Source organism: Equus przewalskii, chromosome 11 (assembly GCF_037783145.1).
Source record: "Equus przewalskii isolate Varuska chromosome 11, EquPr2, whole genome shotgun sequence".
Lineage (NCBI taxonomy): Eukaryota > Metazoa > Chordata > Mammalia > Perissodactyla > Equidae > Equus > Equus przewalskii.
The window spans coordinates 29,133,538-29,194,485 of record NC_091841.1 but is presented as its reverse complement, the minus strand read 5'-3'; the positions used below and the strand labels follow the sequence as shown (position 1 = coordinate 29,194,485).

At 50.2% G+C, this 60,948-nt stretch overlaps 2 protein-coding genes across 2 annotated transcripts; one reads left to right on the top strand and one right to left on the bottom strand.

The window, feature by feature from the left end:
- Nucleotides 1–3,054: 3,054 nt before the first annotated feature.
- TESMIN (testis expressed metallothionein like protein) lies at nucleotides 3,055–41,777 on the top strand. The gene is made up of 9 exons (XM_070565728.1): nucleotides 3,055–3,137; nucleotides 3,375–3,849; nucleotides 6,535–6,693; nucleotides 8,936–9,056; nucleotides 10,907–10,983; nucleotides 14,627–14,718; nucleotides 33,786–33,888; nucleotides 38,987–39,162; nucleotides 40,749–41,777. The coding sequence occupies exons 2-9, from the start codon at nucleotides 3,400–3,402 to the stop codon at nucleotides 40,939–40,941; spliced, it is 1,371 nt and encodes a 456-aa protein (XP_070421829.1). The 5' UTR covers nucleotides 3,055–3,137; nucleotides 3,375–3,399; the 3' UTR covers nucleotides 40,942–41,777.
- A 9,131-nt stretch (nucleotides 41,778–50,908) lies between these two features.
- GAL (galanin and GMAP prepropeptide) lies at nucleotides 50,909–57,907 on the bottom strand. Its single transcript, XM_008520723.2, has 6 exons — nucleotides 57,617–57,907; nucleotides 57,281–57,361; nucleotides 56,476–56,530; nucleotides 52,771–52,857; nucleotides 52,505–52,582; nucleotides 50,909–51,168 (listed from the first exon to the last, which is right to left on the bottom strand). The coding sequence occupies exons 2-6, from the start codon at nucleotides 57,359–57,361 to the stop codon at nucleotides 51,098–51,100; spliced, it is 372 nt and encodes a 123-aa protein (XP_008518945.1). The 5' UTR covers nucleotides 57,617–57,907; the 3' UTR covers nucleotides 50,909–51,097.
- Nucleotides 57,908–60,948: the final 3,041 nt, after the last annotated feature.

Sequence of the window (60,948 nt, the reverse complement as noted above, 5' to 3'; positions counted from 1 at the left end):
CAGACCCAATGCCTGACACATGGGAGCTGCCCCATGTTTGCTAACAAATGAGAAGTACAGGCCTTGTGGGTTGAAGTGCTTGCTCAGGCTATTCAGGCCTTTGACTGCTCTTCTCTGGCGTCTGCAATTTGTATTAGTCGCCTTCTGGATCCCTATAGTTTGGGGAGTCCAAGCTGTACTCTCATTCCTGCTCCCGAGCTCAACTAAGTTAACACAATGGGATTATTCCAGCCATCAAGTTAGAGTAAAGCTGTCTACACACACGTGCACAACCCCCCCGCCCCCCGATCCAAGGGACCTCATAGTGATCCCCTCTTTGAAAGGCAGCATGATTGGGGATGGCACAGTGCTAAAGCATAGGAGGGTTTACGGATTGTGTAATTAAAGGAAAAAGCTATCCTAATTTTAATCTGAAGAAGCCACCGGAGCTTTCTATGGAGTCCTGCCCCACAGGTCACAGGCACACAGGAAGTGAATTCTCTAAGAGGTGGACTTCATTTCCAGGGTGTTTGTAATGAACTGGTTGCTGGGAATATATATATGGGGTTTTTTTTAAGATTTTATTTTTTTCCTTTTTCTCCCCAAAGCCCCCGGTACATAGTTGTATATTCTTAGTTGTGGGTCCTTCTAGTTGTGGCATGTGGGACGCCGCCTCAGGGTGGCTTGATGAGCGGTGCCATGTCCGCGCCCAGGATTCGAACCAACAAAACCCTGGGCCACCGCAGCGGAGCACGCGAACTTAACCACTCGGCCACGGGACCGGCCCCCAGGAATATATTTTAAGTTGTTCACATGGCAGGAAGATTCCCATAGTGAGAACATAGTTACATTTTGTTCTTTTAAAGTCAACTTTTAATGTCCCAGAATAATTTTTTACATAAGAAAGTCCTAGCACACTTAAGGCTGTGCCTTAAATTTAGGACTTCTCAAGGCTGGCCCATGGCCAAGTGGTTAAGTTTGTGTGCTCTGTTTCAGCTGCCGGGGTTCACTGGTTCAGACCTACGAACTGCTTATCAAGGCACACTGTGGCAGCATCTTACGTAGAAGAACTAGAATGAGCTACAACTAGGATATGCCATCACGTACTGGGGCTTTGGGGAGGAAAAAAGGAGGAAGATTGGCAACAGATGTTAGCTCAAGGTCAATCTTTGAAAAAAAGAAAAATGTGGAATTTTCAACTGCAAAATTTTCTTGGGATTTCTTGAATGCTAAAGTGTACAGCTAAATAGTAGCACAGAGTGTTGCTCTTTTTTTTTTTTTAAGATTTTTTAAAAAAATTTTTATTTTTCCTTTTTCTCCCCAAAGCCCCCTGGTACATAGTTATATATTTTTTAGTTGTCACTCCTTCTGGTTGTGCTATGTGGGATGCCGCCTCCGCATGGCTTGATGAGTGGTGCCATGTCCACGCCCAGGATCTGAACCCTCAAAACCCTGGGCCACTGAAGCAGAGCGCAGGAACTTAACCACTCGGCCACGGGATAGCCCCTGTTGCTGTGGCTTGGTTACTACTGTTTGACTTAGAAAAGTATTTACTTTTTAAAAAATGGGCGAGAAAGCTGTTTTACATTTTTATTTTACCAAAACAATTGCGCATGGAAACAGGGTACCTGTGAGTCTCTGTATCCCCAGAAATCCACCCCATCCCAGAATACCGACTTGCAGGTCACAGCCATGACCCTAAATAAACTTTCACCTCGTTTCTTGATGAAGTGGTGTACTTTTCTATGAAAGGTGGATTTAGCTCACTCCCCACCCAAAGTTTGTGTTACACTAGTGTTAGTTGCATTTGTTAATTCCAGGTCTTGACCGAGTGCCCCTCCCCCCAAACATGCGTCGTCAGGGTTGGTTGTCTATATTAGGCTAGGGACGCCCAGTTTTCACTTACGCATCCCAAGCTTGCACACCACGGATCTGAAGTGTGTGCTAGGGCCGAATTTGCAAGTGCAGGCGACTGGCCCTCCAGCGGTGCTCCCTGGCTGGGCTCTGAACGCAGAAAAAAATGCATTTTAAAGACTAAGGTCAGAAGTCAAGCTAGGGCATCCCACACAGCGCCGCCTCAGACGGGTCCGGGGGCCTCAGTTTCCCCACCTGAGCCTGGAGCTGCTGATCCTGGGAGTGTCGTTCTCCGCCCACTTCCCCTCAATGGCCGTCCCCTGGCCCCCGCCCCATGCCCCTGCTCCCCGTGCGCCCAAGCTCACTGTCACAGTCCTCCTCCCGGTCCCTGCTTATCCCACTCCCTCGCCCCTGACCCATCTAACCTCACAGCCTCACCCGACACTCTCTCGCGCCTCCGCCCCGCCCCTGACCCCGCCCCATTCCCCGCCCCCTCCGTGCTCCCCAGCCTCCGCCCGCCCCTGACCCCGCCCTATTCCCCGCCCCCTCCGCGCTCCCCGCCTCCGCCCGCCCCTGACCCCGCCCTATTCCCCGCCCCCTCCGCGCTCCCCGCCTCCGCCCGCCCCTGACCCCGCCCTATGCCCCGCCCCCTCCGCGCTCCGCCCCCGCCCCTTCCCCGCCCTATTCCCCGCCCCCTCCACGCTCCCCGCCTCCGCCCGCCCCTGACCCCGCCCTATGCCCCACTCCCTCCGTGCTCCCTGCCTCCGCCCGCCCCTGACCCCGCCCTATGCCCCACTCCCTCCGGGCTCCCTGCCTCCGCCCGCCCCTGACCCCGCCCTATGCCCCACTCCCTCCGGGCTCCCTGCCTCCGCCCGCCCCTGACCCCGCCCTATGCCCCACTCCCTCCGGGCTCCCTGCCTCCGCCCGCCCCTGACCCCGCCCTATGCCCCACTCCCTCCGGGCTCCCTGCCTCCGCCCGCCCCTGACCCCGCCCTATGCCCCACTCCCTCCGGGCTCCCTGCCTCCGCCCCGCCCCTGACCCCGCCCTATGCTCCCTCCCCCTCGGAGCTTCCCCGCCTCCGCCCCGCCCCCGCCCTATTCCCCACCCACCCAGCGCGCTCCGCCTCCGCGGCTCCCCAGGCCCCGCCCACTACCCGCCCCGCCTCGCGCCCTGGCCCCGCCTCTCGCGCCCTGGCCCCGCCCCGCTCCCCGGCCCCGCCCCTTCCCCAACCGCCAACGGCCGCGCGCGTGGGCCGTCCCGCGGCTCCCCGCATTCTCTGCGCTCCGACGGCCCGGCGGCGCAGGTGTGTCCGGCTGAGGAGGCCCGAGACCCGGGCCGTTGGCGGCTCTCCCAGCGGCCTGGGCGGGCCTGGGGTCTGCAGGCGCGGGGGCGCCGGCGGGGCCCCTGGTCAGCCTCGAGGGGGCGGTGGGAGCCCCTGGTCAGCCCTCTGGCCGGCGAGACCCTCGGGGGGCGGGGCGGGGCGGGGCGGGGCGGCGGCGGGACCCCCGGGGGCGCCGCCTGAGCCGCCGCGTCGTTGCAGGTGCGCCCCCCGCGGCCCCGGGGACATGGACGAGGCGGCGCTGCTGGGCGCGCTGCTGGGCGCGCTGCCGGGTCCCGCGGCCGAGCTGGCGACCGACCTCTTCGGCGCGGAGAGCGCGTTCGCCTCGGAAAACGTGGCCCCGAAAGGCTGGGCGGCGGCGGCGACGCCCGAGGAGGACGCACTGCGCGTGTTCCCGGACGCGTACCTGGGCCCGGCCGACCCGCGCGCGCCGGGCGCCGCCGCAGACAGCGCGGGGCCGGCGGAGCTGCCGGGCGGCCGGGAGGGTGAGGAGCTGCTGGGGGCGCTGCCCGAGCTCGCCCCGCTGGACGACGCCGCGCTGCCCGCCGGGCCGCCGCACGCCTACAGCGTCCACCTGCTGTCCTCGCTGCTGGCCCCGGCCCGCGGCCCCGCCGTCCTGCCCCTGGGCGCCTGGGCCCGCGAAGGAGCCGCGCCGCCCGGCGCCCGCGTGATTCCAGTAAGCTCCAGCTGGGCCGTGGGCACGCACCCCTCCCTGTCCCTTGCAGAGGGGAGCGGCGACACGCCGGGCCGGTGCCCCGGATGCCCTCCCCGAGGGGGCGTGTGTCCTGTGTCCGCAGCATCCCTGGTCGGTCGGAAGGACTCCTTCCAAACGGGGCGCCTCCCTCTGGCACCCGAGGCGCATGTCTGCAGGTGAATTACGTCCTGGGTTCCTGGGTCCAGCCTGGCCTGACCCTGCACACAGCAGACAACACAAGATGGAAACTGAGGAAGTGTCTTAACGCACGCCCTGTTGCTGTCGCTCGCTTTAGGAGAGACGCCCTCTTGACGTTAGAGGAACGAGGGCCTGGGAACCGAGTGCGGCCTGCTTGGTTCCCCTGTGCTTGCCTTGCACATTTTATCCCTTTAGAGTCCTAAGGCCCGCAAGGACTCACAGCTCATCCCTGTGTTGGGTGAGCCCGGAAATCAAGATGTTAGAACTTCGAGCACGTGTAATATAAATCAGGGCAAATTCCTGCCAGCTCTCAGCTGACTGCCCTCCTTTGCTTGGATAACCGCCGGTCGTTTTCTGCTCTGTTCTTGCTGAAACTAAACAAATCAGTTTTTTAACTGTTCTTAAGGAAGTGTGTGCTGTCCCCCCCAGAAAGGTCTAGTTTGGAAAACTAGGGTACATAACTAGTAAGTTATGAGTTAAGCCTTTGTGAAGCTGTCTGAGTCGGTGTTGAGGTGGCCGGAGCCTGGCTTTGCACGTCAGCTTCTGCTTTCTGGTTTTCTGTGAGTGGAATGACTGCTCCTTGGTCATTACACTGATGGGGCCTCTGCCGTCCCCTCAGATTGACTCAGAGGAGCCGTGGGATGCATCTGGTGCCACGAGCCTTCACCCAGGCGGAGGTCTTCCTCAGACGGCTTGAAATGTTAGACTCTCCGTTTTGCTCCCAGGCCAAAGCTGTGTCCCGGCACCTGTCGCTCCCAGCACGGCTCCCTTCCTGCACAAGGCGGACTTGGGAGCGGTCACCAGAGCAGGAGGGGCACTGGGTCATGTTAAAGCAGTCAACTTCTCTTTCAGTGTAATCCAAATTTGACAGAATGCTGGTTTCACGAAATAAAGGAGAGCCTATCTGGGGATACTTCTTTGCTTTTTTGAATTTTTATTGAGTATTTCCTAGTTCATGAATAAAATGAAAAAGATTCAGCATGGACATGTTTCTCATTTGAACAGAATGGAATAATGTTTCAGTAAATATTCAAGGTGAATTGCTAATTTCCTTTTACTAGAAATTCATTTCCACGTATTGACCTTTGTGTATATCCATTCTGTAAAAATAAGATTTTACGGTAGCCTAAGTGGTTCAGAGGTTACTTGTATGGGGCTGAGGAACCAATGTATTTACTGTATAAACATTTGTCCGTTACAGGGAGATAAGTTAAATCTAAACTTTGATGACATGTGCATGGCAAGTTCCCCAAGCAGAAAGGAGAAAATTAAAAATTTTTTATATTTCTATAAAATTTGAAATAATAAAGCTATAATTTGAAATATAGCTAAACTTTCCTCTGTCTCCTTAAAGGTTTATACCTAGGTGCTAGTCTACTGTGCTAAGTAATTTGCCAGTTCATGATAATTAGTATCTGATTGGGTTCTAGATTTTATTGTTAGACGGTCTCCAAGTTTGACTCAATACCCACACTTTGAAAGATACTTATCTGTGCTGTCTTTATCTGAGGTCTTGAGAATGTCACCTTAGAGTCACCGGTCTCTTATGAAGGACTTTGTGGCCTGCCTCCTGTCCTTTTGGACAGGTGGAGGTTAAGGAGCGGGGAGGGACGATGCAAACAGAGTGCGGGTTGACTGCTGTTTCCCGATCCTCCTTACGTTCCTATCAAAGTTTAAAAAGAAGCATCCCAATTGTAAAACCCTCAACTCTGGTGGTAATTTTTTTTAACCATTGAGACTTTTTAGTTTTTTTCTTTAATTGCATTGATTTTCAGTAATATCATTGGAGTTTCTCCCTATTTTTGCTCATTTTGCTAGCATGTCGTTGACAGTTGTTGCAGAGGAAAGCTTAAAAATTAAGTTGGCAGTTATTTCCTACCCTCACTGTTTCATATTAACTGTTGTCCTACTGTTCAGTCAGGAAAGTTCTACTGTTTAATTATAAATGTTGCTATAAATACGTTATAAGTTACATTGTAAATATTGCTAAAACATCAACAAGGATTTCAGGCTGCTTGAGGGAAAAGCAGAACAATTGACTAGAGCGTATAAGCTAATGAGCACGCTCTGAGCACGGTGATGGGGTTCAGCATCTCAGGTGAGGTTACGGAAGGTCCTGCCAGGCTGTGGCCCCGTTAGAGCAGGGGGCTGTCCAGCAGCCCGAGGGGCACCTGACCGACCCAGGAATCTTCTCAGTCACTTATGCTGTTCTTGAAACAACGTGAGCGCCACATCGAAATCACATCCCCACACCTTGTGGGCAGTAGTTTCGATCCGCAGGATCCTCAGCCCCCAGTGAGGCTGTCAGGCGCCCTGTTGCCCTGTAGGGAGAACAATAGGAGGAGAGGCACTGAGGGCAAAGGGCTCTTGACCTGAAAAACGTGACTTCTACTGAGAACTTTCTCTGTTACCCAGCCGCAAAACCCAGTGTCCACAGTGGGATTTCTAAAGTCCCAATTGCTTTTTCAGGTTGAAATAAAGGAAGCAGGTGGTACTCTCACAAGTAACAATCCGGAGGAAGCGACTTTTCAGAACCCTGTTGCCCCGGAACCCTGTTGCAAGTTGCCATCATCACAAGAAGCAGAGGATGCCTCTGGCTGCGCTCATAAGAAGGACGCCAACCCAATGGTAACCGTGCCAGAGGAAATGTGTCTGCTAACACTGTAGTAAATGTCTGCCCCTCACCGTTACTAAGGCAACAGTAATCGCAATTTCAGGCATTGTTTTTCTTTCTGCTTACTTGTTGAATCAACATTTTTGGTTGTCTCATCTATCAAAAGAGGAGCCTAATTTAGAGCCTTTCTAATGTTCCTTTCACCGCTAAGATGCTCATTTCTACTTAATCTTGGCAAATCAAACAAAGATTAGGACGTTGCTTTATTCTTTAAGGAGACTGACCACAAGTCACATCGGTCAGTGTAGACCCAAGTGGGCCCGGGGTGGGGTGGCCCGCTGCGCTGTGCGGTCGGCACATTGGTGAGAGGGCGAGCTGCGGGCAGAGCCTGCCTCCCTTCTGGCTGCCTCCAGTTCCTAATCACAAAACTAGAAGTCATCACTAACATCTGCGGCTCATGCAATAGTTCTGCATGTTTGTAATTTCATTTAATCCTCCCATCAACTCTCTAGGGCAGGCATTATTTTTATTTCCAGACAGAGATGTTGCAAGGGCTGCTTGTAAGTGGTACGTCTAAGACTCCGGGTCTAGGGGTGAGGACTGGATGGAGGGGAGTCAGGGATTCTGGCCCCAAGCACTCCTTTAGCAAGGAGTCCAAAGAACACATGAGTGCCCTTCCCACAGCAGCTCTGTGATCCGAGAAAGGAGGCCTTAGCTCTTGCGCTAGGAAATGCTCGCGCGTGAGCTCAGCACGAGCTTTGACCCAGCCGCTCTGTCTGTGGTTCTCCTCAGGCCCACGGGTTTGGAGAGCAGAGCTTTTCCAGGACATGTGGACCAGGGGAGCGGATTAAGATCACTCCCAATTATGCCCGACTCCTGAGGAATGTCAGCACACTTCCAGGAGGGGGCCAGAGCCCAGGATCGTGCCGTAGACAGAGGCCTGGAGAGCCCGTGCTGAGCCTTTGTCTCAGTTTAGTGCGTGTGCATGGCGGGGGGCGGCGGGGGGGGGGTTTATAATTTTATCCTCCAAATACAAATAAAATTCCAACCAAACGTGGGTGCTGGCCTCTTATCATTGGATGAGCTGAAGCCTGGCCCAGTGATCAGCACTTTATCAGCATAGGCTGTGTGTGTCTTATTTTGGTAACATGAATCCTTTATGCTTATTTGGGTTTTCATGGCTAGGAAACCCAAAGGCAACCTGAAGGCAGGAACCACAGCTTTTCTTGCCTTTCTGTTCTGGCCTTGCATGGGCTGCACGCAGTGAGGGCTCCATCTCTGCTCTGCTTGACTGTGTGATTGACTGATGGACTCACTCAGCTCGCTGAGGACATCTTTGTGGTCGGAATCCCGTAGGTGATCTGAGAGTGCTAGTCAGGCCCAAGAAGCCTGGCATGGCTTCTTAGAATTTTCCAATTCTTGGATTAACGTTTCTAAGCTGTCCTTATAGAAAGTAAAATTAATGGACGTAAAACAAAATCTCACCTGTTAAGTAAAAGTGTGTGTGGCAGGAGAGAGCTGTCATAAAATTAAAGATCATTCTAAGTGTGTGGCCAGCTACAGAGAGGGCGTCAGGGGCACGAAGTCTTTCTTAGAGTTAACCAGGTCTAACCGAGGCTGGGCTTCGGCGCCTGCTCTCGCAGCTCCTGGAGACTGGAGTGTGAGGCCAGGGGAAGGAAGCTCTGCGCAGGCTCACCTGGTCCGTACCCTGAACCTCCAGGGTCAGACACCTGGAAGAAAGGCGTCAGCAGCAACTGCTGTCGGTGCACTGAACACAGCTCACGAAACATTTCCCAGGGCAGTTTTTGCCCTGTGGTCCCTCCAGAGACCGTGTTATTGTAGAGTAAAGAAATCAAGACCAGGGCTGGCCCAGTGGCGTGGTGGTGAAGTTCGTGTGCTCTACTTCTGTGGTTTGGGGTTCATGGGTTTGGATCCCGGGCACGGACCTACACACCGCTCGCTCATCAAGCCATGCTGTGGCGGCATCCCACATATAGAGTAGAGAAAGGCTGGCACAGATGTTAGCTCAGTGACAATCTTCCTCAGCAAAAAGAGGAGGATTGGCAATAGATGTTAGCTCAGGGACAATCTTCCTCACAAAAAAAGAAAAGAAATTGAGAACCGATTTATAGTTGGCCATTTCCCATTAAAACTTAAATTCTGGATTAAAGCTGTTTTGTCAGATTTAAGTTTATTTAGGTTCATATTACTGGATATCTTTTAACAATGAAACCTGATCATTATTTTTCATTTTAGGTGATATGTCAGTTGAAAGGGGGTACACAAATGCTGTGTATAGACAATTCTGGCACGAGCGAACTAAAAGCACTTCATTTGGTTCCTCAGTATCAAGACCAAAATAATTATCTACAGTCAGGTACAGAGTAAATTAATAAAAAAATTACGTCATATATTATATGTAAGTTGGTAAGCGAATATGTTTGGCTTTGTATATAGGGTAAAAGTGAAATAGGCAGTTAGGGTGTGGACTAGGCAGTTCGGCAGACTTCATAGCCCGTATCAGTGAGCTAAGAAGTGGAAAAATGTGTCTTTATAGACTCCCTTGTGGCCATTGTATTGACGATGGCAAATTCCTGTCCTCTGCTTCCGCCAGCTGCGGAGATCTGCGTGACCTACCGGGGAACGATTCACACCACCAGGGGGTGCCGAGGGTGCCTGGCCTGAAACATCAGCCTTTCCCGGGTTGGGTGGGGGTGGGCTATTCAGGTGTGGTGTGAACTACATAAATTTTAATACAAACATTTCCTTGTAGTCACTGCAAACTATCACTCTGCTTTACTCGCCGTGAGTTCTGAAATAATTTGATCAAACGCTGAGTTGTCTGACATTCATTTCCTCAGAAACTTCTGTAAACTGGCACAATAACACTAAGTGACCTGGAAGAACTCGCTGATCCTGAAATGCCTTGTGAATAAAGATTAAATGACATGGTGTTAGGATCGTGTTTACAAAAGTTAGACGCTTATTCTTGAAAACTGGGCATCTCTGTGTGAACTATATACATAATCGTGCTCCTTTAAATCTTGAGTTAATTGGAATATTTCATTATCAGACGATTCACTGACCTTGTCAGTAATTTAGATCAATATTAAATCCAGATGTCATTTCAGTGGCCCTTTGGAGTCCAGGGCAAAAACAGAGGGTGTGACTCCTGTCCCACCCTGATGGTCTGTCTATCCAGGGACAGATAAAATGCCTTCAAGACATTTACTCTTCTATGATGCAGAAGCAGGGTTGGGGTTTTGGCCCAAAGCCCTTTGCACGACACCAGCCCTGGATTTTCTGGCTCCATTCCGTGCAGGTCAGAGTGGCATCTGGTCCTATACACAGGCAGGGAGGGGCTCTCTCCTAATTCCCTTCCTCCTGGCAGGTGACAAAATCCTGATGCTTTTAGATCCACAGAAGGAGAGGGCTAATATAATGCTCTCCAAACCTATTTCCTTGTCATATAATCATAACCTTCCCCACCACCCAGTCTCCTTTGTTACACTGTGTACGTATTAAATATCACCGTCAAATAGAAGTATCCTGTTACCTGAGTCTCAAGGTAACATCGCTCAAAGGCTGCGTAGGCCTGGAGCAGGAAGTGTGTTCAGCTCATGGGCGATTCAGGAGACTGAGGAACGTTTCTCCTTGCATTTGGATCACAAACACCGAGGGTCACAGGGCCCTTAGGGTCTCAGGAAGGGTTTTCACGGCAGCCTTAAGCCAAAGAAATACCTATCAGTTCCAGTCGTTGAGAAATTTGGTCAAAATAGCCTAGTAAGTATTTACATCCTAACAACTTAGTAACCATTTGAAAAAAGAATACATTTACAGTGAAAGCAGTTCACGTGGTGTCCAACAGACGGCGCTGTGCTGTCTTTGAAAATGTAAAGCGTCCAGTGGCCCCCTGGCATTTCCAGCCGTGCTCTGGCGCCACGGGACACACACAGTTTGGGAGCCCAGGCACTAGTAACATCTTTTAGCATAGTAGACTATCCCTGGAGGCTCGAGTTAAGGAGCTTCATGACAAAGAAAAAGAATGCAACACGTAAAAAAATAAATTGACCCAAAAGGTTTTATAGATCAAAAAACATAAATAGTATCAAGATAAGTTTAAATGACTTTGCACAAAATAAATCCATGATACATGATATTTTTGTGCTTTCTTCCATGTGCAATGGAAGAGGAATTAATATGTGCTATTAATTGTCTTCCTTACAGATGTCCCTAAACCAATGACTACTTTAGTAGGAAGATTTTTGCCAGTACCAGCAAAATTAAATCTCATTACACAACAAGTGAGTCATTGTTTTAATAAAAAAAGATACAATTGGGCATTATTGTTTCTTGAAATTTCGATTGTCAAAGTTGGAATTACTCAGGAAATATAATTTATCCTCCACTTAAAAATCAACAGGGAGACACTTGCCAAGTATTCAACACCTTCACTGTGTCAGGTGCTGTGGGAGGAGTGGAGTGAACCTAAGACACGGTTCTCTGCCACCTCTGAGAAACTGTTGCCCTTTCCTACGGCCTCCAGTCCATCGTTCTGCCCCGCTGGCTGAACGTGTCCTTGGTGGACCTACGGCAGCACATGCCACCCACTTGGTCTAGAACACCCCTCACCTTCCTCGGTGTCATGGAAATGCTTTTCAAAAGTTGAAAGTGCTTTGATTGTTACAACATAATATGCCTATGTTAAATGTTAACTATAAGACAAATGTCCTTTCACTGAGTCTTAATCTAAAATGTCACCTCCCCAGAAGAGGCTTTCTTGGCTCCCCAGTGTAGCCTGTCCCTGTCGCAGCTCCTGTTTCGTTCTCTGTGCGGCACTGTCGTTGTCTCGCAGTTTTTGGGTTGGGTGGTTGGTTGGTTTGCATTCACCCACAGGAGTGCCAGCTCCATAAGCGTGGATACCTGTGAGTCTCATTTGTCTTTGTGGACTGAGAACTGGGACAAAGCCTGGCACATAAAGGGCACTCACTCCCCCTTCAGCTGGGCGGGCGCTGGTCTGAGCACGTGGGTTACGTCCAAGAGCTAACGCTGAGTGAGGCCCCCAGAACAAACACACAAGTCTGCCCTCCCGCAGCTTACATCTTAGTGCGGGAGACAGACAATAAGCGCAGCTAATAAAGAAGTAAATTAGAATGTTTGCTAGGACAGCAGAGGATGGGCGCTGGGAGATGGGGCTTCGGTGGGGAGGAAGGCAGGTTGCAAGTTTCAACAGGGTCGTCACAGTTGGCTCCATTGAGAAGGTGACACTTGAGTAGAGTCTTGAAAGAGAAGAGGGAGTGAGCCATGTGAATATCACATGGAAGAACATTCCAGACGGGGGAACAGCACAGCACACAGTCACATCTGCTGGGAGACAGTGAGGAGGCCAGCGGAGCTGGGATGGAGTGAGCAAGAAGTAGGAGGGAGGCAGTCAAAGGAGAGGAAGGGCTGTGGCTTTTGCTCTGCCTGAAAGGGGGCTGGCGCGAAGGAGGGGAAGGCGAGAGCGGGCGAGCCTGCTGTTGCAGTAACCTGGGTGAGATGATGGGGCTCAGGCCGGCAGTGGAGTGGAGGTGGCGAGAAACAGCTTGTCGGGACACTTGGAAGCCTGAGCCAGCGGGGGCTGGGTGTGGAATGTGAGAGAAAGAGTGGAGTCAAGGAGGGCCCCGAGGGTTTCAGTCTGAGCAAATGGAAAGATGGAGCGTCCATCAAGAGATGAGACAGTGCAGGTTTTGGGAGGGGACCAGGAGTTCCGTGTGGAATATTAAATTTGAGATGTCTGCTAGACATTCAAGGGCGCTGTCGTGTGGGAGCAGGTGTGTGAGTCTGGAGTTCAGGGCAAGGAGGGTCTGGACTGGAGGGAGGGAGTCACCAGCGTATAGATGGTGTTTAGCCGCGAGACCAGAGGCGATCTCTGAGGCGGTGGGTGTCAATATTTGCCGAGAGAGTAAATAAATGTTTCTCAAATGATGCATTAGCCAGGAGGGGAGAGAGTATGAATCAGGGCGGGAGGTGATGCAGTCCCAGGTGTGATGCTGGCGGCGCCCGATGTGGAGTCTCTGCTGAGACTGCGTGTGAGCCTCTTTCCTCCCCGCCTCCTCTTCACCGCGGGCTTTCCTTTCTTCTCTCTCTGAGCCCCAGTCAGAAAGGCACACACTGGACTCGCTCTTCCGCCTCGAAGATCTTGCACTAGAAATGCCCCTTTGGACCACAGCCTCCTTTCTTTCCACCTTCTCCCCATCTTTCCTTGGCTGTGTTTGTTCTTGTCCCCATTTTGGTTCCCCCTGACTTCTTACCCAGTGGGCCTCGGGGCAGTTATGTTAGTAATGCCTTTGCTGTGCCCCTAGAACCCTTTGCTCCCTTGCCAACCCCCAGTTCTGCATATTTTTTAGAGCCTCGCTCCTCAAAGTGGGGTGCATGGACCAGGAGCATGGGCATCACCCGGGAGCCTGTGAGAAATTCAGGGTCTCAGGCCCCCCCGGACTCACTGAGGCGGGACCTGCATTTCAGTGAGATCTCCCGGTGATGGGCTGAGCAGCACCGTCTTAGAGTCACTTTCTTCACTCCTAGGTGGCCAGACATGGCTGAGGAAAGTCATGGATCCCAGTATAACGTCGCCCTAGGTTTTCTCCTACATAGTACTCAAAAGACATTTCCTTTTCTCTGCTTTACTTTGGGGCTAAATAAGCAAAGGGAAAAAGAGAAATTGTACCTGGTTTATGCAAAGAATTGCCTCAACCCCGAGAACTGCAAAACCCTTTCTCCAAATGAATGCAGAACTCTGCGCGCTGCCACTTGGAGACGTCAGCCTAACGATTAGGTGTCTGGGTGGCTGTGACAGAAACACAGTTGCAGCGACTTGTCAACACTTCCCTCCTGTAAACTGGGTGAGAGGAGAGCAAGCCCCGGCTCCTGGCCGGATTGAGAGAGAGGGGTCCTGGGGGTCACACTCCCCGGGGGACTCAGCAGCATTTGTGAGGAGGGACGTGGACCCTGGGTGGTTCTCAGTCTTCGAGGCACAACAGACAGTGATTACACACCATTTAAAAAGAGGCAGGAGAGAGAAAATGAACAGGATGAATAAAATGGTGTTTTCCCAAGACTATATCTCTTAAACAAAGCTTATTTTTAAATTTCAAGTTTTCAGGGGCGGAAGGGACAAGGCTAGGATGTTTAACTCTGATGTATGCAAATAATCTCAAAACCAAAATTTATCCAATACATTTGATGTCTTCAAGCTTCTGATAGAGGAAGATCAGATCTGTGGTGATTTTGCCACCCTTTCCTTTCCCCGTGAATGCCCTCTGTGAGCCCTGCTAGTGAGCACAGTAAAGAAAAATAAGTGAGAAAGCAGAGGACGTGGATAATGCAGAGATCACGACTTTGCTTCTGAATTTGTTCAAATTGACTACAAAATACTTTTGTGAACAGATGACAAAGTAATGTTTGCCAATCAGGCTTCAGATAGCAAGATCTCTTATGTTATACTAAGAATATAATGATAATTAACGTTTTTAGTTTACAGAAATTTGTAATTCATTTCACAATTTATAGTTCATAAAAATGAAAAAGATGCCCATTACAATGTCCCTGGATAGCCACCTGACAGCTGTGCATATTGCTGGCCAGGTTGTTGGTGGCCTGGCCGTGCATCTGTCACCCATTTATTTCCCTCTTTGTCCACACGGTCGGGGCATCTAGTCCACACCGTTCTCACCCCCGGGCATGTCATGGCTAGGCTCCCCCAACTACTGCTGAAAAGCCTTGCCTGGAGCCTGCTCAGTGTTAGTGGAATCGTCTGGTAACGAGGCCCAGATGTCATTGTACAGGGATTGTGATGTAAACCTCTAGAAGAAAAAGAATCATTTTTATCTGTGGCTAGGGGCTGATGGGATGGGACTTTTAAAACATGTCCTGATTCCAAATATGCTTGTCTTTGACTTTATACAGCTTGACAATGGAGCTTTGCCAACCATAGCCAATGGGTCTGCTTTGCCCTCTGGATCAGCTCTTCCAGGACCACCAAAAATAACGTTGGCTGGGTAAGGATTAAAAGCAATTAATTGTCACTTACTTTAAGAGTTTAAGAGGCTCTTGGGTACATTTGTGATTTTCTTCTAAGTTATAAAATTAGCTTTACCTGCAAGCTTCATGCCTTTTAAAAATATTATGTTTTACATTAAGCAGTGTGGCTGCGCATGTCTGGTTTGTTGTCCCTTACGGGCTGGTCTGTAAGCTTCCGCTCTGTCCGCTGTGCTGTGTCAGCGTTTCAGAGGCTCGAGCCATTCCTAGCTCTGTCTTGGTTTCACGTTGGCTTAAGCTGAGCTGTTCTATTTCTTTTTTGCTGTCATCAGCGTAAGTAATGGCATGGCAGTCAGTTAACATCGGTGGTGGTGTGCGTGTGCCTGCGTGGGCTGCCTCTGCCCGCTGCCTTCCCTGCTAGGTCCGCTCACGCCCTATGGCAGGTGCCGGGGCACACCGTCTCCAGGTGGACGTGGACTGCACTTCTCTGGGACCTCATCTTGCCATTTTAAAGTCATTCTATAATTGTAACTAATTAAACTAACAAAGCTGGTTGAAACTCTTTGTGGAGTTGACATTCAAGTATTAACAGCGGACTGGTAGCCCTTCCGTTGGTTGAGCCCTTTAGTTGGTTATGGAGATCAATGTATTCCTGCCTCCAAGAGTTTTGGGCACAAAACCTAATGCAGTCGTCCGTCCCAGGTCCCGGAAGAAGTCGGGTCAAGCAGTTTACGAAGTGCACACTGTGGCCTCAGTGCCTTCTAGGCTCTTGCCATGGTCTGCCGCCCAGCGCATCTTCACTGTGGCTTTGGTAAGTGTGAGCAGGTTGTTTGGGGGCAGTGTGGAAGGCAGTGTGGACCACTCGGTGGAGTTCGGAGACATACATTCGAGCAGCGCTTTCCCCGCCGCGTGGTCCCTGGAGGGGCTGGCCGCTCACGGGATTCGCTGCTTCGGTTTCAGCAGCTGGTCTTCCGGCTGGTTCTAACACTGTGCCACGCCACCTGATGACTCCACACTGATTTCGCGGAGTAAGAGAGCACAGAGCCGTTCTCCATGCTTCACTCTCTTGGCGTGATGGATTGGTAAGGATGCGGTTACTATTATTGTAATCGATCCTATCATTGTGGCCTTTAATGTTTCTGGACAAAACGAAAACGATGTAAGCAGCTTCTAGATTCTGCTGGTAGCATTGCAGCTTCGGGTACACAGTGTGACCTGAGACATTATGATCCTGAAGACACTTACTTTATCTTTCCTGTGACCGGGAAGCATCTGGCCGACAGTGGCGCTCCACCGTGTGCCATAACAGAGCGCTCAAGGGAGGGAGCTTGGTGCTTCTCCTTTGTTTCTAGTGTTCCTTCTCGCAGCTGTGGTGCCATCTGAGGTTTCTCTGTGGTCAGCTGATGTGCGTTTTCACGGAGGAGTGTAGCGAGGGGTTTCATTGCCATCTGTTTCTTCCTTTTCCCTCTTCCTCCCCTCCCCTCCCCAGTCTCTGCTAGGTTTTCTCAAGTGGTCACATATTTCTTTATTTTGAAGTAACCGTGCAGGTCATAAAATATTTTTCTGTTATAAATGATGTGCCAGGAACAACGTGTGCTTTGTGCTTGTATATTTTTGCGGCAAATGATTACTTGATGTGCTGTCATTCCCTTGAGTCAGCCCTGATGGTTGTTGTGGCACCATCCGCAGTACTGAGGTGCGGGCGTCTCCACCAGTCTGTTATTGTGGGAAGGAGTGGCCAGAAAGCTGGTCGCCGGCTGTTTCATTCTGTTTGAGTTCCCAGTCGTGACTAATCTGCTGGATCTCTTCACCTCTCAGACACTTCCTAGCCTCTTTTTGACTTCCACAGTTCACAAGGTCAAGCTAGGTCTGAAGACATCGGAAAGGAAACCGTCAGCACAATAGGGCTCAAACGTTGCTAAGCTAACTCGTAGCTGACACAGAGGTGGGTCAGCTTGGGCCTGATGGCCAGCTGCCCGTGGGGGTGATTTCATCCAGTCATTATTCTTTAGAGTTGAATGAGGGCCTGGCTAACTTATTAACTAGCTTATCATATTAATAAAACCCTTTAATAAAAACTCATGTCCTGTCACTCCGTATAGCGTTAGTAATCTGATTATCAATCAGGTATAAACGTGAATTCTGATACGTTGTTTGTGCTATTGTTTTGGTAACATAATGAACGTTATAACATAGAATATTCAAGAGTCTGCTGCTCTGGAAATTTTTCCTTAAAGCTGAGGTCATATCTCACTGTGGACCAGTTTATCTATAATGCTCTTCTGAGGCAGAGTTGCCCAGCTCTCTTCTCGCCCTCTAATTTTCAGATTGGCTTAGAGGGTGGTTAAATATCATTAGAGCCGTGGACGTTTTTTCCCAGTTTCCATTACAATCAACTTGTCCCCTGCTGTCCCCTCCACACTCTGTGCTCAGCACTAATGTGATATCTTTGCTCATGCTGTCATTTCAACTGACCGAGAATAAAAACCCTCGCCATCTTGAAAGTCAATGTCAAGCTCTACCTCCTTCAAAAGTATTTTGTTTTAACTTCTTCCATCTCTGAATTTGATACCATTTACAGTCAGTATCAAACAGCTTGACAGTTGCTTATATAGCATCTTCTGTTCTCTAACGTTTCAATTGTATGTATCTCATGTCCCAAATTATTTGGTGGATTCCTTCAGCACAGGCACTGTAAATTTAAACAATGTATTTTTTTGGTGTCCCCTGAAGCCCTTATCACAGAGCTGGCCACGTGATGATCCCTTAGTAAATGCCTGTTGGCATCTTCCTGACACCGTAGATACTCATTGAACTATACTCTCTCCTTCCACAATTACGGCAGGTCACCACTGGAATGTCCCCATGTGTCCCCACCCTGTTTTTAAAGGAAAGAGTTTTCATTCCTCTGGACAGGCTGTGCCAGGCCACCCTGGGCCCATTGCAGGGGCAGGACTGAAGTGGCTGAGGCTGGAGCAGTGACGTGGTATCCACACCCCTCCTCTCATAGCCCATGTCTGATCCAGGATGGACAGGCCATGGGCTGGGACAGCCAGAGCTGCCACCTCTGGGCACCCACGGGGACAGAAAGCTGCAACTCCCCTTCTATAAGGGGAAAAGTAAACTCGATGAGTAAGAAATGAATATAGCATTCAGTGGCATAGTGTGGGGACGTGATCTTCAAAATGGGGACATCTCTGGAAGAAGTTACAGTTGGCAGCTTGTCCGTCAGTCAGGTGCTATGCGCTGTTTCAGATGGGGGAGAGGCGTCACTAACCAGAGGCATAGATGGCAAGGATGGCGGTGGAGAACCCTTGGGGTGAGCATGTCAGAGCAGGTGGAGGCCACGCCAGAGCAGAGAGGAGGGCGGGCTGAGCGGGGATTTAGGACTGACTGAGTGGAGTGTGCAGCGTTTGCCCAGCACACGCTCTCCAGGGTATTTGTCTTAGTTAAACCAGAGAGCAAGTGGTGTGGAGTAGCTGCTGTGCTCAGTGGCGACAGGAGACTGTCAGCAAGCGTTAAGTGTGTGCCAAGTACTCTTCGAGTTCCTGCAGGAACCCCAGACCAGGATGTGTCCCTGCCCGGAAGCAGCCAGGGTGGCAGACAGGAAGCCTGCACACTGTCTCAAGGGGTATGTCGCCGAATGAGACGGCCACACACACCCCAGGCAGAGCCCTTAGCACAATCGTGTTTTGACACATGCCCCTCCTCTTTACCAAAATCTGTTAAACTTCTTACATCACTAGTATTCTGAGTTTCTCAGTGAGCAGTATTCCTGAGCAACGCTTGGGAAATTTTCCTGAGTTTTTAACCCACAGTTCCCCGTCATGTTTAACAGCACCCGGGACACTTTTGTCTCTCCTGCTCTGATGCCCTTGAAGATGGATTCTGGGCGAATCCTTAAAGGAACAGTTAGGAGGGAGGTCCCCAATGTCCCATGGTCCACTTGAACACACTTTGATCCTGTTGTTGGTCCTCACAGTGCGGCCAGCTCTGACACTGCTACCACAGTACAAACGATGGTCTGTCTATTGTTCTCTGAGTCCTACTTTCTGTTAGTGTTCAAATTTCGGAAGATACAGAACATAAAAATGAAAAGAGCTATTTGGCGTGGGGGGCCAAGCACAATACAGGTTTAAACAGATCCAGGGAGGGGACTCTGGGAAGGGGCCAGCAAGAGGGTCCTGCTCGGCATCCCGGCTGCATCTCTGGGCACGCAGGCTGGAGCTGAGCAGGTTGGCTCCCTCCCCACGAATGTGCCTGCCGCTCCCGCTTCATGGCCAGGCACCTGTGAATAATGCCTAGGCCTGTCTGGTGGTGAGAGTCTCAGTATGTGTGCGAGAGCACCAGATGCTTAGCTAAGTCTCTTTTTAAGAGTAACAATCTGAATACATTTTCTTTTTTAATCTTTGTAGAGTAACTCTTAGTTCATGGGACACAAAGTCTAAAAAGCCATGTAACTGTACCAAATCCCAGTGTCTGAAATTGTAAGTAATCACAAATCCTTCGTTCTTAAGTAGAAATAAGGTTGTTTAGAAGTCAGTAAGTGGAGCAGCCTCCAGACAAACCTGAATGGCTAGCAGTGCACATGCTACAGCTAAGACTCAACAGCTGCCCGAAGGCTCGTCTGAAGCAGAGCGACGAGCAGCCCCTCTCTCGGCGTAAACCTGCTTCACGTCTGGTATAATCTTGACCAGCTAACTTCGTAAAGGACGCCGCCTGTGCCTCAAGTGGTGTCATTTTCTTGGGTTTCCGTTTACATTCTCTAGCCCCTCAGACAAGTGCTAAACACGGCATCCTTGTTGAGCATTAACTGTAACATTTCCACTTCCTAATCTTTAAAAGTTTGATGAATGGGTTTAATCTATATTGAACTTTCTCAGACAAATTCTCCCCTGGGAGGCTCGGTCAGCGGGGTGGTAGGGCAGACTGTCAAGCAGATTGACGGGCCAGGGTGGACATACGGCTGGAATAGGACGTGGACCTGATGCCATGCCTGACAGCACTGTGAACTTGACCTTCCTCTCCCACCCCACCAAAGGTAGTCTCTCTTATTTGTGTTGTCTGCCCTGCTCTAGGCTCCTGCTACGGGCTGCTCGTTTTCTGCCCCGAGTGCCCACCCAGCTCTAAGTGACATGTTGGAAGGGGAGAACGTGTCCTTGTTTCAGTGGCTAACAACCGTAACCACAGTCTCCACGTGATTTTTCCGTTGCAGAGCTCCTGCTGATGTCACTGAGGGCTCCATTGATGGGACAGTGATGTCGGGGGGCAGAAGCGGGTAAAAATCCGGAAGTCCATGAAACTTGTTCACAGACAAAACTGAAAAGACAAATTGATTTGTTTTAAGTTACAGCTGAAAGCTCGGGTCGACTGTATGTAAATATTTGAGCTGTCATTGGTTTAGTCTGTGCACGCGAGTCATAGACCTCTCTGAACACTGGACACGCCATGAGACAACCGATCAGGAGCTCTGAAAGTGCAGCTCGGGGTGAGGAGGAAGGAGAAGAGAGGGAAAAGCCTGGACCGTGTGACACTGTCGAGCAGAGTGGCCTGCCCAGATGGAAACTTGCGATGCGGTGGAGGACACGGTGGTAGTGTCTAGAGTGGACAGAGCCAGGAGGGGAGTGGGCTCCCATGGACAGGGGCCGCTCACTGCAGTCTGGGCTTGAGGCCTGGGGAGGCCAACTAACCCGGGAAGCCTAGAGCTGGGTATAGACGGTCACTGGGGACAAAGTGGAGTAACGCCTAAGGCCTCGGAAATAAAGTGAGTCTCCAAGACGAGGTTAACTTATTGACTGCTTCACGGTGGAAGGCCGCAGAAGTAACTTCTTGCCTAGGAGCAGGTTTCCAGGTTAGTCAGTGACTGACGCTCTAAAGAAAGAATTTACCGTCACGAGGGGCTTGGTCAGCACTGGAACGAAGGAGAGGAGGTTCAGAGTGTGTCCCGTGCTGTCTGGGGAAGAGGCACAGTCTCCGGGGCATGTGGCACGGCCTCCTCCAGAGCAGCACTGTGTGCAGGAGACTGCCCGCCCGGTGACTGCGCCTCTGACTCCGCGCTCCGCGTGCGCCCACTGCCCGGTGACTCGGCCTCCTCCGTAGCCCCACACTGAGAAGCGAGGCGCTGGATTAGAGGAGAGGAACGTTATGGCCACTGCAAGGGAGGTTATTTCCACTAGAAGTTAACACGTGGTATTCTGACCCGGAACTTGTGCTGGTGGCAATACCACCCTGTCTCTGCGTGTGTGCCACAGGCACTTGGGTTGGAAACCTTTGGCACGGGAGCAAGTGTAAGGAGTGGGTTCACTACTGCTTGCCTCGCTAGTGAGTGTGGCATACTCACCAGTAATAGTTTTTGTTTTCTTTACCTTTTTACTCCCCACAACTATGTTGTGTTCTCAAGGCAATGGAATTTAATTTTTTTAGGGTTCATTTGTCCTACTTTATTGGGAGTTGCTACTGGATAAAGGTAAAGAGGGATTACTACTAATTGGCCACTAATAAAGAGAAAAACACATTATTGTATTTTTTAAAAATCAAAGTGATACATACACAGGTAAAAACGATGACTAGAGCTAGGTTGTGATGGAAAGTCAGAGTACCCTGCCCCACCTGTCCCCCTTCTCTGGGCTCCTCCCTAGAAGCTACTGTCCTCCCAGCGTCTGTTTTCAGGCTCTCCGGGCTGACTCCCCGTCTGTAAAGACTGTGCACTGCCTCCTTGCTGTGGTAGACGGGTTCCAGGGTTGGCGCTCATCCCTGCACCTTCCTCCTCGGCGTAGAGCCAGAGCCGTCCTTTTCGGCTCCTCTCCTGGTTACCCTGGAAACTTTGAGTAATATGCTTCAAGCTTTTGTCATTGTTCCATTAGCCACAAAAAGTTAGGAATTAATTTTAAATGATAGTTAATCTGTATAATTAAAATGATGTTGATTGAAACTTAATAAAAAGGTAGAGAAATGTTTTGTGATTATTTTATTGAAAAATTTGTTGATTGTTAAAAAATGGTTTTAAGATTTTTAAAGTAGTTCGTCTGCCTTTCCATATTAACAAAGGCATATGCCTTTCTTAATCATTTTTATACGCTTTAAACGTGGATTTGCCTCACAATTGGTTTATTAAAGCATTGACTGTGAAACTCACTTTTATAACAGATCTTGTGATATAGGCGGCAGCAGAAGTGTTAGATTCTGGACATTTGGCCGGTAATCACCTAGAGCGAGAAGGAGCCCTCCGCAGCGAGGCGGAGACGTCTCTGCCTCGTCAGGAGCACGTGGAGAGGAGGAATTGGTTTTATATTATGAGTATAGTTCTTTTCAGAACAGTTTTAATTAGCCCTTTCACATATTACTTTAAACAAATTCAAACTCAGTTTTTTAAACATCCTCCATTCCGATTCAATTTATGCTGAGCTATTGGGTGGAATTTGTTGGGAGCAGTTATGTTGTTCACCTTTTTTTACCCTTATCAAATCTGAATCAAATTTTAATCATAGATTGAGCAGTCTTCAATACTGGTTTTCCAGTGGCCTTTTGTCTCTGATTAACCAGTTTAATTGATTATAATTAAGCAAAATTCTGTGGACTAGCAGGTCAAGTCTGGATGGTCATATTTTGTAGTCTCTTGTTCCTCACTCATACTTTTGATTCCTTCTTTTATATTTTAAAATATTAAGTACTTAATTTACGTTCTACAGCTTATAATCGTGATAGTTAACGTCTTTCCTGTCTGGTTCTGATGTTGGCTTCTTCTCTTGCTTTTCTCTCATTATGGCTTGTTACTTCCTGTGTTCTGTGTGGTTTCTTTATTGTGAATTAGAATCACTGGAACCTCATAAGTGGGAATGCCTTGAGGGTCCATTCCTTCAGAGAAAGTTTGTGTTTGAGTCTACTTGGGGCTTCGTGGCATTTCCAATCTGGACAACTTAAAATTTTTGTTTTAGGCCACACGATCAGCATGGATTCAGGTCTCAAACCCAAGTGAGGCCCATCCTCCCAAGCCAACGCCCAGATGGACGCGTGTTCTAGCCCTTTCTTTTGCAGGGCACTTTGTCCTAGTGCACTCTTTCATTGGGTGTTGACCCCCCACTGTTCTGGCTTTGTGTGTAGACCTGGAGCTGCCCCCCTGCCTTGAGCGCACCCTGGGATTCGGGTTAATTTATGGAAAGCACTAGAGCAACGACTGGCGTATGACAAACGTTCTTGCAGGCATTTGCCGATACTATTCTAATTGTCGTTGTCCCCCCTTCTTCCTCTGCATAGCAGTTCAAACCAAAGCCTTTCGTTCTTGGGATCAGCAGAGGCCTTAGGGTAGTGGCAGCCTTCGCCTTTAGCTTGCCCTCTGAATTTTTGCTTGCCTTTTATTTTTTGGCCTCTGCAGTGTTTCCTTAATTTTTTACCAGCTCAAATATGCATCTAAAAAGGTTTTAAATATTTAATTCAACTTTTTTTTTTATTCAGTTAATGATAGGTTACAATCTTGTGAAATTTCAGTTGTGCATTAATGTTTGTCAGTCGTGTTGTAGGTGCACCACTTCACCCTTTGTGCCCACCCCCCACCCCACCTTTCCCCTGGTATCCACTAAACTGTTCTTAGTCCATAATTTCAAATTGCTCATATGAGTGGAGTCATACACAGATTATCCTTCTCTAGCTGGCTTATTTCACTTAACATAATTCCCTCAAGGTCCATCCATGTTATTGCAAATGGAATGATTTTGTTCTGTTTTGCAGCTGAGTAGTATTGCATTGTATATATGTACCACATCTTCTTTATCCATTCGTCTGTTGATGTATTTAATTCAACTTTTAAAGTGTTTTATAGCAGGGGATTTTTCAGGATGGCCAATGAATTAAGAATGAGTTTAGAATAGATGTCATCTTAGGTCTTTTCAAACACTAAGACTCTAAAATTTGAGGAGACAGTGTGCCTGTGGGAAGTGAGCATACCACAGGGCATCGCAGGTATTTTCTTGGGCAATATTCTCACCTTCTCGTTAAGTGGCAGCGTAGGATTACCCAAAATGTGTTGGAATGTCGCCAGCCTGCCAGCACCAAAATAACCTATACCTTGAGAACAACATCTTTAATAGAGTGATGCTCCTTTGGTGTTTCACAGACAAAAGAGGGGCTGCCAAACCTCAAGTGATGCCTGCGGATGTGGTGTCCTGGGCAATCACAGGACAGTAGACTGAAGAGTAGACTGAAGAAGGGGCACAATGCAAATACCTAGTGCAAGAATACATAGACTGCGTGTGGCGGTGATAACAAAGCATGAACTCACAGGAATCAGGCATTCTCTGAACGACCACCATCGACATTCATTCATCAACCTGGAGGCAGTCCAATTTTCTGCCGTTGAGGACTTGGAACCTTAAGTCTCTCTTGACCAAGCCCGCCAAGTGGGGGAGCCTGAGACCAGCGAGGACTGTGCTTCTCCAGCTCTCTTCTTGCTGCTACCTCTGATGCTGTGACCAACCTGGCCTCTTAGGAGGGGAAAGCAATTTTGCATAGAAGGGAATGTCCACGTAAGTGGGAAGAAGGGAGTGGGAGTTTGCTGAGGGGCCAAGGTGTATATCCTGACCCAAGACATGGGTTTTCAACCCAGTCGACACTCAATCCTGAGAAAAAGGGCACGTTTGCACGACGGTAAGTCTCATAAGATGAGGACATGAGGACTACGTCTTATTTATGGCTGTATCTCTAGAGCCCAATGAGGTCCAGTGTGACACGGCTCAAAGTGAGCGGTGACTCTTGAACGGAGGCTTTAATTTAATGCAGTCAAAATTATCACTTGTCTTTATTATTAGTGCCTTTTCTTTTCAAGAAATCCGCTCATATCCCAAGGTTGAATAGTTGTGCTGTTAGAGTTTCTTCTAAAAGTTTTAAAGGTTTGCTTTTCCCCCTTGATGACTTCATGCACCTGGAATTGATTTTGGTGAATGGCATTAGGCAGCGATCTCATTTCATTTTTTTCCATATGTGCAATTAATTGTCCAGCACCATGTATTGCAAACCACTAATATAGTCCCCAGTAATCTGCAGTGCATCTCCTGTCAGCTGTCAAGCCTTGGTGTGCACGCAAGGTTGGGTTCTGGATTCTCGATCCTGCTCCATGCATGGATCCCACCTCTTGGTTGTAATGATTTGTCTGTGGATTTCCTTCACTTTCGTATTTAAATAATCGTCTTGTCTACAAATAAGGACCGTGATAGCTTTCCCATCTTTATAGTCTTTTCCTTTCCTTGCCTTACTGTCTTAGCTAGGACCTCTACTGTGGAGTGAGTGGAAGTGCTAGTACTGGGTGTTGTTGGCTTGCTGCTGATTTTAATAGAAATGCTTCTAAAATTCCCTTGCTCTGCCCTAAATAAGCTATTTGCTGTAGGTTTTGATAGATACTCTGTACTAGGTAGACAGTGTACTTAGATACCATAACAAAGACTCTAAACTACAGCCATTTCAGGGCTCACATGGCAGCTTGTCAGAATGAGTGTCTCAGCCCCCTTTTTCAGTTGCTCTGCCATCCTCAGTGGAGTGCTTCCATTCTGTGGGCTAAGAAGGCTGCTCTGGCTCCTACCCTCACACTCATTCCAGCCACTGAGGAGGAGAAAAGGGCCGGGTGGAGGCACTCTCCTTACCTGTCAAGGCATAACCAGCAATTGCCATTATCACTTCCACTCACGCTCCATTGGGCAGACCTAGTCACGTGGTCAGACTGCGCCAGGTAGGAAGCTGGGAAACGTCTTGAGTGCAGTCAAGCATAGGCTCACCTAAAATTGCTGACACTGTAGAGTGACGGGAGAGTGGAGGCTGCTGACAGCCTGCATCTCTGCTGCATGCCCACGTCAGGTTAAGGGGGTTTCCTTCTGTTCCTTGTTTCCTAAGAGCTTTTCTTTTTTGGTGCTTATTATAAATGAGTGGTGAATTTTATCAAAGGCTTTCTTCTGCATTTATTGAAATGGTCAGATTGCTTTGCTCTTTTAATCTTACAGTGTGATCCCTTAGAACAAAATTTCTAATGTTAATCCGCTCTTGTCGGCCAGGGATTGAACCCAATGTGGTTATGATATGCTGATTTTATCTTCTGTGTACACTGCAGGACTTAGTTTCCGACTGTTTTGCTGAGGATTTTTGCATCTTTTTCATGAATGAGATAGATCTGTAATTTTCCTTTATAATATTTTCTTTATTTGGTTTTGGTATAAAAATCAGTGTTTGGTATTGCCTAATAAAATGCATTGTCAGGCTTCCTCACCCTCACCCCACCCTCTTCTCTTTTTCTCTAGCCTCTGAAATGTCTGAGTGAGGTAGGATTTATTTGTTCTTTGAAGTTTGATTAAACTTTGCCTGTAAAACCTTCTGGGCCTGGTGCCTTTGGGGGTTAGAGTGGGGAAAGGGAATGGGGTACTCACTCACTTTCTCTAGTAGTTATTGCTTTCTCTAAGTTTGTATTTCTTCTTGAGTCTGTTTTGATACTTTATATTTTTCTGGAAAATTGTTGATTTCTCTAAATTTTCAGATTTATACATCTATTCATGTATTCATGTACTATTTAACTGTTATCTCTGTATCTGTAGTTATAGCCTTTTAAATTTTCTAATTTCCTGATTTTAATTTCTACTATTGTTTATTTGTACCTTTTCTCTTTCTCAATCAGTCTCATAAGAGGTTTGTCTATTTTGTCCATATTTTTAGGGCACCAGCTTTTGGTTTTATTGATTTTCTTGCTTGTATTTCTAGTTCCTATTTCAGAAGTACATTAATTTTTCTCTTTACTATTTTCTCCCTCATCCTTTTATTCTTTTACTCTCTTGTTTTGCTAGCTTTTTGTGTTAAATGCTTATTTATTTTCAGTCTTTTTTTATTTTTTAGGAAATGCACTTAAAGCTGTCAATTACCCCATGTACTGCTTTACACATCCTACAAGTTAATCTGAGGTACTTTCATTGTCCCTCACTCGAAATATTTTCTAATTTTCATTGTAATGTTCTCTTCACCTCGTGAATTATTTAGATGTACATTTTGGAGTATCCAGATATGTATGTATGTATGCATATATGTGTATGTATGTATATATTCATCTTTTAAACTACATTTTTGTTGTTAATTGTTAATTACACTGTGATCAGATAATGTGGTCTATATATCAATGCTTTGAAATTAATGAAGATTTCCTTTATGATTTAATGTTTGATCAATCTTTAATATATTCTATATTAACTTTAAAAATGTATATTCTTTGTTGGATGCATTTACTTTGCATTAGCTCAAATTTGTTAATTTTTTGGTTTAAATCTGCTAAATGCTTATTAAATTTTATTGATTTATCAGTTTTTGATAAAAATGTGTTAAGACCTCTCACTCTAATTGTGACTTTGTCTATTTTTTCCTTATAATTCCATTTTGGGTTATATATTTTGAGTCTATAGTGAAGGGCATACAAATTCATGATTGTTATATCTTTTTGGTCAGTTTTTCCATCAACTGTTAAATATACCTGTGTATCCTGTTGCTTTTTGCCTTAAATCCTTTTGTATCTGATACTGATATTGCTACACCGTGTTTTCTTTGGTTAGTATTAGCAAGTTAAGCTTCATAACATCCCTTTATTTTCACACTTTCTGTGGTGTAATTTTGTAATTTTGTCTGGGTGGCTCCTGTAATCTAAATAGAGCTGAATTTTGGAAAAGCAAGTCTAATAATCCACAGCTTTTAATAGGCTTCTTTAGTCCATTTACATTCTTTATCTCATTATTGACATATGTGGACTTATTTGTAACCTTATTTTCTTTTGAAGTTTTAAAATTTAAGTTTTTTTTTTTCAGTCAGATGGCAGCATTTCATACATACTGCTCTGCATCTTGCTTTTTTTTTTATTGTGGTAAAACATGCATAACATAAAATTTCCCAATTCAACCATTTTTAGCAGCATTAATTGCATTCACAGTGTTGTGTAACCATCACCATTATCCATTTCCAGAACTTTTTCATCATCCCAAATAGAAACTCTGTACCCATTAAGTAAACTCCCCATTGCTCCCTCTCCCGGACCCCTGGTAACCTCTATTCTACTTTTTGCCTCTGAAGTTGCCTATTCTAGGCACCTCATACACGTGGCATCATAGAATATTTTCCCTTTTGTGTCTGGCGTCTTTCACTCAGTGTAATGTTTTCAAGGTTCATCCAGGCCACAGCGTGTGTCAGTGCTTCACTCGCTTTTCAGGCTGAATGAGAGTCCAATGGTGTACAGGCGTCTATTTGCGTCCCTGCGTTCAGTTCTTCTGGGTATATGTCTAGATGTGGAACTGCTGGATTACCTGGTAATTCTAGGCTCAGCTTTGTCAGGAGACGCCATACTGTTTTCCACAGTGGCTGCACCATTTATATTCCCACCGGGAATGCACGATACCACTTGATTTCATATTTTCGGATTACTGCTCTTTCTTTGCTTCTTTTTGCCTGATACGTGTTTTAGGAAATTAGCACTGATGGCAAAGTGGAGGAAGTTGAAAGTGAGATTGGTTAGGAGGCCATCACAGCAGTGTAGACAAGAGATGAGGACGCCCTGAGCTAAGGCAGGGTGGTAGCAAGGAAAAAAACACAGATCTAAGAGAGATTTCAAACATAGGCATTGGAACATTTTTTCGCTTATTTATTCTTTCATTCCAGAAGTATTTTGAATGCCTGTGATTTCAGGAATGGGGAAGACAGAGATGAACAAGATAGTTATGGTCCCTGCCCTCTTGGTACTCACAGTGTAATGGAGGGGATGGATATTAATAAAATAGCCACGTACATAAAGGTCAGAGTGGAAATGTGGAAAATGTGGCAAAAGAGCAGTAAGAAGCGGGAAGAGTTTTGACCAAGTGTGACAGCCAGGGAAGGCTTCCCTGAGGAGGGCATTTGGATGAGGAGGAGTTAATCGGGGGGGATGGATTGAAAGTGGGTGGCTAATAGTGTTATAGGCAGAGGAAACAGCAGATGCAAAGGCCCTGTGGCAAGAGGGGGAGGGTACAGGATTCTAAGAACAGAACGGAGGTCAGTAACAATACTGGTGCAGTATTGTTTCCAATTCCAAAATGTACAAAGCAATCCAAGTGTTCATATAAGAGGAATTCTTAAATTATGATTCTGCTATAGAATGGGCTACTATGCAGTCGTTAAAATGGTGTATAAATCTGTTTACATGATATTGATAAATAATAAAAGCACGCTGGAACAGTGTATAGAATATGATCTTGTTTTTGTTTGTATATAAATGTAGTCAAACAACGTGTATTTATTTCAATATGTATGGTTTTACAGAAAAAGTCTGAAATATATTCATCAAATGATCCTCTCTAGGGAGTGGGATTCTGCGTGATTGTAATTTTTTTCTTTTTGCTTATTTATATCTAAAAAATTTCTACAACAAATGTGACTTACTTGTATCAAAAATAAATTAAAGTAAGACAGTTCTGTGCCAGAATCAGTAGACTTGGTACCCTTGGATGTGGGGAATGAGAGCAAGGTGACTGTCAGCAGTGACTCAGGTCGTGTTGTGGGTGGACGATGCCTCCGCTAGTGCGGGGAGGGGACACAGCTTGAGCAGAGTGAGACGAAGGAGAAGATCGCCAGTTAAGGCTCGGACATTCTGAGCTGGAGATAGAAATGTCTGATAGGACGTTGGGAATGTGGTTCTGGAGCGTAACGGTGTCACAAGCGGCCGAGAGCTAAAGCACAGTGAAGGGGCCCTTATGTTTTCTGAGCAGGAGGTTGTTGATTGCCCTCGAGAGCCAGTAGGGTGGAGAAGAAGATCCGAATGCAGTAGGCTAACGAAGGAGTGGGAGATGAGGAAGGAGAGGAAGGACTAGCAGCAGACAGGGGTGCCCTTTCCTGATGTTCGGGCGAGAAGAAAATCAGGATTTTAGGACAGGACACAGAGCAGGTTTGGTGAGACAGATTTAAAGATCTTCAACAGAAAGTTTAAAAAAGCAGAGGGGCAAGAGTTAATAAGTAAAACCACCCAGCAAAGTGTGTATAGCAAGAAAAGAAACATCCCTAGCCTGGACCTTGGTGAGTAAACGTAGTTGGACCAGGTGTAAAATCCTGGATTGCCAGTTTTTCTCTCAGTGCTTTGAAGATGTTATTCTGCTCTTTTCCATTGTTTCTGACAAGATGTCAGCTGTCAGTCTAGGTAATCTGTCTTTTCTCTCTGGTGCTTTTAAGAATTTCTTTTTGTCTTTGGTTTTTCTTATTTATCTTTCTTGGGGTTCATTAGGTTTCTGAAATCAGGGGACCCACAACCTTCCTCAGTTCCGGAAAATGCACAGACAGCCTCCTCCGTGCATGCCTCTGCCATGTTCTCTCTGTGCTGCTGTGCTGCTAATCAGACGCGTGAACCCCTCTAGCCGGCCGCCATTCCTCTTAACCCCTCTTCTCCATTTTTAATCTCTTTGTCTCTTTATGCTGCACCTGAATCTAATTTCTTTATATTTCAGTTTATCCTTTCTCACTTTTAATTGATTATTTTTATCCAAATTACACAAACGTATGGTTTAAAGAGCCAAATAATTATACAAGGCTTGTGACAAAAAAGTGGTGGTTCCCTGATCATTCTTCCTTATTTTTGATCTCTAGGAACTTTCAACTGAATCTTTTAATATTTGCCTCAGTAAATCTAAATAACAGGGCTGTGTTGCTGCTTCTCGGCTTTTCCGTTTGGGCACGGTCTCTTGTTCTGTACCGTGGGAGATGCGGGTGTAGCTGTGGTTCCTCTCCCCACTCACGCAGAAGCCCCTCCCAACGCACGCGCTCCCATCCCCAGACGTCAGAGACGCTTCGTATTGTTCGTATCTTATGACTGAAAACTCTGCTCGCTGCTGAGCCTTCATCCATCGTCCTTTCCTGCAGTGCTTTATTTTTTCCCTTGGATTAATGCTTAGCACTTAGTTTTCCATGCACATACGCTAACTGGAGCCTAAACTCTCCTCTGGTGGTGTAACTGTCTTTTCAACGTGCTCAAACACGTAGGCGTTCAGTCAGTTTCGTCTTGAAGAAGGCTTTCCCAGAGCCGTCCGCCCGACCCCTCTGGAGGGCTGGTTTCCAGGTCTGCGCCCGCCTCTTACCCTGCACTCTCCCTCTGCCATCAGGCCAAGGCTTTCCTTTGCTTCTTTCTCCCGTTTGTCCCCTGGCTCCTGTTATCTTCCTCACCGGTTTACTGCATCTCTTTGGTGCAGCATGTCCTCCAGTGGCTTCCTGAGAAACGGTGCTCGGAAGATCATTTTTTGCAGAACTTACATGTCTAAAAGTGTCTTGGGCTGTCCTCACACTTAGATAACCCCTTCGGATTGCACAGTTGGATTTCCAACTTCAAGTTCCAGTAGTTGAATTTTCCTTCAGAATTTTGAAAGTTTTCCTGCATTTTCTTCTAGTTTCTGATGTTGCTATTGAAATTTTGACACTTTTCTTTTTCTCGATCCTTTGTATGAAAGCTGTTATTCTTTCTGGAACCTTAGAGAATCTTCTCTTTGTTCCGAGTGCTCTGAAACTTGACAGTGAGATGTCTTGGTTTGGGTCTCCTCATCTACCCTGCTGGGCACCTGGCAGGGAAGCGTTCTTGAATTATTTTCTATCCTTCGTTCCTAAAATTCTATCCTTCTGGAACTTCTATCACAGAAATGTTGGACCTTCTACTCTGGTCCTCTACGTTTTTCTTTCTCCTGTTGTTTTTACTTTTATTGTTTTGTTCTAGTTTTCATTCCTTCTGTTAAATCTTTCGTCTCTGTGATTACTTTTATATTTTCCAGAGCATCTTTTTTATACTCTGAGTGTTTTTTAAACATCATTTCTTTTTTTTTTTTAAACCTCAACAAAATTTTTACTTGATGAGATAAGTCTAAAGTTCAGTCTTTCACAAGGAGTTGAGCATAGTCCACTCTTCTAGAGAAGTAGGGGGAAATTACCTATCAGAATTCAAGGCTTACAAAGTTACAGTAACAGTGAACATCATTTTCCTGTTTCATGGATGCAATAACTTTTCTTAATCTATCTGAGGCTGTGGACACCCTTCTCTGCCCAATTTTCTTTTCCCTGCGTAGTCTGTTCTTTAGGCCTCTGTCTTTCATATCGGAAGATTTCCTGAAGTGTCTGCTGATCTTTGGCTGTCCCTCTGCTCACATTGAAGAATGGGCATGAGCTGTCTGGGGACTCGGGGTGCAGCGGTTGGGGCTGGCCCGCGGTGGCTTCACTGCAGGCGACGTGACTGAGCTGTTTATTGGGAAGGCTCGATGTCGGACTCTTTCTCTCTCTCCCCTTGGGCTGGTCAGCTCCTCCGAGAGGGCTTTTCCAGCCTCCTGCTAGGATTCTGGGAGCCGAGCAGAAGAAGCCGGGGGCTCTCAACACCACCTCCCCTCCTTTTGTTCGTTAGATACCCCAGTCCTCAACTGTTTTACCCCCGGAGCAGCTTCAGTCTCTTGCTGCGGTGGCAGAGAGGCAGTCAACAGCTGCTGGCACGGGGGCTCACTACCTTCTAAGTGGGATTTCATGCAGTGCTGTTCTTGTCTCATCCCCCTCCCTCCACTTCAGAGCAGCCTGAGTCTTCAGAGCCCTCTCCTGCTGACTCGGGGTTCAGTGCTCTCGAGGCTGCTGTCAATTAACTCTCTCCCCTGTTTACCAGCCCCGCACCTTCTCTCGCTGTCTCCTTTCCCTGCTCTCCATCCTCGTGGTTAGGAAGGCATAGGAGGGTCTCTCACATTTTCCCCTTGCTCTCCAGCCAGGGCGCAGAGAGGGCTGTATCTCTGCTCGTTCCTTCTGTAGAGTGGATGGAGGGGAGGTGGCCTGTCACGGAGCCACGCTTGGGGAGCCACGCTTGGGGCGGGGGGAGAGTCTCTGATGCAACTTCCACCTTTGGTAGCCCAGACGCTGTCTTGTCTCCTGACTGAGCAGCCTGTTGGGACCCAAGCCCTAGGTCACTAGGCACCAGCAGACGCCCCAGGACAGTACTGGGCAGCTACAGAACCCATCCCCTCGGCTTCACAATGGCTTGTTCTTTCCACCTCTGATGATCTCCTTTATTTTCCTCTTGACGTGGACCTAAAAATATTATTTAAAAAAATTAGAACAGTAGATATTAAAGAATCATGTTTAGGACTTCTGCAACAGGAAGGTTTCCACAGACACCTAGTCTGCCAGCTTGCCAGACACGGAGGCCCTGCCTTTGTTCGTGCGGCACTATAGGCAGCTCGCCAGCTCCGCGGCAGGCACAGCCACGTGGGCCTCAGGCCTCCCTGGCAGCGCGTGAGACTGGTGGTTGGTGCCATGACTTCCATTGGACAGCTCGAGACGCCGGATGATAAATACACGGGGAGCTGGTGGCAGAGCTGATGGTAAAAACCTGGGTTTGAAGCTCTTTTTCATGATCTTCGTCTCAGACATGGGTCTTCTCTAGTCCCAATGGAAGCCGTGGAGTGGCTTCTCCACTCGAGGGGATTCTACTAACAAAACTGTTCCGTAGAACCCAGGTTCACGAACAACCCTGGCGTTGTGACCGAGCATGATAGCAGTCCTGTCATACATGTGTTTCTCCCATCCCTCATTTCTCTGTCCTCCACACAGTGACACAGGATGAAATAAGGTAAAGCCTAGGCCAGGCTCGACCTCCAGGTTGCACAGTTTCCACTCATAGTCAGGTCTGGCCAAGAGGAGAACTCACCCGCAGTCGTGCTGGGTGGATTGGGAGAGTGGTGAGCTGAGAGCTGGAAAATGGCTCTTTATTACTGGAATGTTCCCACCCACCATGTCATGGTTCTCCTGGGAGAGCGGCCGTGGGCGTTTGGGGGCCGGGGACAATTGACATCAGCGGGCATTTTCCAGGAAACTATTTTACTTTGCAAACTCCTATTTTCTGAAACTGGTGGTTTTAACTAGTTTCTCTTTCTTCTGCGTTAGTTGCTGGAGGACATCCTCCCAGGTGATCTTGTTTTTATTAAAAAAAGGAGTCAGTCGTCGACATAAAAGTTAATGGCCACAGCGTGCGGCCAGCTCTTTTCGTGCTTTGGTTTGTTTTCCTTTATGTGCCCCGCGCCTGTGCCCTGACGCGCTCTCCTTGTCCCCACAGGTACTGTGACTGCTTTGCCAGCGGGGACTTTTGCAACAACTGCAACTGTAATAATTGTTGCAACAATTTACGTCATGAAATTGAGCGGTTTAAGGCCATTAAGGTAACAAATTTCCCTTAAATATATGCATTTTAAAAGTGCTTACGAGGTGCATAAGACTGTCTCCAGAGGTTCCTACTTTCGATATTGGGAAGACCCAGGGTGCTGGAGGACGCACAGTGACTGGGACTCCATCCTGGAGGCGCGGGCGCTGGCCGCGGTGAGGGCTTTCTCCTCCATGCGCGGGGGACGGCTTCTGAGGGGCAGCAGAGCCTCGGGAGGTGAGAACATGCAGATGTCCACTCTGCCTTGATCTGCGGACTAGAAACTTGGGTTGTATTACGTAGCAGGTAAGCCTGAGCTGTTAGAGTGTCGTGTGAAAGGCGAGGCTAGCCCGCTGTACAAAATACGGGCGAAAGCTCTCCGTCCTACGCTGGCTTTCCTGAGGGGCAAACAGCACCTCGCGTGGCCCCGCAGGCCGCAGGCTCGAGGCTGAATGCAGGAGCCCACAGTCTCCATCCCTTTCTGCAGGCACAAGAGATCATGAGAGGAGGCAGGACAGCTGGGTTTGGGGCCTGCAGCCTGCTCGGGGCTGGCTTGGGGCCGCTGGTTTACAAAGGGGGCTTGAAGGCCATCACCTGTAGGCTGGAGATGGTCACACTGAGCCATGGCTGCTGTGATTTCTTCCTAAAGTCATTTAATTCCCCTCTTGAATTAGAGATAAATCAGTGGAAAGTACCTTATCAATTTTGACGTTGCCAGACCCATAGGACAGAAGAAAATTATGATGCACTAAAGATCAGTAGTATAGTAGCATTTTCCTTAGGGGAAGGGGCACCATCTGCAATTAAAAGTGTAAAGAGTTTTGGAGGCCAGCCCTGTGGCCAAGTGGTGAAAGCTCCGTGCGCTCCACTTCATGGGCCCGGGGTTTGTGGGTTTGGATCCCGATACGGACCTACTCCATTGATCAGCCGTGCCGTGGAGGCATCCCACACACAAAGTGGAGGAAGCTTGGCACAGATGTCACCTCAGGGCGAATCTTCCTCACACACACACACACAAAAGTAAAAAGTTTTATTTAAGAAGTGTTGGAATTCTCATGCAGTGTTGGTAGGAATAGAAATTGGTGCCACCACTTTGGGAAGTTGTTGGGCAGTAGTTACTAAGGCTGATCCTTTGTATGAGCAGTGATGCCGCAGTTTCATCCCTAAAAATGTAGCCAGGAGAAATGAGTGCGCATGTCTACCAGGCTCGTGCAAGAATGCCCACGGCAGCTGTGTTCACAACAGCCCCAAACTGGAAACACCCCAACGGTAGAAGGGCTGAGTCTGTTGAGGTGTGTCATGTAGTGGAATACTACACATCACTGAAAAAGGAGGAGCTACAGCACTGTGCAACAGCATGGGTCAATCTCACAGACACTGTGCTAATGAGAGAAGCCAGACCTAGAAGAGCACATGCTGTGTGGTTCCACTTATATGAAAGTTCCAGAGCATGCAACACTAATGCGACTGAAGTCAGAAGAGTGGTCCCCACTGGGCTGTGTCAATGGGAGGAGTCAGGAGGGAGCCTCTGGGGCCTGGATGTCCTCTAACTCGACCTGGGGTGGGTGACACAGGGGCACACGCAGGCCCAAGCTGATCACGCTCCACCCTGCAGACCGTGCCTTCACTGCCCCTCAGACTTCAGTAGAAAGTAGGCTACGCTGACAGGCAGCCTCACCCGGGCTCTGTGCCACCCAGAGGACCTTCTGTGAGGATGGGGATTTCTAGTGGCCCTGGCGCGGGACGGCACAGGTCCCAGGTGTTGACCTGTGGAGGGGAGAGGGAGGGACAGGGGTGCCACTGCGACTTCTAGGCTGCTCGAGTTTCCCGCAAGAGCCCTGAATTACTTTGTTATAAAAACATGTGCACGTTTGTATGTCTTGATAGAGAGTAGACAGATAGGGAAGAAAGTTAAAATAAATGAACAAACCAGGATAAAAAGCCATGCGTGCTGTATGAGAAAGGTGTGGCCCGCTGCTTGTGACCCTGGGCTGGACTGGAGCCTGGGGACTTGGTCGGAGTCATCACTGGCCGTTTGTGATTGAACCTCTCAGCGTGTCAGTTTCTTCATCTGTAAGAGAGAAAGGACAGCAGTACACACTTCACAAGGCTGCTGTGAGGTGGAATGAGAGAAGGCACGTAAATCACGTAGAAAGATGCCTGGGACATGGGAGCTGTTTATAAACGCGAGCCGTGAGCAGAGCACCACGCGCCCAACCATCTTAGGAAACGTGTACAAGAAATGCCGGAAGGAGACGCGCCCACGTGGACACGTGGTTTCCTTTGTCTTCACCATCTGTTGATTTGACAGTAAATGTGTGAGACTTTCAAACTCGGCAAACAAGCCAAGCCTGGGGAGCTGTGGCTGCAGCGTGCCTTTAAGTAATGGACCGAGATGAAACAGGAAGCCGTGCGCTTTCCCAAGTGAGGAGACGCGCTGCTCATGGTGGCTCCTCCTAAAGGAACAGCTAGATCAAAAGGACAGGCAAACGAGATATCTCCCACTGAACTTTATTTTTAAATAATAAAATGTATTTTCTCTTAGGCTTGTCTTGATAGAAATCCAGAAGCTTTCCAACCAAAAATTGGGAAAGGAAAATTGGGAGACGTTAAGCCTCGCCATAACAAAGGATGTAATTGCAAGAGGTCAGGCTGCCTTAAGAATTACTGTGAATGCTATGAGGTTAGTGATCAATTTCCTAGTATTTTTTTTAAAAAAAATAGGTAAATATTTTGGCCTAAGTAGCTTTTGTGGTTAAAAAAAAACAAACTTTACTGTATAGCCAAGATACAGAAACAACCTAAGCGCCCAGTGACAGATGAATGGATAAAGAAGATATGGTGTGTGTCTACAATGGAATGTTACTTAGCCGCAAAAAAGAAGGAAATCTGGTCATTTGTGACAACATGGATGGACCTTGAGGATATTATGCTAAGCGAAATAAGTTAGATGGAGAAAGACAAATACCATATGATTCCACTCATATGTGGAATCTATAAAAAACTAAACAAAGAAACAGACAAAATAAAAGAAAAATAAACTCATAGATACAGACAACAGATTGGTGGTTAACAGAAGGGAATGGGGTCGGGGATGGTGAAATGGGTAAAGGGGGTCAATTGTAAGACGCATGGAAACAGGACTTCTGGTGGTAAGCACGCTGTAGTGAATACAGAGATCGAGTTATAATGTTGTACACCTGAAACTTACATAATGTTATACACCAGCATTACCTAAAGAAACAACTTTACTATAGTTTAAAAAGAAAAATATAATTTAGTTTTCTTCCTTCCATGGTTTCTAAAAGGGCACTCATATAATCCCTACTAATTCCTCAAATATCGCTTACACTTTATGAAGGAAGTAAATTAACCCAGGGCTCCCTTGGGAGCATGTAGCCTCCTCAGGCCCACCCCTCAGTGTCCAGGGAGGTGCCCACGGCTGTGGCTTTGTCTGTTCTGCAGCTGCTGATCTGATGCTCTGAGCCACACTCGGGAGCCAGCAGTTCTGGGGCTCCTCGAGGGGGGCCATGCCTCTTCCTCTCTGAGCAGAGGGGAGATGCTCTTGGTGGGGCCGTGGGGGACAGCAGGTCCCCCGGGGAGCCTTGTAGCCCAGTGAACATTTGCCTGGGTGCTTGGGGTGGGGAGCTCCTGCGGGGCCCCTCAAACCAGAACGGGCAGTCGGCCTTTGCCACTAGAGAGATGACAGCATGGGGCAGACCCGTTCTTAGAGACAAGCTTTTTTCTTTCTCTCAAAGATATAACGGTAGTAGAGGGCCTCGCCTTCTGCTTTAGTTTCATGGTTCTCTCGCCTCCCTCTCTCTTTCTTTGTGTGTTAAAGGAAGAGAGAGGAAGGGAGGGACCCCTCAGGCCCTGTCAGTGAAGCAGCCAGGAAACACCCTTAAAAGGCTCTCCTTTGATTTGCTTGAGGCCTTGGGGGTACCTGTGGGTTTGATTTTTAAAAGGTTGTCGTAGAAGGTCAGGCTTTAGAAAAGTCCTCGTGGTTCTGGAGACACACATTGAAAGACCCAGCAGTCCCCCAGCTAGGATTTTGAAAATACAGTCAAAAACATTGCAGAGATACAGAATTCAAAAAGTGAGTGACGTCACCCCAGTGGACCCATTTTCAAATGTCCTCATGGGCCCCTCTCTGCCTTGCACAGTGCCCTCCCTGGCCGCCATGAGACAGTGAGTCAGCCCCTCTCCAGAGGCCCAGCTCTGCCAGACAACGGCCCACGTGACGTGCAGACATGTCTGCACTGTAATGTCTGGCATTGGAGTAGACCAGAAATCCTGAAAAACCTTCTGCTTGAAACACCCAGAGCTGCAGAATAAAACACAGCAGATCCCCTTTGAGATGCGTCTCTGAGCTGAAAAGAACAGAGGGAAATCCCCAGGGGCTGAAACGACAAGCCGAAAACCAGAGTGGCTGGCTGGGCCAGCTTTCAGACTGCCCCAGGACCAGCACGAGCAAGGGGTTGGACCCAGGCTTGCCGGGCACACCTGGGACCCCCGCACCCCTGGCGCCTGAGCATCACGCTGCCGTGTGACAAAAACAAAGTCCACCCACAAGGAAGCAGGAAGGGCTCCCTTAGCACGCCCGGCACAGGCCTGCGCCCGGTGGGTTTCCGGTTCTGCCCACCTGCACCTTCCCTGCACCAGCAGCGCCCGCGTATCGCCCCGGCTGCTGCAAGAGAGGCGCTGGACTTGCTTACAGAGCTGGACCTTACAGCCGAGCCGCTAGAGCAGCTTCCCTCCGACAGGTCCCCGGAGGCGCTTCGCTGGGTTCCCAGCGGACAAGGGACAGCGCGCCCTCCCTTTGCGTGGGACTCCCAGCCACGCTCGCCCACCAGCCTTCCGCAGCCCACTCCCCACCTTCCTTGTCAGCAGCACACTGTGTCCCCACAGCAGTGACACGTGCGGAAATGCACATCGCTCTCTTCACATCACGGTCATTTCCTCCTCTGCGTTTCTGCCCTTTTTGGGGGGTATGAAAATTGCAGATCACATATACACACGAATATAAACAAAGAGCTCTTTAAGGCCCGAATAGAATTTGTTGGTTTTTGGTGAATTGTAGGGCAATGTAATTTTATTGAGGCATTTTATATTACCAGGCCAAAATTATGTGCTCTTCTATTTGCAAATGCATTGGTTGCAAAAATTATGAAGAAAGCCCAGAACGAAAGACACTAATGAACATGCCCAACTACGTGGAAATTGGAGGCGTTGAAGGCAGCCATCATTGGTCACCAAGTAAATTTTCAGGACTACCAAAATTCAGAAAAGATAGGTAGGTACTCTGCACTAACCCTCATAGTGGGGCAAATTGAGGTTAATTTGAGAGGAGAGTTAAAACCCTGTATACGCCAGAAGGGAAGCCTGTGTGTCCGCAGCGGGGGCACGAGGGATGGGGAGGGGGACGCCCGCCTCCTCTTCTGGACCAGCCCTACCTCACACCTGTTTCCTCAGAGGCCCCCCTGCCGAGCACGCTTTGTCCTATTTGTCCTCTTAGCTCAGCCCTTTGGGCCTCACGGGCTGAGTTACCCCTGTTTTGTACAAGAGCAGAAGGCCCTGCAGGGATCACCCACAGGCCGCTGACCTCAGACAATGTGGTCTCCAGACAGCAAATGCCTGTGAAGTGACAGCAAAGAGATGGGCTCACACACTCTACTCCTTCCTAAAGAGAGAACGGATTCACATTAGTTGGATGTTTTCCCATTTCATTATTTTGAGGCCAAATTATAATCCTAGTAGGTCTCAAAAGTTGAGTAACGATTATACTATTATTGGACTAGATTCATTCATATTTAAAAATGTCTTTGAGTTCCTCATGACGGGTCATGTCATGATAAAGTACCAGATGTCATTAGTTAATTAATATCATTTTGAAAATCCAAGTTTATGCTTGTTTGCTTAGAGAGACATGAGAAACACTCATCATTGGGACCTGCAGAGGTCTTTATCAGTAAAAATTTACCAAACGTGGCTGCACCTTCTGGGAAGTTATGTGTGAAAATGTTATCTGTCCCCTTACGTTGGGACGTTGTGTGTCCGATGGAATGGGAGCGGGGCTCCGTACACTGGAGGCTGACCTCAAAATGTTACGACTCTTCGTGACCTGAGGGCAGCCATGTTCTTTCATCTTCAACAAGTCATTGCATATTGTCTTTATAGAGAGATTTTAACCAATCCCAACGTCCATCTCTATTTTCGTAATTCAGTGCTTTTTAATACTTTATAAAGTTTTCCCACTTTATAAAGCCAGGCAACTGTCTGGCTAAGTCACCATTGCCCCTGAGCTCAGAGGGGAAAGTGGCTAGTCCTGTGTGTTGGAGAACAACTGTCTTTGAGGCCCTTGCTCAGGGCTCCAAGGGGCATTAGGAGGCAAGGCCATCCTGACCGTGCGCCCCCAAGAATTGACGGCGAGGTGAGGCCTCAGGGCCATTTGGCTTTCTGCAGCTCCAGTGCCCTGTGGGGAGGAGGGGCCGACCGACCCCACAGGGCTTCCCTTAGTGGGGACGCCCGCACAGAGCTCCATCCCAGGCTGTGCCGCGGTCTGCAGGCACTTGTCTTATCTGAGCTTCCTGGTCCCTCCACCCCTGCCCGGCCCACGGGTTCCTCTGGGTTGCCTGGTGGATCTAATTATGAGAAAATTTAAGAATCTACCCTGAGAGGGATGTCAAGAAGCGGACAGCTTTACCTGTCCTCTATATTGTATTCTAAAAGCAATCCTTGACATGGCCCCAGTTAATCGTTTCCACTGTTAGGAAGACAACGCACCTGGTGACATGTTCAGGCAGTATCATGACCGCATGCTCCTTGCAGAGAAAACAGCGGGGCGGTGGGCCGGGCCTTTGACTGGTCTGTTTCCGACAGGCGGGCTCCCTCGTGCATCTCCTGGGAGGTGGTGGAGGCCACGTGCGCCTGTCTGCTGGCTCAAGGGGAAGAGGCGGAGAAGGGGCAGTGTTCTGAGTGCCTGGCCGAGCAGATGGTCCTGGAGGAGTTCGGGAGGTGCTTGGCACAGATCCTCCACACTGAGTTTAAATCCAAGGGGTTGAAAATGGAGTAGAGCCCGAGGGAGTCACCGCAAGTGCGTGTAGAGTTTGTCTCAGCGTTCAGAAGGAAATCTATAGTTTAGAAAGGTTATTTTAAGGAACACGAGGCCCGGTCTGCATCAGCAGTGACATCCTTAGGAGCAAGCTTTCCCTCTGCCTCAGGGGACTCGGGGGGTGACTCAGGGTCTCTGAGGGGTTTGGCGATCAAAACGCCCCTTTCTGAGGGAGTGCGTGGCGTAGCCAGGTCGTCTGGACCAGAGCAGACTGCGGGTTCCTGTGACCCCGGAGAATTGTCTGAGCTCACACCGAGGAATGGAGGGCGAAGCAGGCCTGGAGAGAACAAAAGCCCATCCCTACTGACTTCACCCTCTCCCGGGGATTTTCCTCTAGAGGATTCTCTGCATAAAAAACCATGATCTTCCCCCAAATTACTTAGAAATGAATTCTCCAGATGGGCTGCTAGGATACAGCTTAAAATCTCCAGAGAGCTGCTGAATACCCTGAAGAGTTTCTGAGTGTAGATGCTTCCCCAGAATCACATGAGTTATCAGGCTCTACCAGGGCCCCCGGGACGCCAGAGGAGGCCACACAGGCCATTCTTCCATCAGTAGCGTCTTGAGTTGTGGGACTGAAAATTATCTGGTTTTTATGTAGTTCTATTTGAATTGTGGAAAAGCTCTATTATCCAATTAATTTCTCCATAATTATTGTTATAATATTGTTTGTAAAATATGGTTAAAATAACTAGTTTGCAGAAACTAGCAGGTAAGATTAGTTAAGTTGACTCTGTTTTGGTTCTGTTGTGAAAGCAAAGAAGAATAAAAATTTTAAACATCTTCCACTGTTGTAAGGAACTTAGTAACTGTGGTTAAGTTATTCATGTTTCTGTGTTCGCTGATCACGTTGGCCCCTTAGAATGTTTGGGGAGCTCACTGACCAGCACCCTGTGAGGAAGTGTGGCTGGGGGCCCAGCCCCGGCACGGCAGAGGACAGAGCTGGTGTTTGGCAGAGCTGTATTCGGAACGGCTAATTCTAGTGGGAACCAAAGAGGGGAAAGGAAATACCTAATTCTTCTCCGTTGCAATGCCCTTGTGACCTTGGGATCCCGATTCTGGGGTGGAAGGCCAGAGGTAGAGACAGGGTGTAAGACAGTGGAGTTCTCCAGCAGCTGTGCCCCGCCCTTGCCCTGCGTGTGTGCCAGCCCAGCAACCCCTAGGACAGAGCAGGGAGGGGCGCTGCTGGAGGAGCCCACTTCACCTGTGGGGGCTGGAAGGGCACAAGGAGATGGGGGCCTTGTGACTCCCTTCTGGGGCCGCCTTCCTTCTGTGTTTCTCCCAGCAGCGCTGCCAACAGCTATATCTGCCGGCCGCATGGGTAACTCAAAACTTTCTAGTAGCCACATTTAACGTGGTGAAAAGGAACAGGCGAAATCAGTTTTAATAATCTTTTATTTAACCCCATATATCTGAAACGCCATCATTTCAACAAGTAATAAAAGTGACAATGATTGAGATAGTTCACCTTCTTTGTATTTCCAAGTCTTTGACATCCAGTGTGGATCTGGCACTCACAGCGCATCTCAGTTGGCACCAGGCCTGCTCTAAGTGCCGAGGAGCCGCAGGGCAGGGCGGAGGGAGGGAAGGGAACAGTGTCCTCCAGCCCTCTTCTGAGGCCTGGGAAGGCCAGGCAGCCAGGTGGAGCCCCCTGCAGAGTCGGAGGCGGTTGTGGCCCGGAGGACCCCAGGGGACACGAGCAGACGCCCTCAGCGGGCCCCTCCCGGAACCCCGGCTCCTCCGGGGTGTGGGGCCAGGTATCCCGAGCTGAAGCCTGGAAGTCAGGGACAGGGCATCCTGGGGCCGGAGCCCGCAGGGGTCCTCTCCCGGGAGAGCTTAGTGAGGCGCTGCAGCTGGGGGGAAATTCACCCCGGGAAGCACACGCCGAGGCACAGCCGTGTACACAGCCCTGTGGGGCCCAGACGCGGCTGTTCCGTAGGAGACGGAAGAGACAGAAGGCACGACTCTTTGTTCCTGGTAGAGAGCCACTGCCACTGTAAAGCCGCATAAAAACAACGATGAAAATAGTGCGTCCTCATCAGGGCGTGGCTCTGCCGCTTTAACCGCCTGCGTCTCTCTGCCCTGTCTCTTGGGCGCTCTTGTGACTAAGGTTAGACTATCTATTGAGGTTTTTTGTCTGTTTGTGTTTTTCCAGAAATGCAGCCTAGCTTAAAACTTGTATGTTCAAGAATCTGAGAAAAAAGTCTTTTAAAAAATGGCACAGAAAACGGTTTCTCTACTCACAGCTCTTCCGACACCAAATGTGTGGCGTTTCTTCCCCTCATCAGCCCCTTCTCCCACTCTCCAGACCCCAGCTGGGTGGCCTGCACTTCTGCTCTGACACTGCCGGCGGTTAGTGTCAGGTCACACAGGTGTGAGCGCTCAGCCCCACAAGACTGCCCCCAACTCAGACACCAAGCGCAGGCAATGGGTCCCAGGTCACCCCTACTTCTCTCTGGCTTGGCTACAAATCAGAAGTTCCCTCGACCCGTCCTCGGGTTAGATGGCCTCCTTTAACAGCTCCCGGAACTCGGGGAAGCCCTGTCCTGCCATGACTGCTTTATCATCCAGGGTGCAGTTGAACAGGCAGATGCAGAGGTAAAGGGCGAGGTCCAGCAGGGCCCTGAGCGCAGGAGCTTCTGTCCCCGTGGGGTTGGGGTGCACCACCTTCCCAGCACGTAGATGTGTTCACCCACCCGGGAGCTCTCCAAACGCCCTAGTTTCGGAATTTTTACGCAGGCCTCATCATGAGGTGTGACCAATTATTAACTCAGTCTCCGGCCCTCTCCCCTCCCTTGAGGATGGGGCCGGGCTGAAGGTTCCTAGCTTCTAATCACGGTTTGGTCTTTCTGCTGACCAGCCCCCATTCTGAACTACCCAGGAGCCCACCCAGAGTCACCTCACTGGAACGAAGGACGCTCCTATCACCCAGGAAATTCCAAGGGATTTAGGGGCTCAGTGTAAGATGCTCCCATCCCCCCATCACTCAGGAAATTACAGGCTTTCAGGAGCTCGGTGTCAGGAACCGGGGACAGAGACCAAGTATGTATTGCTTATGCCACACGCTGAACATTTTCTTTCATGTGAGTTAGCCGCAAGTTTGTACGCAATACAGAAAACATGGGAACGGATGAACCACCCTTAAGAGAGGAGCTTCTATTGACTGCAAAATATCTGCAGAAACCTACTCATCATCCTCGTCTTGGCTCTGAGGTTCTTTATCCCTCTACAAACCCTGCATGAATACCTGAAATTCTGCCAGGGTTGGTCTAATTTCACTGGGGGTACAGCTTAAAACCACAACAGAAATTATTGTATGAAGTTAAAATACTGGTTTAGAGAATTAAAGGTGGAAGTTTGATCCAATATAAAAATGATGGGAGAAGTTAGAGAATTGAAGAGACCAGCAGTTTGGAGAAAAGATAAGGACAACTGGAGGGGAAGGGGCAGCCCATTCTGCGGGTGGAGCTCTTTACAAAGGCCACTGGGCGCAGGGGGCAGGGGTGAGCGCTGGGTGCTGTCAGCGTTCTGGATTTTGACCATTCTGATGGATATGTGTAGCGGTATCTCACTGTGGTTTTAATTTGCAATTGCCTAATAACATGTGATGTGGAGCATCTTTTCATGTGCTTACTTGCCATCTGTGTGTTTTCTTTAAGGAGGTACCGTCCAGGTCTTTTGCCCATTTTTCAATTGGTTGTCCATTTTCTTATTGTTGAGTTTTAAGAGTTCTTTGTATATTTTGGATAACAGTCCTTTATCAGATGTGTCTTTTCTTTTTTTTAAAGATTGGCACCTGAGCTAACAACTGTTGCCAATCTTCTTTTTTTTTTTTCTTTCTGCTTTTTGTCCCCAAATCCCCCCAGTACATAGCTATATGTTCTAGCTGTGGGTCCTTCTAGTTGTGGCATGTGGGACGCCACCTCAACGTGGCCTGACGAGCGGTGCCATGTCCGCACCCAGCATCCAAACCGGTGAAACCCTGGGCCACCATAGCAGGATATTCGAACTTAACCACTCGACCACGAGGCCAGCCCCTGAATCAGATGTGTCTTTTGCAAGTGTTTTCTCCCATTCTGTGGCTTGTCTTCTCATTCTCTCGACAGGGCTTTTGCAGAGCAGAAGTTGTTAATTTTAATGAAGTACAACTCATCAATTGTTTGTTTTGTGGATCATGACTTTGGTGTTGTATCTAAAAAGTCACTGCCATACCCAAGGTCATCTAGATTTTCTCCTATGTTATCTTCTAGGAGTTTTATAGTTTTGCATTTTATATTTATGTCTGTGATCCACTTCGAGTTAATTTTTGTGAAGAGTATAAGGTCTGTCTTTAGATTCATCTTTTTGCATGCGGATGTCTAGTTGTTCCAGCACCATTTGTTGAAAAGACTATTTTTGCTCCCTTGTATTGTCTTTGCTCCTTTGTCAAAGATCAGTGGACTATAGTTATGGGGGTCTATTTCTGGGCGCTCTGTTCTAGTCCATTGATCTATTTGTCTGTTCTTTTGCTGATAGCACGCTGTCTTGTTTACTGTGGCCTTATAGTAAGTCCTGAAGTCAGGTAGCATCACTCCTCCATCTTTGTTCCTCTCCTTCACTGTTGTGTTGGCTGTTCTGGGTCTTTTGCCTCTCCATAGAAACTTTAGAATCAGTTTGTCTATATTCACAAAATAACTTGCTGGGATTTTGATTGGGATTGCATTGATTCTATAGCTCAAGTTGGGAAGAACTGACATCTTGAAATATTGTCTTCCTATCCATGAACATGGAATATCTCTCCAATTATTTAGTTCTTTGATTTCATTCATCAGAATTTGTCATTTCCCTCATATGGATCTTATACATATTTTGCTAAATTTATACTGAAGTATTTCATTTTTTGGGGTGCTAGCATAAATGGTATTGTGTTTTAATTTCAGATTCCACTTGTTCATTGCTAGTACATAGAAAAGTGATTGATTTTTGTATAGTAATCTTGTATCCTGCAACCTTGCTATAATTGCTTTTTAGTTCCAGGAGTTTTTTGGTTGATTTTCAGATTTTTTACGTAGGTGATCATGTCGTCTATGAACAAAGAAAGTTTTATTTCTGCCTTCCCAATCTGTATGCCTTTTATTTCCTTGTCTTCTTGCATTAGTTAGAACTTCCAGTACCATGTTGAAGGGAGTGGTGAGAGGGGACATCCTTGCCTTGTTCCTGATCTTAGCAGGAAAATTTCCAGTTTCTCGCCATTAAGTATGATGTTAGCTGTAGGGTTTTGGGTAGATGTTCTTTATCGAGTTGAGGAAGCTCCCCTCTATTTACGGTTTTTATCATGTATGGGTGTTGGATTTTGTCACATACTTTTTTTGCAATTACTGATATGATCATGTGATTTTTCTTCTTTAGCCTGTTGATGTGATGGGTTACATTATTTGCTTTTTGGATGTTGAACCAAATTTGCATACCCAGAATAAATCCTACTTGATCATTGTGTATAGTTGTTTTTATACATTCTTGGATTCAATTTGCTAATATTTTGTTGTGGATTTTTGCATCTGTGTTCATGAGAGATATTGGCCTGTAGTTTTCATGTAATGTCTTTGTCTGATTTTGGTGTTAGGGTAATGCCAGTCTCATAGAATGAGTTAGGAAGTGTTCCCTCTGCTTCTATCTTCTGGAAGAGATTGTAGAGAATTGGAATAAATTTTTCCTTAAGTGTTTGGTAGAATTCACCAGTGAACATATGAGGGCCCTAAAAAATATTTTTAATAGCTTTTTAAAAAATTAAACTTTTCATCTTGAGATAATTGTAGATTCGCATGCAGTTGTAAGTAATAATACAGAGAGATGCTGTGTACCTGATTATCCAGTTTCCCCTAACGGCAACATCTTGCAAAACTTTAGTACAGTGTCAGCCAGGATATTGACATTGACACAGTCAAGATGCAGAGCATTTCCTGTCACCTCAGGGATACCTCAAGTCATCTTTTTAAGGTCATACCCATTTCCCTCCTTTTACCACCCGTTCCTGACCCTTGGCAGCCACTAATCTGTTCTCCATTTCTATGCTTTCATCATTTCAAGATTGCTATATACATGGAGTCATGCAGTTTGTAAGATTTTAGGATTTTCTTCACTCAGAAGAATCCTCTGGAGATCCATCGTGTTGTCGTGTGTCGCGGTAGTCTGTTGGTTTCTATCGCTGAGTCGTAGGTACAGGGTGTGGATGGCCGCAGTCTAAGCACTCACCGACTGAAGGCCATCTGGACCGTTCCCTGTTTCGTCTATCATGAATAAAGCTGCGCTGCACATCTGTGTGCAGGTTCTTGGCTAAAGGTACGTTTTAATTCGTCTGGGATGAACGCCCAGGAGGGCGTGGTAGTTGCATGGTTAATTTTTAAGGAAACTGCCAAGCTGTTTGCCAGACTGGCTGCCTCGTTTTACATTCTCACCAGCGAGGTATGAGTGATCCACTTTGTCTGCAGCCTTGCCAGCGTTTGATGGTGTCACTTTTTGTTTGTTTCAGCCCTTCTAATAGATGTTTAGTGGTGTCTCATTGTGGTTTTAATTCGCATTCCCCTGGGGGCTAATGCCGGTGAACCTCTTTTCATGTGTGTGTTTTCCATCTGTTTATCCTCTTCTGTGAAATGCCTGTTCGTGCATTTTGCCCGTTTTTAGTTGGACTTTTTTTTACTCTTGATTTTGGGGAGGTCTTTATATGTTCTAGCTAACTGTCCTGTATGGGACACGCAGATTGCAAATATTTTCTCCCAGTCCTAAGCTTGTCTTTTCATCCTCTGCCTTGATAGGAATTGTGTTAAACCTGTTTATTAATGTGGAGGGAATTGGCCTCTTTGCAGAGAGGACAAAAAGAAAAAAGTCCCAGGAACTCACCACTGTGTCATTCCTCTGGTCCTGAGGTCCCCAGCTGGTTGGCCTGGTTCTCGACCTTTCAGAATCTCCTTAGGTTTGCTTTATATGGAGCATCCAGGGGTTCTCACTGTGTTTAGCAAGAGGACGACAGAAAGGTCTGTCTGCTCCATCTTCCTGGAAGTGGACGGCAGCAAACTTTCTTTCTTTAAGTTGGCTCACAGGTTGTCAAGCTTCCTGCTTTCTGGAGCCTTCTTAGTTTTTATCATGGTGCAATAGGGTAAACCCACACATTAAAATGGACCACTGGAATCTTTTTTTTTGCAGTGCATTAGAAACAGAAGTCGACGGGCTGCATCTTAGAAAGTGGTCAGCTGTGACCCTTCCGTCTTTCTTAGACCCCTCTCCTGCGCTCGGACCTCCCCAGCTTCCCGATGCCTCTCTTCCTAAACGTCCTGCTCTCCTCCTTGCCCGGTCCCTGGGAGCAGGCTCTCTTGCTCAGCCTGGTTGCCCCCTCACCTGCCTACTGGGCCAAGTGCCATCAAGCAGCCTCGCTCTGGGCAGACACTGGGGGGCCGACGGGGCCCCTCCCCCATCCTCGGCCCGAGATCTAAGCAGCAGCAGGATTCTGACGCTGATCAGCTTTCATGACCGCTCACTGGTGGAGTGGAGACGGCCGCCCCCTCCAGGTGGATTCTCCTCGTCCTCCTCTCAACCAGCCTGCTGGGTTGTTGGCAGGACTGTCGGAAAGCCTTCACTCCCAGGGGGGCTGGTGAACTCCTTCCCTTGCAGATGCTGCCGTTGTTGGCACCTGGTTTATCTGCTATGGCTGTAGCCAGGTCAACCGTGTTCTCTCTGGGAAGTAAACAAGTATCTTCTATAGAATTCCTCCGAGAATTGTCACTTTTTTGGCCAGCAAATGGCACCACAACTGCTCCCTGTCCCTCGTTCCCCTCCCTCCCCTTCCAGCTGCCACCGCCTCCCCCCTCTGTTTATTCCTGAAAGGAAGGGAAGCTTTGGAGAAGCAGGTGAATGACTGGCTGGGTGAGACAGGTGCGCTCTGCCAGCCCAGGGCCCACACATCTGCGCCGAGGCTGGGCTACCCCGGCCATCGGCACCTCTGCTCAGGAAACGCATGTCATAGGCTCCACTGCATGCCAGGGGCCGTGCTAGAAACCCAGAGATCTGCACAGGCTTATCTCTGTTCCTTCGAAGCAGGGAGTTACAGTGTAATGAGGAGGGACAAATCCACAACAGAATTCGAGTAACAGGCGTTCTGATTGGGGGAGCACTGCATGCCTGCAGCCCCAGCAGGAAGGGCGTCCTTGAGAAGGCAACCCCAGAGCGGGATCCTGTGGCATGTGTAGGAGTTTACCAAGCACTGGGAGGGACGTGTGCAAAGGCCTAAAGTGAGCGAGGCTGGGCCGCGAGCTGCAGTTGGTGGTGGTCTGGAGCTCAGAGCGTGAGGAGGCTGGTAGGGCAGGCTGGGGTTGGGGACAGGGGTGTCCACAGATGGCGGGGGGGGCGGAGAGGAGGGGGAGATGCGGCAGGAAGGCTGCCGGCTGTGGGGCTGGAACGAACAGGCGAGCTGTGGTCTCTGACCAGCCGCAGCGGTGGCAGCGGCACCCCTGGGCACTTGCTGGGAGTGCAGATTCTGGCCCCCACCTCCCACCCCCATCCCGAGGGCCTGGGGACTCTTGCCTGGCAAGGCCTCCAGGGATCCTGGTGCCCGCCCAAGTCCGAGGGAATTAAAGAAACGTGACAGAAGAAATTAGGACAGCCAGCAGCAGGGAGGGCGGGCCCAGTGTCCAGAGGATAGGGATGGTGGTACTGCTCCCTGAGCTGGGACTGGGCATCTGTGTCTGAGCGTGGCGCACAGAGAGGGGGGAAGAGTGGGACGGAGTCCTGGAACCACAGGGAAGCAGCAGGCCCCTCAGAGCCGTGAAGGTCACAGAGGGAGCCGAGGGAGGGGAGCCAGGGCTTGGGTCCCCACCAGAGCCAGCTGCTTCCCAGAAGCAGGTTGTCAGGCAGCAATTCTCACGCTTGGCTGCACCTGGGGGAGCATTAAAAACACGTGCCCCAGACTCTGGCTGCAGTGGGGTGGGGGCCACCTGGGCCCCCCGGATGATGCTAATGTGCAGCCAGGGCTGAGAGCTACTACTGGGACAGAAATCTTGGACAGATGCATCGCACTTCCACCTCAGATCTCCTCTGCTGGAAACTCAAAGCCGAGTGTCGTCATGGAACTTCACGGAAAGCCTTCCTTCCTCACCTGTCTCCTCTGTGGATCTTCTGGGATGATCTTTGTATCTCTGCTCAGAGACCCAGCCAGGCTCCGCCATTAGCCGTGCTGCTGCCACACGCTGCCTGTCACGCAGCACTGACTCAGCACACATCTCCTGAGTATAAAGCACCTACGATCCTCATGGTACTTAGCTCTGTACCCCGCCACACGAATCTCAGGGCTGCCCGTGTCACTGCCCCCCTCCCGGCCCCCACCCGCCGGCTGCTTCCTTTCTCCTTAGCATTGATCATCTTCACAGGCACCAACGATTCCCTCATCCATTATGTTCGGGGTTGCTTTAGACTTTTTCCCTGAGAATCGGCTCCTGGAGGCAGGGGCTGAGTTTTTGTCTGTCTCAGTAACAGACTTACTTTCATACAGTCAGCGCCACTTAACGACGGGCACACGTTCTGAGAAATGCATTCTTAGGCTATTTCGTCCTTGTGTGAACATCCTAGAGCGACTTACACAAACCTGGATGGTAGAGCCTGCTGCACACCCAGGCTGTGTGGTCCTTGTCTTATGGGACCGCTGTCGTATATGCGGTCTGTCATTGAGCAAAACGTCGTTGTGCAGCACGTGATGTAATTATGTTTGGCTCAGCCTAACATTAAGATAACTTATGTTCCCTGCTATGCAGTGACAAGAGGAGGCGTCTCGGAGAAGGCTCTCAATGGTGGAATTTGGGTTTAAAACTTTTATCTTATACACACGATTATAATGAAGCTTTATCTTTTAAAACACATGATGGCAGTGGTGACAAGACTTCAAGGAAGAAAACGACAACCCAAAGCAGTTGCTGTTTTTTATTTTGCCACTCAAAATCAAATAATTACCAAAGGACGAAAACTTCACATGAGAACAGCACAGCATCCAGCAGAGCAGACCGGAGCGGTTTACCCTGCGGCAGCTGGCATAGCAGCCAGCATCTTAAAGTTTGACTTTCCATGACAGCGCACACACAGGTGCCTGCGGGCGTCCTCAGGCCTGCTCTGTGTCTTCCGTGGAGGCTACCGGCAGGAGATCGGGCAGGCGCTCCAGGGCCCCGGCCTCTGCAAAGGGAGGGACAGCGCTTAGGCAGCAAGCCCCGAAGGCGCACGTGGGAGAACCCCAGCTCGCAACACCCACAACAGAGCAACTGTGGTCGTGCTCCCTGGAGGGGCTCCGATCCATCCCAAACTAGGCACCGGTCATTTTTCTCCCCTTTAAATGATTTACTAACTCGCATCCCTTGAAACTGTCAGGCTTTTAAATTGATGGTTTCAAAAAGAAGTATAATTCTTGTTTGAGTAACAAAAGTAATCTCCTAGTGAAGGAAGTTCCACGTTACAAAATTCAAAACATAACAGAATAAACTAAAAACCAAGGAGACCCTGGAAGAGCCGGCCTGCCCTTGCTGGGAAAGTCAGCGCAGATGGTGGCTGAGATCTCCCCGCAGGCTCCATGGGGCTCAGACAGGGGACTGGGTGACCTGGCTTTGAGATTTCTGACGTGCACAGTCGTTTCCACGTCCTTCTCCCACCCGCTCCCTGCCCGGGGTCGGCTCTGGAAGGAGCCACAGGCCTGAAGTCTCCTCCCTCCGCGTCTGCCCCTCCCCCGGCCCACCGGAAGCCCTTTAACCAACGCAGTGGAGCCAGAGAGCGGGCAAAACAGAACCGAAGACGAGCCTGGACTCTTCCACATGCCCAGCAAGGTTGTGAAGTGACAGGCAGATGTGGCTCCTGGAGCGGCAGCGCGGCCCGTGTGTGCCCAGCCCAGCCCAGCGGCTGACTCTCAGAGCGCCTTCCGCAGGGGCAGCCTTCGCCCTGCTGTCACCGTGATTGAGGCCAGACTCGCTGCTGAATGAATATGATAATGAGGGATGGGAGCGCTGGGGCCGAAATGGGCCCCGGGGGCGGGGGGCTCCGCGCCACAACATCCTCGGAAGTACTAGACACCAGGGTGGAGCACCGTTAGACTGCAACGCAGCCTGCCTGCAGGAAGGCTGCCGGAAGAAAAGTCGCACTCTGAGAAACGGCTCCTGTTCGTTTAGCCTGCTCACCACACCCGTTTTAAGATGGCCCACAGAGAGCCTGTGGCCGTGAAGCTCCAGCAGTTGTCCCATGTCATCACACGCCTCCAGCAGAGGGAACGAACCGAGGCCCTCTGTCCTTAACAGTGTTGCCCTGATGACCCTTTCCAGGGACGGGGTCGGGGCGGGCAGCAATCCGGGCCCCTCTGTAACCAGCTCCGGTTCCCGTGCCCTGTCATCCCAGCCAACAGCTGGGACTCGAAGTATGAAGGCGGATGATAGTTGCTTCCCAGTAGGAGTCTGCAGAACCCTTTCTTGCTGCCTTTTATGTGCCCAGGGCTCTAAGAGGTGGAAATTTAAAGGTATACTTCACATACCTTTGAGATGCAAGAAATTCAGAAACTCGATTATCGTGCGCACAACATTGTTCTCGGGCAGCGGCCTGTCATAGCTTCCTGGAAACCAGAAAGGATCCACGCTTACAGCCCACCCTAACGCGCTCCATCTTATAACATCACCGTCCAAGGAGAGCTGGAGAGCTGGGCGTCACCCTGTGTGCCCAGGGTGGGGGGAAACGAGAGTGAAGGAGCCCCACTCCCGCCACCCTGGGAGGGAGAGGCGGAGGCACTCAGAGCCCCCTCACCTGGCCTCGCTTCGTCTTCAGGCTGGAGTTCCCTCTTGCCAGCGAGGCCGTGCTTGTCATGAAATGATCTGTGGTTGTCGATGGCATCTGTTTGCAAATCAGAGAGGACAGCACTGAATGTCATTACTGTGATCGGACCCTCCACTCTCCCAAAGGACACACAGCTGCTTCTAACCCAAACGCACACACACTGGACTGTGAAAACAAGGCCACCGTGTAGACCCACGGAGGAGGGAGGGCCATTCTCCGTGGAACTTCAGGTAAGACTCTGGACCGGGCCGAGGCTCCGTTCTTACGCCAGTGCTGGGGCTCTAGAGAGAGGAGGAACCCACCCCCCCATCACAGGGGAGAGGAGGAAGCATGTGGCTCCAGCAGAGCCGGACAGGTCCCAGGGAGCACAGGCCCGGTGCAGCGGGTGGGGGGGCAGTGCCCAGGAGGGTCCTAGAGGTGCTGGTGACCGAGCTTGGTGCCTCCCAGGCGACAACAGGGACTGGGGTCCTATGTCCTCAAAAACAAGGGGGCCACCAAAGAAGTTGAAGTTCTGATGTAATCAGATTTTCAGTTTTCAAAGATCACTCTGGCAGCTGTGTGGGAGATGGGAGACAGAGACAGAGACAGAGAGGAGGGGGAGGAGGAGTCGGAGGAGGGAGGGGAAGGACGATGAGTGACTCTGAGCATGTCGGTGTGTGTGTGTGTGTGTGTGTGTGTGTGTGAGTGTGTGTGTGTGTGCGCGCGCGCTGAAAGAAAGAATGAGGGCTCTGGACCAAGTGGGCTGGAATGAAGAGAGGGGTGGATTTGGGGCCGTTTGTGAGGACAGGAGACAAGGGCGAGGAGGATGCTCAGGGCTTTGGCTACTTAGCCTGGTGGGTTGTGCCATCTGTAAGGCGAGACAAAAAAAATGATTCCTCCTTCCAGAGACGGAGCTCTTAGCACTGAATTTAGAGGGACGATGAATAACTGGGTCCTCGCGACGGGCCCTTGACGGTCGTCAGGCTCCCACTGTCCTCAGCAGCAGCTGCTGCAGACACGACCTTTATGTTGGCAGTGTCTGCGCTGACAGCAGATGTCAAGGGCATCCTGTTAGGTTGTAAAGTAAGAGGACAAAGAGCTGATCTTGATGGATCAGCTTGACAGAGACAGAAACTTGACAGCGACAAAGAGTTGTTTCCTGACTCAGGATTCAAAATCTTCTCGGTGAGTGTATTTTCAATATTCCAAAGTCACATGGATAAATATTTTTCTGAAGAGTTCCTCCTTTCTTTTGGGCCAGAAGCACACAGAGACAAGGTGCTTTCTGAGTGACAGAATTCAAGGTGGCAAAGGGTTCAGGGAAATGTGTCCCCTTTGAGCCAGTCCATCCCTCATGCAGGCGAGGCCACTCCATTTATGGTGAGAAGCCCATGCGGGCGCCTGCCGTTGCTTTTGACCTGAGACCAAGGACCTGCCTGTGGCCCCTTTTTGTCCTCTCTCAGCCTGTGTTTCTCAAAGCACGGCCCTCAAGGACCCTCCAGGTGACCAGATCAACAGCCGTCTGCAGTGGGAGAAAGTCTGGGTGTGAACTCGGGGTTGCACTCAGAGGGCTCCCCGTGGTGCTTTAAATGGGCACCGCTCTTCCCAGTTACTCTGGTGGGATGGTAGACGAGGAGCTACATGTTGTTGGCCTCCTTTCCCAGCGGCAGGAGGCAGGAAGTAAATGGGGGAGGTGTTCTTTTAAGGTTGATGGCTGTCCCAAAGCCAACCATGCCTGCGAATTTGAGAGGCACGAGCAGGGAATAGATTGGAGGGGAAGTGAGCGGCCTCCCCTCCAGCGCCTCCTTTAAGGTGATGAAGACCTGGAGGTGCCCCTGCAGCCAGAAGACATGCAGGAAGCAGAGATGGGGCGGACAAGGGGAGGCGTCCACGCACACAGCTTGAGGCTCCCAGGGTGTCCCCTTCAGGCTGGGTCGCACAGCCTGTCTGTACACGTCGCTGCCTCCTGCTCCTGCTTAGCAATTCCACAGCACTGAGCAAACCTCTGTGCTCTGCACTTGGCGAGCTTGTCTGCGGACACAGCCATCAAACTAGGGGTGTCTAAAGTCTCCAGCAACTCTCCAGTCACTGGATTCTCTGCCTGATGAGTGTAATAAAGTTACTCTCACCATGTCCAGACAATGTCAAGTTAAAGACAAGACACCAAGTATTAGTCCACCTACAGGATGGCAAAAGGCCCAACCACACACACTTGGGTTATATGCACATGCACACGCACGTGCACATACACACCCTCCCACCACCACCACCCCACTCCTACCCCCCGTCTAAAAGTTTTATCTGGTAGATTCATGGAGCAGAGCCAAGGCACAGGACGGCCTGAAACCCTGATGGACTAGTGCGCGTTGGCAAGTGTCCTCCCATTCCGCATCTGGCCCCGACTTGAGCTTTCCAAGCAGAGAAGATGCTAATGAGGCAGCCTGCCGTGGAGCCTGGGGAGCCAGCCCCTTCTGGAAATGGTGGGCCTGGGAGCAGCTGATGCATTTCCTCGAGTTGCGGCACCCAAGGCAAGGGCGTGTCTCACCTGTGGGGTCAGGTCGAAGCCCTGCCCACCGCCCCTGCCCAAGGATCCGTCACACCCAGTGACACTTTCACATACTTAAGTCACCCGACCCCACCCCACGAACCAGTGGTCTGCAGGCTGACTAGTCACTTTGCCCCGCTGCTTTCTCTCCATGCGCCTCCTCCCACAGGCGCCGCAGTCAGTAACGCTCTAGTCCTGCTCTGTACCTGCTGACGCCACAGCGATGCTGACAGCACGGCGGGGCCCCTGTGGTGGCGTGGGCTGGGGAAGCCTGTAGGGCAGGGGACAGGTTTGGAGCAGGAGAGAGCGGTCTACATTTGGTTTGGGGTGAGCTTATTTTGGCTGTCCTCGGTCACTTGGAAGTTCCCATCTGGGGCTTGGGGAAACAGAAGACGGAGACGGGCTTCGGCGCATGGATGTCCAGTGCTTCGCGAAACTAAGGAGTGGAAGGGAGCGCTTGGGGAGGCACAGAAGGACCTGGGAGAGGGAGGGCCCAGAACAGAGTCCCGAGCAATGTTTGCCTTCAAGGACTGTAACCTGGGGAAGCCTGAGCAAGGGCTGGGGCTGAATCCCACTGAGGTGCAGGGCAGGAGAACCAGAGGACAGAGAAGCTTCTGGAAGGAATGGTGCCTGGGTCAAAGGGCAGAGTAGTGGAGACTGGCGAGGCTGCAGCTGACCCCGGGAGAGCTTCTGGGGATGGGCTGGGGGCAGCCCTGAGGAATGGAGGCAAAAAGGGGGAGCCTGGTGGGGAGGCAGGAGAGGGGCCAAGGGTCTGCCCAGCACAGGCCAGAGGCCGAGTCACGGTTCCAGACAGGCCAGGTGGGGCGGGGCCCAGGCACCAGCCCATCTGCTACGAGTGAAGGAAGCAGAGTAAAGGCAGCAGAGGAGGAGGAGGCTACAGGTCTGGGATGCCTTTCAGGGACTGGGAACAGGCGCCAGCCAGGAACGTGGCAGATGTTTTAACTAACTGATGGTTAACCTGCCAGAAACCCGTCCTGTCTCAAATGCGCCCCGTTTCCCTTTATCTGACTAAAGTGGGATATCAGCATATGAGAAGAATGACTGGCTACACGTGGAAAGAGCAGGATTAACACCAATGGCTCCAGCCCACATAGGCTCCCCGCCGAGAGGCACGCGGGCGCGTCACTTACGTGGACCGAGAAGGTAGCCAGCGCTGTTCAGGGTCCAGCCTCTCTTTTCCTTCACCTTAAATGGGAGACAAGGGAGTCAGAGGGCCAGGACCTTGCCTGGAACCGCTTGCGCTGGCTCAAGGAAGCCCCAAAGGCAGCTTCCGTTTGCAGAACCCACCACGACCCACTGTGAAGTGGTCACAGAATTTCAATGACAAATACACTTTAGCTCCTTGTTCCCACAGCCAGCCAGGTGTGCACACTGCCCAGCAAGGGGAGCATGAGGTGAATGCACCAGGCTTCCCAGGCAGAATGGAGAGTAGGAACAATGCACGTACTTTTGGAAGCTGCAAGAAATCCCAGATTTGCCCCCAAATAAGCTATATCTGACATGAAAATAGCATTACTTGCTTCACCAAATAATTCGCTTTAGAGCCATAAGCCACAGACTCCTAGTGCACCCACTGCTTTGAAGGGATGCTGAGGAGCTGTGATAACACGGCTTTTGTCTGCCGAGCCGACCGAAGGCGCTAACCCCCAGCACAGCAGCGTCCAGATCTACCGGCTTATTCCCGGGAGCTGTTTATGCCCCGGGAGAGGCGCGAGGCCAGGAGGGTCGGGGAGCGTCTCGGCAGAACCCCGCCCCCAGCGCGGCCTTTTGGAGCCGGCCGGCCCGCCGCCCCAGCCTTCCACGCCCGCACCCTCGGCGCGGGCAGGACCTGTTTGTTTCCACTCCTGGTACGAAGCGCCCACCCTCCCGAGTCTGGTTCTGAGGCGGATGAGAGGGGACACGGCTTGGGGGCGTTCGTCCCCGCGCTGCACTTACCGGTGACCCGAGCCCCGGGGCGGCTGAAAGGGCCGCGGCGAGGAGCAGGGAGGCGAGCAGGAGGGCGCAGCCTCTGGGCATCTGCAAGGGAGGGCGTCGGGGGCGCACGCGGGGCTTAGGCTCGGACCCGCAGGGCGCGAGGGGCGGCCAGGAACGGGTGACGAGGACCGAGCGGTCTGCGAGGCCCCCCGTGGCCGGCGCCCTGCTAAGGGGACAAGGGGACAGAGGCGGCGCGCCGCCCGGGGAACGTCCACCCGCAGGCGGGCGCTCTGCAGAGGGGAACCCAGAGAATCGGGGCCACCTCCCGCTGCCCCCACCCTCCAGGGCGCGCGGTACCTTGAGCGGCGGCCGGTCCCGGGCAGTCGGCGGGTCTCGGAGGGTCGGCGCGTCCGGGTGTGGGGTCGGCGGGTCCCGGGGTGTCGGCGCGTCCCGGGGTGTCAGCGGGTCCCGAGGTGCCGGCAGGTCCGGGCGTCGGTCAGGTCTCAGGGTCTGGCCGGCCGAGGGCGCTCACCGCGTGGCGCGGCCTCGGGGACGCCGGGCGGGAAGCGCAGGGCCGGGCTCCCTCGACGTGTCAGCGCCCCCAGCCGCCGCCGCCCGCCGCTATTTATGCGGCGCGTCCCGGGAGCCAGCGGCCGCGTCACCGGCTGAGTTCCCGCCTCCCCCCTCCTGCCCTGCGCGCCCCCCGCGCCCCGCCCGCTTGCGGTCTGGAGGGGCGGGAGTGTCCGTCACCCGGTTCCTTAGGGGCTCCGAGCGCGGGCGGGAGGGCTGCGCAGTAGTCCTGTGTTATGGGGTGCAAGGGCGGGGCAAGGACAGCGGAAAGACCCCCAAACCCTGCTGGAGAGCCCCCATCACGCTAAATGGAGAACACCATTGCCCCGGGAGAGCCCCCATCCGCCCACGCAGAGAGGCCTCTCCCGCCCCGCCAAGCTGAGTGTTAGGTTGGTTGATGTCATCGGGGACCGTGGAGTGACCAGGATACAGGACAAATGGTGATGATGATGACGCCACCCTACATGTATCCCACATTTTAGTCCCATGAACCTTTGAACAGACAGCTCAGGCTACCCGCCTCCGGAGAGCCATTTGCCTCTGTGGGGATGAGAAGGGACACAAGGGCCCTTGAGGACTCGGGTCAAGGCCAGCTGGCTGGTTAGGGAGCCGCGGGAGCCCAATCTGGGGTGCTGAGTGCGGGCCCTGGCTTACTGGAGGCGAGGAGGGGTGCTGGCAGGAGACCTGCCTTGGTGAGGGGCATCAGGGACAGACCCCTGGCCATGGCGGGGTGGCGGTGGGATGTTGTCATGGGCACGGTTTGACCACCAGTCAGCCCCTTTGCGGCAGCAGGGCTGGGGGCTGAACAGGACGCTGACTGATCTCTGAAGCCCACAGTAAAAATAAACCCCAGAGCGCGTCCCTGCCAGGGAGGGTGGGTGGGGGGCGGGGGCTGCCGCCTTGGCAGCCTTGGTCAGTGGGGCAGAGGGACAGCTGAGATGCAGAAGAGCAGAGGGTAGCTTTCTGTGGCTCTCCAGAGAAGCGATGGGGACGCCCCCTCATGCCCTGGTTCCTTGTATGTAGATGGTGTTGGGGAGCAGGCAGGGGCCAGGCCTCGCAGGCCCCCGGGGACCTGAGGAATGCCACTGCCTCTTGACAGCTGCTGGTTTAAGGGAGAGTCGTGCGGTCATGCTAGAACACGGGCTTTTCTTCTGAGAAGGGACGCAGCCCCACACACAGTACCTCTGGGCCAATTAGCCTTCCCCATCTGCCCTGGTAGGTGCCTCTCGCCCTGGGCGGGAGCTCGGGTGCCCTTCTGCTCTCAAGTGACTTTGCCAAGGAGCCTCTTGGTCTGTATGAAGAAGCAGAAATTCTAAGCTGAGGTCCGGGGGACGAATGAAAAACCAGGCTCCACGCCCAGCCCTCAGGCTGGCTGGAAACGAGGCCGTCTGCCCCAGTGTCCTACCGCTCCCATTTGGGCTCATGAACTCCTGGTCTCCTTTTTTGTCTTAGAAGAAACTTTATTAAAAAGACGTTTTTCCTTTAAGTCATTCTCATTCTCGCAGACGGGTAAAGCCCAAGAGTACAGAGGCGCCTGGCTGCGGCGTCGTCTCTCTCGCATGTCCACCGGGATCCTAAAGAAAATGCGGCCGCAGGCTGGCAGGGTCCGGATATCCTGGCCCCAGAGCCAGCGTTCAGGTGTCAACGTGGGGAGAAGGGGGCCCCTGCAGATGAACAGAACACACGTCCCACACTTGTCAAGGGATGGACTGAGTGGGGCCATCATGTTGTTTATCCTACTAGCCCCCAAACCTTCCGGAAGCAGAACCCTAGTGCATGCAGGGAACTGGGTGCGGCCAGGGCGGATGGCGAGGGTGCTGGGTACCCACCCGAGAGGGCGTGGTCACCGTAACTGATGGAGAATGAGAGCATTCAATGGCCGAAAACTTGCCCTTGGCCACCTTCTCCACGTGTCTCAGGGGAAAAGTGTACACAACCTTCACATGTATTATGAATCCATTTAACAAGCAACACTGAATAATTAGTCACGTGTGGTCAAAACAAAGACGCTCCCTCTAAGTCCATAAGGTCCTTCATCATGACACACACCTCGGAGGACACCCACTGTCGCTGCTTCTCCTCAGTCTGGGCGAGGGGATTCTGTCCAGATCCTGCACGGTGGTGGTGACCCTGGCCAGGAGCTGGGTGGGCACAAGAAGGCTACAGATGGACCGAGGCAGTGGAGGTGCGCTGTGACTTCCCAAGTCGGGCAGACGCAGCCAGACAAAGGAGGACAGACAGCACAGCCGGGATGACAGGCTCCCGCTTCCCGGCACACGCCGTGCTGGAACCCACGGCCAGCGTGGTAATGGGCTCTGCGCGCTCAGCAATGACCCAATGGGAGTCATTGTCAACCTGTCATCTTGAAGACAGCCCCGTGTGTGGCAGACAAAATAGGTCACCATTAGACTAATGGAAATCAAGCAGAAAGCATGATTTCCCCCCGCCTCGTGAGCTGGCCCAGCTTCCCTGAGAAGCCCTGTTCACAGCACCAAGAGCCAAGCCCAGTCTGACCAGCAGAAAGAAAGGTCCAGAGAAAACCTGGTGGCTGCACTGGAGCCCCTCCGTGCAGCCCCAGGGAGGGGGTGCCGCTTCCCCTGGTGCCGGGGCCATGGCAGGTGTCCCTGCTCTCACGGGGATTACAGTCCGGGGAGACCCAGACACACAAAACAGTTACACACATAACCCCTGCATCATCGCAAGAAACAGGTACGGATTCAGGGAGTCTGACGGAGCAGGGCGGGCCAGGTGGAGCCCACACATTCCAGGTGAAGGGGGTCCCATGAGCAGGCCCCCTTTTTGGTCCTTTTCCTTTCCTCCTTCCTGCTGCCTGGAATGTGGACGTGAGGGCTTGAGCAGCCATTTTGGACCCCAACGTGACGACTTTGGATGACGGCAAGACCGAAGGAGCTGGGTCTCTGGGCTGCTGACCTCTAGGCTTGTTTCACAGTAGAGGAAAATGAACTGCTCTCTTATTTAATCCGATGTTCTTCGGGAGTTCTCTATTATATGTAGTTAGAAGAGCTCACTACTGTAGCGTGTCGCCCAAAATAGTCAATAGATGTTTGATGAGTGAATTACCGAATACAAATGAGTGATGGATACATCACCTCCAATGC

Coding starts and splice junctions, on each gene's coding strand:
- TESMIN (XM_070565728.1), top strand. CDS start 3,400: ATGGACGAGGCGGCGCTGCTGGGCGCGCTGCTGGGCGCGCTGCCGGGT. Junction 3,850..6,534: donor CCGGCGCCCGCGTGATTCCA/GTAAGCTCCAGC, acceptor TTGCTTTTTCAG/GTTGAAATAAAGGAAGCAGG. Junction 6,694..8,935: donor AGAAGGACGCCAACCCAATG/GTAACCGTGCCA, acceptor TTTTCATTTTAG/GTGATATGTCAGTTGAAAGG.
- GAL (XM_008520723.2), bottom strand. CDS start 57,361: ATGCCCAGAGGCTGCGCCCTCCTGCTCGCCTCCCTGCTCCTCGCCGCG. Junction 52,583..52,770: donor TGAAGACGAAGCGAGGCCAG/GTGAGGGGGCTC, acceptor TCTGGTTTCCAG/GAAGCTATGACAGGCCGCTG. Junction 51,169..52,504: donor GAATTTCTTGCATCTCAAAG/GTATGTGAAGTA, acceptor CTCCCTTTGCAG/AGGCCGGGGCCCTGGAGCGC.